The sequence below is a fragment of the Oryctolagus cuniculus genome, chromosome X (assembly GCF_964237555.1).
Source record: "Oryctolagus cuniculus chromosome X, mOryCun1.1, whole genome shotgun sequence".
In the NCBI taxonomy this organism is placed as follows: domain Eukaryota; kingdom Metazoa; phylum Chordata; class Mammalia; order Lagomorpha; family Leporidae; genus Oryctolagus; species Oryctolagus cuniculus.
Genome location: NC_091453.1, coordinates 53,697,999 through 53,770,087, shown reverse-complemented (window position 1 = coordinate 53,770,087; position 72,089 = coordinate 53,697,999). Strand labels below are relative to the sequence as shown.

General features: G+C 41.4%; 1 long non-coding RNA gene across 2 annotated transcripts; it reads left to right on the top strand.

Annotated features, from left to right (window-relative positions):
* The first annotated feature begins 37,949 nt into the window (after positions 1-37,949).
* Positions 37,950-59,297, top strand: LOC127484872 (uncharacterized). Of its 2 annotated transcripts, none has more exons than XR_007912057.2 (7): positions 37,950-43,775; positions 47,551-47,689; positions 49,022-49,229; positions 49,505-49,721; positions 50,711-50,875; positions 51,827-53,061; positions 58,957-59,297. It is a non-coding gene; the product is annotated as an uncharacterized lncRNA (long non-coding RNA). The 2 variants fall into 2 exon arrangements; XR_011385379.1 differs by having other exon boundaries at positions 40,996-43,775; positions 49,022-49,233.
* The last annotated feature ends 12,792 nt before the right edge of the window (positions 59,298-72,089 follow it).

The following is a 72,089-nucleotide window of genomic DNA, read 5'->3' as shown; positions in this document are numbered from 1 at the left end:
TCACATTTCCTTCTGATTCTAGTTTTCTACTAATGTACACCCTGGGCGGTAGCAAAGTGATATGTCAATTAATTGGGCTACTTCCACTCATGTGGGAGATCTGGATGGAGTTTCCAGCTCTCAGCTTTGGGCTACCTCAGTCTCAGCCATTTCAGCAACTTGGGTCCTGAGCCAGTGAATGAGAGATCTGCCTGTCCATGTCTCTCTCACCTTCTCTTTGGGAAGTGAACCAGTGAATAGGAAATCTCTCAAATAAAAATAAAACTAAATTTCTTTTTTTTTTAAACTAAATTTCTAAAATACACAGAGGAACCTTTAAAGCATATTACTTAATAAAAGAAGCCAATCTTAAAAGCCTACACACTGTATGATTCCAACTGTCTGACTGTATGGAAAGACAAAACTACAGAGATAATATTAGTAATTATCAGAGGCTAGTAATAGGCAAGAGAGGGACGAATGACGGACCCACTGGTGTTGTGACACAGAAGCTTAAGCTGCCAATTGTGACATAGGCATCCCATATGAGAATCAGTTGGAGTCCCAGGTGCTTCACTTCGAATCCAACTCCCTGCTAATGCACCTGGGAAAGCAGTGGAAGCTGGCCCAAGTGCCTGGGCCCCTTCCACACACATGGGAGACTGGAATGGTGCTCCAGGCTCCTGGCTTCAGCAGCCATTTGGGGAGTGAACCAGCGTATGGAAGACCTCTCTCTCTTTCTCTCTGCCTCTCCTCTCTCTGTGTAAGTCTGCCTTTCAAATAAATTAATAAATATTTAAAAGAGAAAGATGTGGGGTAGGGGGGGCGGTGAGAAACGAGCAAAGCACCAAGGATTTTTAGGGCAGTGAAACTAGCCTACATGATATCATAATGGTAGATATGTCATTGCACTTTTGTCAAGATCCACAGAATATACACCACCAAGAGTGAACCCTAATGTAAACTATGGGCTTTGGAGGATGTGGATGTAGGTCCATTGATTATAATAAACATACTAATCTGGCAAAGCATTTTGGTAGCATGGGAGGTTGTGCAGGTGACAGAGAACAGAGCATGAAAGCACTATATGTACTTTCAGCTCAATTTTTCTGTGAACCTAAAACTTCTCTAAAAGAAGAAAGTCTATTTAAAATATACAAGGGCACTTCAAAAAGTCTGTGGAAAACTGGAATAAAAAGGTCAATTTATGTTGGTGTGAAAATGTTTTAAATCCATGCATAGTTTTTTACCCTTGTATATAGAAAGGAACTGGAATAGCCAAAAGTTTTGAAAAAGAATAAAGTTGCAACACTCACACTATTCCTTTCCTCCCTTATTATACAGTATTGACAATCTGAAAGAGACATAGCAATAGAATGGAATAGGGTGTCTAGAAGTAGATCCATACATATACAGGCAATAAATGTTGGCCATCAGCACAAAGATAATTCACGGAAGGAAGCTCGGGCTTCTCAACAAACACTGCTGGAGTTATTAGAGGATGGGGAAAAATATTGACTTACAAGGGAACATGACAGATTTTTTTTTCAAGGTTATATAAAATTTTATACTTTGATTGTAATCACAGCTACACGATAGAATGCCTTTATGAAAACTCATATTAAGGAGGGTGAATTTTACATAATTTATTCTTCAACAAACCTAAATAAAAATTTTTAAAAAACACTACAGAGTGAGCAAGCCAAAATCATGATGTCAACATATGAACACAATGGAAAGGATCAGCAGTGAATATGTGCATATAATAAAGCTGAATTCAGGGTGGAGGTAGGAAGGCATGTGTATAAAAAAAGGTCACATCTTAGTTTTTCAGACTGGGCAGTCAATAGAAAATGGCTAAAATGTAGAAAAATTTTAAAATCTATTTCACCAGGATGTACTTTTCTTGAAGGGAGGAGAGAACTTCCACTTTGCTTAGGGCCCTGTCTAAATACTGACAGAGATTGTACACTCTAAAGGCTTCCATGGACTTGGCAACTCATGACAAGTGCCTTGGGTGATCACTGATGTCATACATCAGAGTGTTAATTTTTTTTAAAGAAATATTTTATTTATTTGAAAGACAGAGTTATAGAGAGAAGTCGAGCCAGAGAGAAAGAGGTCTTCCATTCCACTGGTTCACTCCCCAAATGACCACAACGACCAGAGCTGAGCTGATCGAAGCCAGGAGCCAGGAGCTTTTTCCGGATCTCCCATGTGGGTGCAGGAGCCCAAGGACTTGGGCCATCTTCTACTGCTTTCCCAGGCCATAGCAGAGAGCTGGATCATAAATGGAGCAGCCGGGACTCGAACCAGCACCCATATGGGATGCCAGCGTTGCAGGCTGGGGCTTTAACCTGCTGCGCCACAGTGCTGGCCTCATAACAATGTTAATTGCTAAATTAACATTAGGAGTCACTGTACACTTACTCCCCATGCAGGACCTCTGTCCTTAATGGATTGTACTATGAGAATTAACTGTAAAACTTGTTCTTAAATAATTTTTTATATTTTGTGTGTATGTATGCAGATTGTTGAAATCTTTACTTGGTGTACAGTTGGTGTTCTGTGTATAAAGTTAATTGAAAATGAATCTTAATGGTGAATGGGCCTCGGAATGGGAGGGGGGGTGGGAGTACAGGGTGGGAAGAATCACTATATTCCTAAAGTTGTACTCATGAAATTTGTACTCATTAAATAAAAGGTTTCTTTGGGAAAAAAAAAATCTGTTCTACCATATTATTTAGGTATATGGAGGTGAATAAGAAAAGAATCAATTGAAAGTTCAAGTGGTTTGGTTGCCTTTGAGAATGAAAAGTTGCAGATTGGAATTCAGATCACTTTTTTAAAAAACTATATAACTCTACTATATGCATGTATGACTTTGAGTTTTAAATTTGAAATTTTCCAAGTACACCTACTTCTTGAATATCAAAACAAAGAGATCTCATGTAGTTCTTTTGTAACAACATCTACTGCCCTCTTGCATGCTATTCCATCCCTGGAATTTAGTAACCACTACTCTATTCTCAGTTTCTATAACTTTGTCATTGTACTATTATATAAATGGCATCATATAGTATGTAACCTTTTGACATTGTCTGTGTTTATTCAGCAAAATTCTCTGGGGATTTATCCAGGTTGCTGGGTTATCAGCTTTGTTCTTTTTTATTTCTAAGTAGCATCTCGTTATAAATGTGGCACTTTTTACTTAGCCATTTATCCATTAAAGGACATCTGGGCATTTCTATATTGGCCCTATTATGAATAAACATGCCATGAATATTCATATACAAATTTTTATGTAGACTTCAGTTTTTGTATCTCTGTGATGAGCACCCAAGAGTGAAAATGCTTGGTTGTATGGCAGTTGCATGTAAGAAAATGCCAAAACTATTTTCTAGAGTGGCTATACTATTTTATACTTCCATCAACAATGTTTGAGTAATCCAAAGTCTCAGCACCCTAGCCAATACTTGATGTTATTTTATTATATAATTGTATATATTTTATTTTATTATTCTGATAGCTGTACAGTGATACTTCCTTCTAATTTGCATTTCCAAAATGGCTAATGATGTTGATCTTTTTATTTTTGTATTTGCCATCTGCATGCCTTCTTCCATGAATTAGCTCTTTAAGTTTTTTGCCAAATCCCCATTTCTGTCCCATTATTGAGTTTCTAGAGTTTTTTATGCATTCAAAATAGTACTAATTAGCAAGATACACAGTTTACAAATAAATTCTACTCTACAGTTTCTTCATTCTCTTAACAGAGTCTTTGGCAGAGATAGAGTTTTTAATTTTGATGAAGTTTAATTCATCAGTTCTTTTACGGACTGCACTTTTAAAGTTAAATATAAGAATTCCTATTTGTACCATCTGAATGACCACTATGTTCTGGTTCTGTAAGCCCCAATCATCCCACAGCACTCACTTCACTGCTAAAAAGGTACAACTTCAAAATGGCACCAGAAAACAGTATCTGGATACCCAAGAAGGGCTGCGTTTATCCTGCTGCAAAATAAAAAGGGAGATATCAATGAAAGCTAAGTTTCTTTTTAGTCTGGTGCATTCAGGTATAATAACTAATTACCATTGCTCTTTGTTCTTTTAAGCTAATGTCAAACATAGAAACAAATTTAAGTGTTATGAATTATTTTTAAAAATTTATGTAGGGGCTGGCACTGTGGTGTAGTGGGTAAAGCTGCCGCCTGCAGTGCCAGTATCCCATATGGGTACTGGTTTAAATTCCAGCTGCTCTACTTCCAATCCAGTTCTCTGCTATGGCCTGGGAAAGCAGTAGAAGATGGCCCAAGTCCTTGGGCCTCTGCACCCACGTGGGAGACCTGGAAGAAGCTCCTGGCTTCAGATATCTCTGGCTGTTGCGGCCAACTGGGGAGTGAAGTAGCAAATGGAAGACCTCTCCCTCTCTCTCTGCCTCTCCTCTCTCTGTGTAACTCTTTCAAATAAATAAATAAATCTTTTTAAAAAATTATGTTGACAGTTATTTTATCTAAAAACTTTTAAAAAATTTTTTAAGATGTATTATTTTTATTTATTTGAGAGACAGAGTTACAAAGAGAGGTAGAAACACAGAGAGAGGTCTTCCATCCACTGGTTCCCTCCCCAGATGGCCGTGACAACCCGAGCTGCACTGATCCGAAGCCAGGAGCCAAGAGCTTCTTCCAGGTCTTCCACGTGGGTGCAGGGGCCCAAGGACTTGGGCCATCTTTTGCTGCTTTCCCAGGCCATAACACAGAGCTGGATTGGAAGAGGAGCAGCCAGGACTAGAAACGGTGCCCATATAGGATGCCGGCATTTCAGGCCAGGGCTTTAACCCGCTGTGCCACAATGCCGGCCCCTAAATTTATTTTCATTTGTTTAAAAGGGGGAGAGAGAGAGAGAGAGAGAGAGAGAGAGAGAGAGAGACCTCCTAGCTGGTTCACTCCCCAAATGCCCTCAACAGCTGGAGCTGGGGCTGGGGCTGGGCCAAGCCAAGCACAGGAGTCACAAACACCACCCAGGTCTCCAATGTGGGTGGCAGGGACCCATGTACTTGAGCCATCACCTGCTGCCTCCTAGGGCATTAGCAGGAAGCTGGGAGTTGAACATAAGCACTCCAATATAGGATGTGGGATCCCAAGCACTGGCTTAACCATTGCACTAGGCCAACCCCTAGTTTGCTTTTAAATATTATTCACAGTTATGTTCCAGAATATTTTAATGGAAGAACCGGAACTATACCTCTTAATTTTACAAAGGGAGTCAATGGGAAAACAGGAGTATTTCCAAATAAATTATGAGGAATGCTGCTACTGTACAAATTATTATACTCTTAAATTGTTATAGTCTATTTAATGTGATATAACTCACATTGCACAAATAGCTATCTTTAATGACAAATTCTAGTTTGTTATGTTTCTCTATAACACATTCTCTTAACAATCTGCACCCTTGAATACTATGAATAATCAAACACAGTTCTTGCAAATGAACCAATCACTTTAAAAAGCTAGCAAAAATAAAATGGGATCAAATACCACTCTCATTAAGAAATATTCAAAATTAACATAGAAGTAGTCAATGAAATTTCAAACAGCAAAACAGTAAAATGTTTGGCTTTATATAGATTTCATCAAGTATTCTGCCTTCTAAGGGCTTAAAGTTCAAAATCAAAAATGTTCCAGGCCGCAACCTATAGGGTTATCCTACTAACAAAGTCCAGGCCCTGTACCTAAGTAATTGCTAAATTGCTTTGCATGTTTCAGCTTAATATAATCCCACTAATGTGATACCAGAAATGACTGATACATCTATGAAAAATTTCATTTCCTTCAGATGCCTCCAAGGCAACTAAAGTTCATGGGTTTTGTCTAGTTATAAGTGCAGGTTCAACTCCTCTGGAAATTGAGTTTTTTTTTTTTTAGTTTTTTCCCCTCAACTTTAAGCATCTTGCTTATGAAACATTCATTGTTTGCCTGAGATTGTTTCCACCACCAGCTGCCTACCTCCTTTTCCAATGGCATATAATTTATTTCTCTGACTACTCTGCTTTCTAGATTCTCTTCTCAATTAAGAAGCAAATTCTATTGGCCCCTATTATAGTAATCCAGATAACAAACAGCCACTTAAATTTTCTTCTTTTTCAGCAACTTTTGTTTTCAAATTTTATCATCAATATTTACAAAAAATAGTCCATGCTAGAAGCTTATATGTCACAAAAGTTTAATAAATGCTTGGGGAAAATAATCACTAAGTTTAAAATAATGGTTACCTCTGGGGGTGACAGGGGAGATGCAATCAAATATAAGTATAGAGGGGCCGGCACGGTGGCGTAGAGGGTAAAGCCGGCACATGCAGTGCCGGCATCCTATACGGACACTGGTTTGATTCCCGGCTTCTCCACTTCCAATCCAGCTCTCTGCTATGGCCTGGGAAAGCAGCAGAGGATGGCCCAAGTTCTTGGGCCCCTGCACCCAGGCGGGAGACCTGAAGGAAGCTCCTGGCTTCAGATAGACACAGCTCTGGCCATTGTGGCCAACAGAGGGAAGACCTCTCTCTCTCTCTCTCTGCCTCTCCTCTGTGTAACTCTGACTTTCAAATAATAAATAAATCTTTAAAAAAAAAGATAAGTATAGAGCATTCAACTCTAATGATAATGTTTTGTTTTTTATACTGGGTGGTGAGAACAAAGGTTTATTGTATTATATATTATGTTTGTATATGTCTTAAGTATTTCATAATATACATAGAAAGCCTCCCCACCCCCACAAAAACAATCTTAGATTCCTCCATCATCCTCACATCACCAACTTACTTCTTTCATAAATCCATCATAATATCTTCTAGGTCAAAAGAGTCAAAATGTTCCATATTAATACACCACAATTTATTTAAACATTTTCCTATTGATAAATACAGCAACCTGGATACACAGGTTGTTTCCAGTTACTTGTCACAAGAGCAAAACTATACAAGCAAGCTTATTGACATGTCTTTAAATACTGGTACTTTCACTTTTGTAAGATGTTTTCTTAAAAATCAGTTTCAGTATATGGTCAAATGATATCTGTAATTTTTATTTATCTAAATACTACCTGATTAGTTTTCCAAAAGGTTTCAACAATTCATAGTGAAATATGGGCACTTAACTTAAATTTCTTTTAAACTGATAAGCATTTAACAACAGCTTAGATTTCGTTCTTTACTGTCTTCCCCACAAAGTAAATATGTTATGCTTAACATTACTTTTACCAAGAGATTTGAACATGTGGAAATTTAGATCTTTTCTCCTTATTCATGGCATAACCAACCTAGCAATCCACAAAATGTGGCAAGTCCCCCAAAGATTTCTTTACACACACATGCACATATAAATCTGAGATGCTTCAAGAACAAGTGTCCTCATTTGCAGTATATATGGAGGGCACAGGAAAAAAAATTAATCTAGACCATATTGAGTACATTACCAGCAGGCTGGTTGATCAGAACTACAAAGGTTGGATGCAAAAGGCACAAAGAAGGAAATATGGAACAGTAGGCCCAAGAGGTTAGGCTGTTCCTGAGAGTGCTCTGGGGAGATGGACTATTTCATTATGGAGCAGCACAATGTCGATTAAAACCCATTTAGGCAAGGAAAACACAGAGAACGACCCAGAATCGCTTCTAGGAGCTGGCTTCTGCAACACGCTTGCCTTATCAGCGAAGCTAAGTTTGTAAGGAATATAAGGAATATTTTATCCAATATTTCCAAGAGATTAGAGAGAGAAAAAAATGCAATACAGGTCTGTTCCTCCCTCTCCCCTTCCCCTTAAGCCACTGGATTCCCAAAGCATGTAGCCTCACCCGGCCGCCTATTTAGCCGATGTCAGGCTCAGCACTCACCATAACACAAAAACTAGCAAATTTCTGGATTTTCATTAGTAGATTCATCCTTTGGCTGCCTTGCCACCTCTGATAAGCAGGTACCCTCTGTAAATGCCACCATCTCAAGCCTCACACCAGCTCTCGGGCACAGGCCAAAGAAAGCCTGGGGTGGCCACCACAGGCAAATAAGCCCCGCACCCAGCCCCTGTGCACTACCAAAATGGCTCGGCTGGCAACGTGAACCCAGCTGCCCTGTGGCCCCGCCCTCAATTTTACTGACGTTTCCTTTCGCAGCCCTTGTTATCTCCTCTGAAATGCCCTTGTTCCTCCTTTTCTGTCCCTAGATTTCTTTTTTCTTTTTCCATTCCAAATTTCTTTTACCTTTGCTCGGGCCCCTTTCTTCTTTCCAGATCTCTCACGCAATTCAACTTTGCCTTACAATAAGACAAAGTTGCCATTTACTTTTGTTATCTAAGTTACCACAACATAAGGTACCCTAAGAACTGAGTTTCCCTGTTTAGTAGATGATGAAAGTTAAGACCCAGATAGGTTAACTAATTTCCCAAAAATTCTGACAACTTTTGGAAGTGAACCTATTTTTTTTCTCTTGAATAAGCCCAGTATTCCTATAGATCATGGTCTGTTTCAGGCAGCTAATTGAAAATGTGGGAAAACTGAGGTCACAGATGGGAAGGATTTTGGCCTAAAGTCGGTGAATCAGCGAATGGCAAAACTAGATTGAAAACAAGCCGCTTCCTTTGTGCAACAGAAGGGGTTGGAGCCTGAAAAGTCCTTTATCCCTCTTCTTTTAGACTCAGCTCAACTCCTGACTACTCTAAGAGGTCTCTAAATTTACCAAACCATTTCTCTTTTTTTGGCACCTCTCTATGAAAGAAAATACAAGGGAATTTCAAAAAGTTAGTGGAAATTATAATTAAAAAATAAACTTATTTTGATGCAAAAATAGAATTTCTGCATAATTTGTGAAAATGTATATAATGAAAAAAGTGAATGAATTCCAATTCTTTGTATAAAAATAAGCTTATATTTTGATTCTGTTTTTCTACACACTTTTTTTTAAAAAAGATTTATTTATTTTACTTGAAAGTCAGAGTTACACAGACAGAGAGAGAGAGAGAGAGAGAGGTCTTCCATCCACTGGTTCACTCCCCAGATGGCCACAACGGCTGGTGCTGCACCAATCCGAAGCCAGAAGCCAAGAGACTCCTCTGGGTCTCCCACGTGGGTGCAGGGGCCCAAGGACTCAGGCCATCCTCTACTGCTTTCCCAGGCCATAGCAGAGAGCTGGATTGGAAGTGGAGCAGCCAGGTCTTGAACTGGCGCCCATATGGGATGCCGGCACTAAAGGCGGTCTACACACTTTTATTTATTTATTTACTTATTTTATTTTATTTGAAAGGCAAAAGAGAGACAGACATAGAGATCTCCATCTGTCATTTACTCCTCAAATGCCCACAACAGCTAGGGCAGGGCTAACCCAAAGCTAGCGGTGTGTCTTTATATATATATGTATATATATAATGGAATATATATAGAATTATATATAAATATATAATATGTATGTATTTGTATATAAAATCCCTTTGGTTTAAGGCTTTATACTCATAATAAGATGTGTATAGTATTTTTTCTTTTTTTAACGAGTTAACAGCAACATTTTAATGTGAGAAAAGTTCAGAAACAAATTTATAATATTCTCAAAAAAAGAGTTCAGATTCAATGACTAAATTTGTATTTTCCTAAAACCTTCCCAAACATGAATTAGTGTCAAGAGTAAGAAACTGATCAGATAGTAAACATACCTGGAGATTTCTTTCAAAATCCCCAAAACAATCTACCACTATCACTCCCAAAATCTCTAATTCTATATAGTTTACAATCGATAAATTGCATTCAGAAGTCCAAAGCATTACCAAGTTGTGAAGCTAACAGATCCCACATAACACCCAGAACTCCCTGTCCTGTGCTAGAAGTTCTGGACTACCTGTGCTTTCTTCATTTCTGCCTGCCTTAGTCATCTCTAGTTTTCCAGGAAAAGAAGTTTAAAATATCACACGACCAACCTTAATTAACTTCAAAAAATTCCTGCTGGGAGGGTGCTCTGACTGACACAGGTGATGAACCACCCAGCAGAGCAGGCCCTGGGATTCTGCATCCCACTGACTCTCTCACTGGCTGTTGTGCTCACTGGGCTAGCTTAAGAAAACCCCTCCTCAAATGCTGATGTTTATTGCATGTTTTCAAGTACCAGCAATCTCAAATATCTTGTTTCAAATTCCTTTATAGCAAATATTGAAATAGTGTTCTCACAATTTTACATTTGAAAATACCGTGTAGGAACAAGATTACAGGAAAGAGAGGGTTTAAGGCAAGACATTCATTTGGAAAACTTAATTTTTCCCAATCACCCAGACCGACATGATTATCTGTCCACCTCTTCAGCACCTCGGGGTACACAACATGCATTCAGTCAGTGGCATGGGGGGCTGTGCGTGGCAGTGCCCCAGTGAAACAGGAAAAGACTTTAGATAAGGTGTGGCCGCAGGGACATGGCGTGGAAGGGGCTGTTTCACTCTGCTGCCCCATCTGGCTCACCCGTAAATTCCCTCTCTGCAACAGTCCCATTCCCCCCAGTCACTTTCTCCTCCGAAAGGTGCTTTCTCCGAAAGGACAGGCGTCTGTCCCCAAATGGTTGACGGAGGGCTCCCGGTCACTGCTTCAGCAATGAATGTCTAGAGGTTGTTCCTTGATTCTGACTACAAATATTGTTTGTGGTGGAAAAACTGTTCTGGCCCAAATTATTTTCACTTTCGTCAATTTTTTTTTGGATCAAGAGAGAGCGGAATGTTCTCATGTGTATTCTTTCCTCTTTGAGTTTTTTCCCACTGGTTCTGCTTGAATGTAGGTAAGTTCGAAACCAGATGGCTGCCAGCAACGCAAAGAGTTGGCACACTACAAAGTTGACAGAGCCCAAAATTCAGCCTCAGGGTGCCGAGGCGTGGGCGCCTCCCTGATGCGGAGGGATCTTCACAACAGCCCGCGTAAGCATGTTCTGCTCACGTCGAGCGATGCTCTGCTCGCGTCGCTGTAAAAGCACACAGGAGAGACATTCGTGTCCTAAGCCTGCAGCATATGTAGGGTGACCTAAACACATCTCTGCACTCCTTACTGCCACCTCCTGAAAGCCACCGTCTTTAAGAGGCTACGCGCTGAGAATTTCACTTATTTCCTCATCTAGAGAGCGGGATTCATCACAGTTCAGACCTGGTCGATGGGCAGCTGCACGGCGTTGCTGAGCGGCTGCAGCAGGGTGGAGCCCGTGGTGCTGGTGGCCGCCATGGCCGGGCCTCGCCTTGTGCCCGCCGCGGAGCTGGGCAACGCCGAGGTTGGGGCTGCAGCTGCGCGCCCACCCCTGGGCTGCCCGGGGTTGGAGCGCCCAACATTTTTTCAGAATAGATTTTTTTCCTGGTACAGAACACCCAGCATGTGTTCATGTCTCTGGTTGGTTGGCAAGGCTGTGGCCTTCCTTGGATTGGCTCCTGTATTGCATTCTTCAGGAAATTTTGATAACGGCAAAATGGGCTTCAGTCTGAGGGCTACATGCCAGTGGTAGTTACTTTTTGCTCTAGACCTGGAGTCCCTGGAAAGGCAACTCCTAGAGTAGATGAATGACCTCATGAGTCATTATCTCGTTATTATTAAAAGCCTATAAGAATGGCAATTCAGAACCCTGTAAGGCTGCTGCACCACTCCCTCAATTCAGTGAATTGATTTTAGCAAGTGGTTGATTTGCAATTGTAAGAGCAGGGTAAGGAAACTGTAAGCTGAGGGAGGGAGCCTGGGAGACTAGGACCTGATGTTATCTAGGGCCTGCATCCAAGGCTCAGTTTCATTAGCAAAACCTGGGCGCTTTTTTAAAAATTATCTAAAACATTTTTTTGCATCATGCTTTTATTTCAATTTCTTAATGAACCCTTTTTAAAATATATATTTTATTTATTTGGAAGACAGAGTTACAGAGAGAGAGGGAGAGACAGAGACAGATCTTCCACCCACTGATTTACTCTGCAAATGGTGACAATGGCCAGGGTGAGGCCAGACGGGAAACCAGGAGGCTGGGACTCCATGTGGGTGGCAGGGACACAAGCACTTGGGCCATTTTGCTGCCTTTGCAGCAGGGAGCTAGATTAGAATCAAAGCAGCCAGGATTTGAACCAGGCTCAGAGGGGATGCTGACATGTGGTGGTGGCTTAACCTGCTGTGCCACAACGCTAGACCCCAAAACTTACTTTTAGTTCCTTGAGAATTCAGAATTCATTTTCCCATAGGAAAAATATGTTATGCATGAATATTAGGATTCTGCAGAATAACAGAACCAATCTATCTATCATCTATCTAGAGACAGAAACATTATAAGGAATTGCTAATGTGATTAGGAGGCTGAGAATTCTATCATCTCCCATGTGTAAGCTGGAGATTCAGGGAAGCCAATAGTGCAGTTCAGGCTTAGTCAGAGTATCAGGGCATCTGATGGTGTAATTCTCAGTCCGAATGCAGGAGAAGATTAATGTTCCTCCTCAAACATCCAGGTACAGAGAGCAAATTCATCCTTCTCCCACCATTTTAGTCTGTTCAGGCCCACAATGTAATGCATGATGCTTACTCACAGTGGGGAGGGCAATTTGCTTTACTTTGTCTACTGATTCAAATGCTAATCATATTAAAAAAAAAAAAAAAACACCTCACAGACACATCCAAAAAGAATGTTTAGCCAAATAACTGGGCATCCTTTGAGCCAGTCAAGTTGACATGTAAATTTAACTATCACAAGTATACCCTTTGTCAACTTGACACCCATACATATATCCTTAAACCATACTTCATCACCAAGTAAGGACAATACCAAGGTCATAATTATGCCTAATTTGATATAATCATTCTGCATACAACTAAAAACTCACTAATCTCTTCTTCAGAACAGGAGATAGGGGGAGGTATTGTGGTGCAGTGGGTTAAACCCTTTCTCAAAACATCCACATCCCATATCAGAATGCCTGGGTTGCAGTCCCACTTCTTCCAATCTAGCTTCCTGCTAATGATCCTGCGAGGCAGCAGGTGATGGCCCAAGTACTTAGGTCACTGTACCCATGTGGAAGACTCAGATGGAGTTCCTGGCTCCTGGCTTCTGGCTTTGGCCTGACCCAGCCCTAGTTGCTGTGAGAATTTGGGGAGTGGACTAGTAAATGGAAAATTCTGTCTCTTTCTCTCTCACTCTGCCTTTCAAGTAAATAATCTCTTAAAAAAAAAAAAAAAAAACCAGGAAATAAATTCCTCCAATGATTTTAACTCTTTTCCTTGACATGCCATAATTATATACTATAAAGTCAACATATCTTATGTTAGGTGATAAGAAAGTAAGAGAGGAAAGAAAATAAAAATGTATATACATTGCTCAGTGACAGGATGTATCCTGAGAAATGTATCATTAGGTGATTTTATCATTGTGTAAACACTGTAGAGTATACTTAGGCAAACCTAGATGGTATAGCTCAATCACTTGATGTGATCTCTTGCTGCAATTAAAAGGCTCAGTAGACATGAGATGTATAAAGCTGCTGCCATCATAACATAGCATACTGCTTTATAGCAAACTTATTTTTATAAGTAGGGATACTCTCTATAACAGTGATTAAAAGTATAGTAAATGTATAAACCAGTAACAGGCATTTATTATCTTTTTTTTTTTTTTTACTTATTTGACAGGTAGAGTTATAGACAGTGAGAGAGAGAGCGAGAAAGGTCTTCCTTCCGTTGGTTTACTCCCCAAATGGTCGCTACGGCTGGCGCTGCACAGATCCGAAGCCAGGAGCCAGGCGCTTTCTCCCATGCGGGTGCAGAGGCCCAAGCACTTGGGCCATCCTCCACTGCCTTCCCGGGCCACAGCAGAGAGCTGGACTGGAAGAGGAGCAACCGGGACTAGAACCCGGGGTGCCGGCGCTGCAGGCGGAGGATTAGCCAAGTGAGCCACAGCGCCGGGCCCTGGCATTTATTATCTTTCTCAAATATTATGCATTGTATGTATTGCACTTTTATATGGCTAGCAGTGCAATAGATTTGTTTACACCAGCATCACCACAAACATGTGACTAACACATTGCACTAGGACATTACAAGGGTCACAGTGTCATTAGGTAACAGGAATTTTTCAGTTTCAAAAGATTTATTTATTTATTTGAAATGCAGAGTGACAGAGAGAGAGGGAGAGACAGAGAGAAACTGGTTCACTCCCCTAATGGTCTCAACAGCTTGGGCTGGGCCCAGCCAAAGCCAGGAGCCTGAAATTCCATGCAGGACTCCTATATGGGTGGCAGGGGCTCAAGTACTTGGGCCTTCAGACACTGCTTTTCCAGGCACATAAGCAGGGAACTGGATTGGAAGTGGAGCATCTAGGACTTGAACCAGCACTCTGATATGGGATGCTAGCATCACAAGCAGAAGCTTAATCTGCTGTGTTACAATGCTGGCCCCTGGAGAAGGCAATTCTATAAGTCCATGGATGGTAGTTTTGGTAGAGGCATTGCATGCAAAGAAAACAAATTCATATCCAAAGTGAGTAGTCTGTCCAAATAAGAACAAAACATTTCTCATTTCATGATGGAAGCATTCCAATACAATAAACCTGCAACCAGGTAGGTGGATGATCACCCCAGGGAATGATGCCATATCAGGATCTCGGTTTTGGTGTCTGTTCCTGAATATTCAGCAGCTGATGTGGTCAGGTCAAGCTTGTTAAGTGGAAGTTCAGGTTCCTGAGCCCAAGTAATTGCTGATTTGTCTCTGCTGTCCATTACAGTAACTACATCTATCTTGCCTTGGGCAGCTGAGTGTCACTACTTGCCACGGCCACTTCAGGATCCAATTACTCTCAGTATAGCTAGGTTTCCCAATCTAGTTACCACAATTCCCACTGTGAATTCTGGCTTATAGAACTGAGTGATCGCTGAGTTTTTAAGATGCCAGAGCTCCCCCTACAAAATTTGATATGCACAATTTTGACATATACGTTAAAATGAAAAAATAAATTTAAAAAATAAGTGAAAGGTATGTCTTCTGAATGCTCACAGTGCAGGTGAGTAGGTTTTAAATGGCAAATCCACTTTATGATTCCAATCTCCATAAGACTTTGATTCTTTTACATTAAATCAAGGGAGGTGCAGGATTTCCATTTCACTCACTGTAACAGCTAGCTTTGCATTACTACAGTGAAGTACCTAAGACAAGCTACTTATGAAGGAATGAAGTTTATATTTGCTCACAGTTTAGGAGGATCCAAGGTTGAGCGGTCTCTATTGGTTCAGCCATCTGGTGAGGCCAGAGATGGCAACAGTGGAGAATCTGCAGAGGAACAATCATATGGGGAGCCAAGAAGCAGGAGAAAAACAACTGGGTCCAACTTTGACTTTTTTTAAACAAAAATTTTATTTGAAAGAGTTATAGAGAGAAAATGAGAGAGAGATATCTTTCTAGCTTTTATAACCAACTATCTTGAGAGAACTACCTTTTAAGGGCATGCCCCCAATGACCTAAGGATCTCCCACTAGGTCCACCTCCCAGACATCAAAAATTGGACCAAGATTACATCCCGGGGGCCAGCATGGTGGCACAGCATGTTAACCCAAGTATCGCAATGCCAATATCCCATATGGGCTCCGGTTCATGTTGCAGGCGCTTCACTTCCAATTCAGCTCCCTGCGAATGTGCCTGGGAAAGCAGCAGAAGATGGCCCAAGTGCTTGGGCCCCTGTGCCCATGTGGGAGACCCAGATGGAATTCCTGGCTCCTGATTTCACCTGGCCAAGGTCCAGCTGTTGTGGTCATTTGGGGAGTGAACCAGCAGATGAAAGACCTCTCTCTCTCTCTCTCCCTCTCTTTGTAACTCTGCCTTTTAAATAAATAAATAAATAAATCTTTGAGAAAAAAAGATTCCCCCATATTAGTAGTATCAACCTTTGACTTTGGGAACCTGTCTGTATGAGTTTGAGATCTATATCCTATTCAAACTATATCTGCTCCTGGATCCCAAAAACTCATGCATGTCTTTCTCACATATAACAGTAATCATCCAATTCTCAGTATTTCCAAAGTCTTACCGCAGTCTGATGTGAATGCAAGTCGAAAGTCCAGAGTCTCACTGGAGGCTCAAGGCCAACTCATTTAGCTGTGAGCTGCTTATTTCAAGCCAAGAATAAGTTACAAACTTCCAAGATACAATAGTGGAACATTCCAAAAGCAAAGAACAGCGAAATGAGAATGAGGAATCAGGCCACAGTTAGACAAAAACCACCTGGGCAGACATTAAATGCTGAAGCTCCATGTATAGCATTGCAGGCACAATATGCCAGGGGATGGACTCCCAAGGGTTTTGGCAGCCCTGCCCCTGCGGCCTTGCTGATTGTAGGCCATGCTGCAGATCTCACATGTGGCTCCAATATGCATTTACCTGACAGGGACTCTGTGGCAGCTCCAACACATTCCTGTGTGGCCCTGCCCTATTTGGGGCCCTCTGCAGTGTCTGTGCCCTGCTGCAATAGGTCTCTGCCTGGTCCCCTACATTGTCTAAGACTTTCTTTGAAATCTGGGTGGAGGCCTCCATTTCTCCATGGCTATGTTGGACTCTGCCTATATAGCTATTCTCTGGGGTTGCACACTCATGTCTAGTTTTCTAAGGCTTACATTGCATGCTGCTTGAAGCGTTCATTGGCAGGCATTTCACATCACTGGTACCTCAACCTCTCTGGGATCTCCATTATGCATTCAATAGGCATCACCCTATTAAAGGCTCCAGACAAAGACTCTGACTCCATAACTCTGCCTGGCCTTCCAGGCTTTCCTTTGAAATCTTGGTGAAAGCCATCATGACTCCATAACTTTCACATTCGACGTAACCACAAAACCAGTATCACATGGATAATGCCAAGGTCTGCTGCCAGCAAGAGCTGTGCCTGGTCCTGCTTGAACCAGGGTTATAGGAGGAGCCTCAGAGCAACTTGTCAGCAATCCAGAAACCAGAACTGGCCCTGGGGTTTCATGAAACAATTCTGCCCTTCCAGGTCTCTGGGCCTGCTACTCAAGGGCAGCCCTGAAAACTTCTCAAATGCCTTTGAGGTCTTTTTCTCATTATCTCGCCTTTTAGCACATGGCTTCCTTTTACTTGTACAGATCTTTTTATCAAGTTGTTTGTTCATCTTGTTTGCCTGTCCTGAAGAAGCTTTTTCTTTCCTTCCTTTTCTGGCCAGGCTGCAAATTTTCAAATCTTTCTGTTACGCTCCTTATTGCCAATTTAAAACTTACTAAAAGCATTCAATAATACCCATGCTGTGGCCTGAATGCTTTGCTGAAATCCCCGCCACTATTTTTAGGGTCAGTTTTCCAGAAAGTCCATGTCCTATTCAATCCATAGCACTCACTGTGGGCCCATATTTTTGTTTATGTTTCCACCAACAATCCAAACAGAACCCTTTCTAACTCCCCAAACTGCAGCATTAAATGTAACACCTGTGCTTATGCATCTTCCACCATTATCTCACACCCTTTATTCTTTAAAAAAAAAAAAAAAAAAGAAAAGAAAAAAAGATTTATTCAGGGGCTGGCGTCATGGCTCAGTAGCTTAGTCTTCCACCTGCGGCGCCGGCATCCCATATGGGTGCCGGTGCTAGTCCCGGCTGCTCCTCTTCCAATCCAGCTCTCTGCTGTGGCCTGGGATGGCAGTGGAGGATGGCCCAAGTCTTTGGGACCCTGCACCCACATGAGAGACCAAGAAGAAGCACCTGGCTCTTGGCTTTGGATCAGCACAGCTCCGGCCATTGTGGCCATTTGGGGTGTGAACCAATGGAAGGAAGACCTTTCTGTCTCTCACTGTCTGTAACTGTCAAATAAATAAATAAAAATCTTTTAAAAAAAGAGAGATTTATTCATTTATTTGAAAGTCAGAGTTACAGAAAGAAAGAAAAAGGAGAGAGAGAGAGAGTGAGAGAGAGATTCCAGCCGCTGGTTCATCTAGAACCTGAGGAAAAGACACCATAAACTTATATATGTTAAGCTCCATATGGGGAGCCAGCATTGTAGTGTATTGGGTTAGGCTGCTGCCTTTGATGCCGGCATCCCATATGGACATGGGTTCAAGTCCCTGCTGCTCCACTTCCAATTCAGCTCCCTGCTGATGTGCCTGTGAAAGCAGCTGAAGATGGCCCAAGTCTTTGGGCCCCTGTACCCACATGGGAAACTTGGGAGAAGCTCTTGGCTCCTGGCTTCAGCCCAGCCATTTGGGAGTGAAGCAGTGGATGGAAGATCTCTCTCTCTGTCTCTGTATCTCCCTCTCTCTCTCCAACTCTGCCTTTCAAATGAATACTATATATCTATATATATATATATATTTGACAGGCAGAGTGGACAATGAGAGAGAGAGACAGAGAGAAAGGTCTTCCTTTGCCATTGGTTCACCTTCCAATGGCTGCCGTGGCTGGCGCGCTGCGGCCGGCGCACCGCACAGATCCGATGGCAGGAGCCAGGTACTTCTCCTGGTCTCCCATGGGGTGCAGGGCCCAAGCACTTGGGCCATCCTCCACTGCACTCCCTGGCCACAGCAGAGAGCTGGCCTGGAAGAGGGGCAACCGGGACAGAATCCGGCGCCCCGACCAGGACTAGAACCCCGTGTGCCAGAGCCGCAAGGCGGAGGATTAGCCTAGTGAGCTGCGGCGCCGGCCGAAAATAAATATTTTTTTTAAAAAAGCTCCACATGGAATTTTATAGGAGTACTATAAAACTCCCAAGTGGCTTTATGTCTGTAGAGACACTCTCAGCCCCCACAACTCATAAAAGAAGGGGCTGGGAGGTGCTCTTTCTCTTCTGCTAGAGACCATAACTGGAGGAGGTACTGAGATGCTCTGTCTCCCCTCACCCACCCTGCTCTCCTCTGGCCTGCTGCCCACTTAGGACAGGTATCTCTCTCTGTGGGGCAATCCATGCTCACATGCGTATGTTCACTTTCTCACCTTCTGAATAAAATTTGCCTTATATATGTCAAAACTAAGAATTCTTGCAATAAAGATAAATAAACCTCCCCCACAACAGTTCCTGCCACCCGTGTGGGAAACCTGGATTGTGTTCCTTGGTCCTAGCTTTAGCCCCAGGCCAGCCCTGAGTGTTTCAGTCATTTGGGGGATGGGCCTGTGGATGGGCGAGCTCTTTCTCTGTCTGTCCTTCTCTCTCTCTTTCTCTGTGTGTCTGCTTCTCAAATAAAGCATGATAAAAATCAAATCATAGGGCTGGTGCTGTGGCGTGGCAGGTAAAGTTGCCGTCTGCAATGCTGGCATCCCATATGGGTGCCGGTTGGAGTTGCTGCTGCTCCACTTCTGATCCAGTTCCCTGCTAATGTGCCTGAGAAATCAGTGGAAGATAAATCAAGTGCTTGGGCCCTTGCCACCCATGTGGGATGTGGGATGGATTGCTAGGCTCCTGGCTTGGCTTGGCCCAGCCGCAGCCATTGTGGCCGTTTGGGGAATGAACCAGTGGATGAAAGATATCTTTCTTTCTTTAATTGCCTTTCAAGTAAATAAATGAAATATTAAAAAAGAAAATAAATGAAAAGAAAAAAAAAACAAAAGAAAGAAAAAGAACAAAAAGGACAGTTCTTAATCAACAAATCACACTCTGTTTCCTCCTATCTTTTTCCTGACCTCTAACACACACACACACCTGTACACACACACAATGTGTGCACACACATGAGTAAACATACTAGGTGTACACTAGCTAGGTGAAATAGATTGTTACTGAAGACCAAGAATAATATTTAGAAGCTGTGGAATGCAGCCTAGAAACATATTCTAAGATGTATAGATGGAATTCCCACTTGCAAATAAAGATTCTGGATTTGGCCTAGCCCCTACCCTCAAATAGTTCTAGTTAGCAAATAAAATCTTTTCTAAGGGCCAGGAAAGTATGTTAAATGAGTGAATTCACCAGACAGAGACAGTATGGAATTGTACAAGCTATCCAACAGCAGAATGCATGCTCTGTGTGATGACATTATTTTTTTATTTTTTTAAAGATTTATTTATTTATTTGAAAGTCAGAGTTACACAGACAGAGGAGAGGCAGAGAGAGAGAGAGAGAGAGAGAGAGAGAGAGAGGGCTTCCATCCCCCGGTTCACTCCCCAGTTGGCCGCAACAGCCGGAGCTATGCTGATCCAAATCCAGGAGCCAGGAGCCTCTCCCGGATCTCCCACGTGGGTTCAGGGGCCCAAGGACTTGGGCCATCTTCCACTGCTTTCCCAATCCGTAGCAGAGAGCTGGATTGGAAGAGGAGCAGCCAGGATTAGAACCAGCACCCATAGGGCACTGCAGGCGGCGGCCCTACCGGCTAAGCCACAGCACCGGCCCCACAGTTTTATTTATTTTATTTTTTAAATGAGGCAATTGAGAGCTTGGACACTGAACTTCAAAAGATCTGACCACTTGCAAAAAGTTCACCCTAAAAATAAACTTTTTTGCTCTTTTAAATTTTAGTTAATTTATATATTTGAGAGAGAGAGAGAGAGAGAGAGAGAGAGAGAGAGAGAGATCCCATGTACTGGTTCACTCCCCCAGGTGACTGTAATATTAGAGACTTGAGGAATTAGCTCCCTTTGAAACTGATTAGTACTGCCTGGATCTCCTGCCAGTTTCATGCAGATGACAGGGATTGGATAAGAAAGGTGAAATGAAGATACGACACTTGAGAAGTGATGGAGTCATCATTTCTGGGAGATCTTTGATGCTCATCTCCGTTACTCTGCAGGTGTGTGGCCCACAGCCACCTCAGCTGCAACCTGCTTTCCCGCCAGCTTCCTCCTGGTGCCTGTTCCAGAAGGTCCTTCCTGGACAGCTTGCCGGGCGGGAGCATCAAGGTTGTGGTGTGTAGGGGAAGTCTGGTAGCTGAGGCAGGGAGGGGCACCTTCCAAGGTCTCCTTGGGAGTTTGCATATGTTTGGGAGAGGATAAAGAGCAGCAGAACCCTGGGGCCACTTATCCTCAGGGCAAGGGTGTGCTGCCCAGCATCTGAATACTGCAACAGCTACAGGGAATGACAGAAGTATGGCTGCTGGGAGGAGGCTGTGAGGGTGAGACACAAAAAAGTGTCACTGAGGAGGCAGGCATTGTGGTACAGTGGGCGAAGCTTCCACGTGCGATGCCGGCATCCCATATGGGCGCCAGGTCGAGATCCAGCTGCCCCACTTCCAATCCAGCTCCCTGCAAATGGCCCGGGAAAGCCGTGAAAGATGGCCCAAGTGCTTGGGCCCCAGCCACCCATTTTGGAGACCTGAAAAATGTTCCTGCCTCCTGGCTTCGGCCTGGCCCAACCCAGCCATTTTGGCCATTTGGGGAGTGAACCAGTGGATGGGAAATCTCTTTGTCTCTCTCTCTCTCTCTCTCTCTCTCTCTCTGTCACTCTGCCTTCCAAATAAATTAAATTATATATATATATGTGTGTGTGTGTATAATCTTTAGTTCTAGACAACATTGCTCATCCCTCTATTTTACCATCTGTTTCCTGACAGTGTTATATATTTCTGTTAGCCATCACAGAGCACACCGGACACCGGAGTAAGGGAAAGAGTTTATTGGGGAAAACCCAGCAGACTGGAGGGAAGGGGCGAAGAGGGAGAAGGAGAGTAAGAGAGAAAGAGGAGAGAAGAGAGGAGAGGGGGGAGTGAGAGAGGAGAAAAGGCTAGAGAGAGTGAGCAGGAGAGAAGCGAGAAGCCAAGCGAGCAGGAGAGAGCAGAGCAGGAGAGAAGAACCAAGAGAGCAGGTGTTCAGGAACAGGTCCTTTTAAAACTTTGCCCGAGGGCGGGCAGGGAAGCAGGAGCAGCAAATCCCATTAGGATGGGGGTGGAGCTTGACAACAGAGGTTGGGCCATGTGGCCACTGGGCTTCCAGCAATAGTGGGGGGGGGGGGGGGCTAGAGCTTAGGATGTAAATCAGGGTGTAGATCATGCCATAGATAAAACTTCGCCAGTTTCCTAACAGACAGTGACACAAAATAACATTGTGCTGTTTTTACTTATAGGAGTTTGAGGAATCCGAACTGAGAGACTGTCATTGCTCGAAATTATAAAAAATAAAACTGCCTTGGAACAACATTTGTATTTTTCCTTTTTGCAAAAGAAAAAGATACAAGGAAATTATGCTGTTTTCACACTGAACTTACTCAGATGACCATATGAAAGAATTTTTGTTGAGAGGGAGGGCCGCTTCATTTGGAAGTGAGGAAGAATTTCTCTCTCTCTCTCTCTCTCTGTCTTTAAGATTTAGTTATGGGGCTGGCGCGTGGCAAAGTGGGTAAAGCCACCACCTGCAGTGCTGGTATCCTATAATGGGGCCAGTTTGAGTCCCAGCTGCTCCACTTCCGGTCCAGCTCTCTGCTATGGCTTGAGAAAGCAGTCAAAGATGGCCCAATCTTTTGGTCCCTGCACCCTCATGGGAGAACCAGAAGAAGCTCCTGGCTCCTGGCTTCAAATTGGCACAGCTCTGGCCATTGCCGCCATCTGGGGAGTGAACCAGAAGATGGAAGACCTCTCTCTCTCTGCCTCTGCCTCTGCCTCTCTGTAACTCTGCCTTTCAAATAAATAATAAACCTTAAAAAAAAACTTATTTACTTGAAAGGCAGAGTTACAGAGAGAGTGGCAGAGGCAGAGAGAGAGAGAGAGAGATCTCGCATTTGCTGGTCCACTCCCCAAATGACCGTAACAGCCTGGGCTAAGTTAGGCTGAATCCAGGAGCAAACAGCTTCTTTTGGGTCTCCCACTTGAGTGCAGGGGCCCAAACACTTGGGTCATCTTCCACTGCTTTTGCAGGTGTATTAGCATGGAGCTGGATTGAAAGTGGAGCAGCCACAAGAACAGGTGCTCATAATGGATACCAGTGTCGCAGAAAGCAGCTTAACCAGCTGTGCCAGAATGCAACTTCCCGCCCCTACCTCAGTTTCTTGAGAAGCCCTAGTTTTAATGTGTGTCAGAATCATTTGGAGGGCCTGATAAAACACAGATTGCTGGGCTGTGTCCTCTGTTTCTTTTCCAGTAGGTCTAGTAAGGGGCCTAGAATTACACATTTCTAGGAATTTTCCACATGATGCTGACGCTGATGATCTACTGAACTGACAAATTTTTGAGCACTACTGATCCCTAAAAGCCTATCAGATTAATAGTTCTCAAACAAAAACATAGCTTTATGTGAAGGAGCTGAATACCTCAATTTGAATAGGATTAACCTAACTGAGAGATTATGAGAAATCACGTGAGGCCCTGGGTGGTATGTATGGCTATTCCCTCCCTTAACCCCTAGTCCTCATTGCCTTCAATACTCATAATTGGCACTAGGTCAAGTTCTGGTGGATTATCTTATCAGTGATTAATCAGTTTCCAAGAAGTCAGCTGCAACTACCTTTTACCCTTTCTCATCCAATTTCATCCTTTTTGAAGGAGTAAATTCTGGTGTGCTAAAGAATCACCTGGAGCTACAGTTATTTGTTTATTATTTATTATTTGTTTCCTATATTTTTCTAAAATATAACAACTTGAGGCCAGTGTTATGGTATAGTAGGTTAAGGTACTGCCTGCAACACCAGCATCCCATATCGGAGCACTGGTTTGAGTCCTTGCTGCCCCTCTTCCAATCCAGCTCCCTGCTAATGTCCCTGGGAAAGTAGCAGAAGATGGACCAAGTGCTTGGGCCCCTGCCACCCACATGGGAGACCCAGATGGAGTTCCAGATTCCTAGCTTCCACCTGGCCCAGCTCCAGCCCTTGTGGTCATTTGGGGGAGTGAACCAGCAGGTAGAAGTTCTTTCTGTCACTCTGCCTTTCAAATAAATAAATACACAAATAAATCTTTTTTAAAAAATACACAACTCATTTCTCACAATTCTGTGGGTTGTTTGGGTTTTCCTGAGAAATTATGAATTTTGTAGCACTGCCAGGAGTCACTTGTGCAGCTGCTGTCAATTGGAAATTTGACTGGGGCTGGAAACTAGAACACTGATTTAGTCACTGGTTTAGTACCTTAGTTTGAGCAGTTAAAGTGCCTGGAGGGGGCTGGGCCTCTCTCTCTAGGAAGGTAGTCAGAATTTTACAGGGCTTCAAAATTTTCTATGACTCCATTTCCCCAACATTCTATTTAAAATTGTGATGAAATATAGAGTGTAAAACCTGCCCTTTTAGCTGTTTCAGGTGCACATCCAGCAATACTTAAAACATTAAAATGTTATACAATTATTAATACATGAAAATTTTGTGAAACTGTCATCACTATATATTTCCAGAACACTTTCATATCCTCCAAAGAAATCCCTTCCACATAGGAGCCACTCCCCGTTCCTCCCTCCCTTCAGCCCTTGGCAGACACTAGCCTTGTTAACTTTATGGACTTGCTCAATGTGGCTATTTCATATAGGAAGAGCCATACAAGATGCAGCTTTTGTGTATGGCTTCTTTAACATAATGTGTCATTAGCATTATTAAGATATAATTCGCATCTCATATAGTTCAACCATGTATACAATTCAATGGTTTTTAATTTGTTCACAGAGTTATACAACCATCACCACAGTCAATTTTTGTTACCCAGAGAAGAAACTCCATGAGTAGTCATTCCTCATGTCTTCCTACCCTCCCCTCTAGCACCTAGACTCAGGCAATCACTAATCTGCTGCCTCATATTTTCCTATTCTGGGCATATTTTTATATTCATCCTATATAACCGTAATTATATACCCTTTGATCCAAGTCTTTCCATCTGTTCCTTGCTCCAACTAACCAAGCCTCTGGTAACCACCATCCTACTCTCTACTTTTATAAAACCAATTTCAAAAATTTCCATACATGAGTGAGATTGTGTGGTATTTGTCTTCCTGTGTCTGGTTTATTTCACTCAACATAATGTCCTCCAAGTTCATCCATGGCATCACAAATGATAGAATTTCATCTGTTTGAATGGATGAATATTATTTCACTGTGCATAAATACCACATTTTCTTTGTCCATTCATCTGTTGATGTACTTTTAGGCCGATTCAATATTGTAGCTAGTGAGACTGGTGCTGTGGTACAGCTCCACTTCTGGTTCAGCTCCCTAATAATGTATCTGGGAAAGCAACAGAAGATGGCCCTAGTGCTTGGGCCCCGTCACCGCTGTGGGATATCCGGATGCAGTTCCTAGCTCCTGGCTCTCTCTGTAAGTCCGCCTTTCAAACAAATAAATATTTTTAAAATAAAAGAGATAAAACATAAAGTATGTCTAAGAGACCTCTCTCTCTTACAGAGTATTAGAAATATCAGTTGCTAGGGCTGGCATTGTGGCGTAGTAGGTAGTCACCACCTGAGACACCAGCATCCTATATGGGCACTTGTTTGAGTCCCAGCTGCTCCACTTCCAATCCAGCACCCTGCTAATGTGCCTGGGAAAGCAGCAGAAGATGGTCCAAGTGCTTGGACCTCTACCACCCATGTGGCAGATCCAGATGAAGTTCCAGGCTCTTGGCTTCATCCAGGCCCAGCCCCAGCTGTTGTGGCCATTTGGGAAGTGAACCAGCGTTGGAAGATTCTCTCTCTGTAATTCTGCCTTTCAAATAAATAAAATAATCCTTTAAAAATGACAGAGAGCTAGCATTTTTGTAATGGTAGAGATGGAGAAAGCAGAAAGAGATACACGACTTATTTAAAGAAATATTGGCAAGGGCCGGCGCCGCGGCTCAATAGGCTAATCTTCCGCCTGCGGCGCCAGCACACTGGGTTCTAGTCCCGGTCGGGGCACCGGATTCTGTCCCGGTTGCCCCTCTTCCAGGCCAGCCCTCTGCTGTGGCCAGGGAGTGCAGTGGAGGATGGCCCAAGTGTTTGGGCCCTGCACCCCATGGGAGACCAGGAGAAGCACCTGGCTCCTGCCTTCGGATCAGCGCAGTGTGCTGGCCGCGGCAGCCATTGGAGAGTGAACCAACAGCAAAAGGAAGACCTTTCTCTCTCTCTCTCTCACTGTCCACTCTGCCTGTCAAAACAAACAAACAAAAAAACAAAACAAAACAAAACAAACAAAAAAAAGAAATATTGGCAAGAAATTCCCAAATGTGGAAAGATTAAAAAAAAAAAATCCAAGACCAGGAAATCAGATGTCTCCAATTAAATTCAACCCAAAGAAGAGATCACTAAGATACATTATAATAAAAATTCAGGACAAAAAGGAATTATCTAAACTGCAATAGACAAGAAAGCACATCACATAAAGGGGAGATCTGGTATTCACATGGCTATTAGTGGATTTCTTAGCAGAAACATTGCAGATCAAGAGATGCTGAGAGGATATTTTCTAAAGGGCAGAAGGAAAAATATCTCTAACAACAAACAATACTTTAACCAGTAAAGCTGTCCTTCAGAAATGAGTGAGAAGTACTTTCCCAGATAAACAAAAGCTAAGGGAGTTCATCACCTCAAGGCCTGCATTAGAGGAAATTCTTCTTCTTTTTTTTTTTAAAGATTTATTTATTTATTTATTTGAAAGAGCTACAGAGAGAAGTAGAGACAGAGAAAGAGGTCTCCCATCCACTCCTCAGATGGCCGAAACGGTCAGAGCTGTGCCGATCCGAAGCCAGGAGCCAGGAGCCAGGAGCCTCCTCCGGGTCTCCCATGTGGGTGCAGAGGACCAAGGACCTGGGCCATCTTCTACTGCTTTTTCAGGCACAGCAGAGAGCTGGATCAGAAGTGCAGCAACTGGAACTCGAACCAGTGCCCATATGGGATGCCCGCATTGCAGGCAGTGGCTTTACCTGTTATGCCATAGTGCCAGCCCCAAAAGTATAATTTTTAATGTGATCAAAGTACAGTTGTTTTCAGCGTAAAAATGATCAGTTTTAAGTATAAGATGTTTTGTGTAAGCCAATTGATAACAAAAGTAAAAACCTACAGTAAATACACAAAACATAAAAAGGAAAAATTCCATACACTATGGAAATTCAGTTCACAAAGGAAGATAGCAAGAGAGGAAGAAAGAATCTACCAAACAAGCAGAAAAGAAGGACCCAAATGACAATAGTAAGACTTTATCAAAAATTATCTTTACTAAATGGATAAAATTCTCCAATCAAAAGACCTGGAGCAGCTGAGTGTATAAAAATTAAATAACAAGAGATTCACTTCAATTTTACTGACATACAGACTAAAAGTGAAGGGATAGAAAAAGATATTCCAGGCAAATAAAAATCAAAAGTGTGTAGGAAATACTGGACAAAACAGTCATTAAGTCGGAAATTATTAAATTCCATTTTATTCCCAGTGTAAATAAATATTTTTTATTTGTATGTCTTGTGATTTTTATTGTGGATAGTACACATTTGTAATATATTATTTTAAAAATATTTATTTAACTTATTTGAAAGGTAGAGTGACAGAAGAGACAGACGGACACACACACACACACACACACACAGAACTTTCATCTGCTGATTCACTCTCCAAATGCCTGCAACAGGCAGAGCTGGGCCAGGCCGAAGACAGGAGCCAGGAACTCCATGTGGATCTCCCAAGAAGTGGGTGGCAGGGGCCCAAGCACTTGGGTCATCTTCTGCTGCCTTCTCAGGTGCAATAGCAGGAAGCTGGATGGGAGCAGAGCAGCCAGGACTCAAACTGGTACTCCAATATGCAATGCTGGCATCGCAAGCAGTGGTTTAATCAACTGAGCCAAAATGCCGGCCTCTAATATATAATTAAATAGGTATACGTAATATTCAAATGTTACAATGACATCATTCTTTACATACAGTCCTTCTCTGTCCCCAGTGCTTGTTGCTGGTCCTTTTTAGGTTATAGTTATTTTTCTTTGCAGATTGGCTCTGATTTGTGACACTCTTCCAAGGCCTAGCTGAGATACTTAAAATTCTTCCTTCTGCATACATGGAGCCCAAAGGTCAGCCAGATTTTTAAGTAAATCACTCCTAAGTGCATATTTGCATTCTTTTCAGGCCTTTTCTGGGCGAGTGTATAGCCCTGGTGATGCCCATGCTCTGCTTGATTCTCCAGTGTCTATGAGAGCTTTCAAACACCTTTATTCCCTCAAGTATCTTCTGCCCTCTACTCGTCCAGGGTGTTTTCGTTTGTCTGCCACTTGCCCCATCTCTTGGCCTTTGCTCCATGTGTCTGTGAATAATGTGTGTCTTTAAATGCTTTAACTGGGCACCACTTTGGAGGCTGAGAGAATTCTGAGGTGTGTGCAACCAAAGCAAGCCCTGAGCCCTGAGGCAAATCAAAATGCCCAATTACAGTGCTTTGAGAACAAGACCCACATCACTCCTTGCAGCACCAGCAGGCAACATTAGAAACACAGCCAGCTGCCACGCTGGCTGGAAAATGCAGAGTACTTAGGTGGGTAACCCAAAACAACACAATGCTCTCTTTATGAATTTTAGCAGCCTTTCTTCATGAAGCAGTTGTTCTGGTTTTAATTAGATTCCAGAGTTCCAAAGCTGTTCATTCTGACAGTTTCCTTGTACTTTAATGGTTGTTGCAGTAGATGGATGGATTTTTGGAGTACTCTCCTCTGGCATTCTCAGGGTATGGCTCCCCACTCAACAGTTCATTTTGACTACCAAATTTTTAAATCACGCAGCAAGGATGAAAGAAAACTACATTAGGCTCTACCATTAATATACTACTAAGCTTATAACCACTTAACTATTCATGCATTTGTTCATGTGGTGTTTTGATGTGTTTCAAAGAAAATTTGCATTTCTACATGTATACAATTGAGTTCAATATTTCTTTAAACAGTATTTTTAATATATGCTCACTGATCTTTGACTTTTATAATCTCTTTTTAATAATTTTTAAAATTTTCATTTGAAAAGGGGAGAGACCCAGAGAGGTATCTTCCACCCACTGATTAACTCCTCTAAATGCCTGCAACAGACTCAATCCAGGTCTCCCATGTGGCAGCACTTGAACCATCATCTGCTGCTTCCCAGGGAGTGCATTAGCAGAAAGCTGGAATCAGGAGTGGACCTGGGACTTGAATCTAGGCATTCTGACATGGGATGCAGACATCCCAAGTGCTATTTTATTTTAAAGATTTATTTATTTATTTGAAAGTCAGAGTTACACAGAGAGAGAGAGGCAGAGTGAGAGAGGGAGAGGTCTCCCATCCGATGGTTCACTCACAAAATGGCCGCCACGGCCGGAGCTGTGCGGATCAGAAGCCAGGAGCCAGGAGCTTCTTCCTGGTCTCCCACACAGGTGCAGGGGCCCAAGGACTTGGGCCATCCGTTACTGCCTTCCCAGGACACAGCAGAGAGCTGGATTGGAAGTGGAGCAGCCAGGTTTCAAACCGGCGTCCATATTAAGTGCCGGCAGCGGCTTCACCCGCTAAGCTACACCACCGGCTCCTCAAATGACATTCTAACCCCTGCCACAAAACATGTTGCTTTTTGATAAACTAGAAACCTCCCAACATGCTGATATAGCCACGAAACATGATAATTTACACTATGATGAGGTTGATAGGATTTGGGGCTATTTAAAGAAACGTAACAGGGAGTGTGGCCTACCTTTTTTTTATCTGATGATTTTCTCCGTAGCATGCCTATAAATCCGCCACCGGCTTGTGCACCATCAGCGATCAGCATGTCAACAGCTCTGGCAGCAGTCTGTCCCAAGTTTGGACGGCTCAGAGTACTCAGATATCCTTATTTATACAGCATTACCCACAACAAGATGAACAAACGCTTTCTACCATAGCAAACAGCCTTTCCCGGTTGTAAAGAGCCCTTCCCCAGGTCTTGTCTTCTCTTCTCCATAAAATGTCCTTGTCATTGTAATTGCTTTTCACTGGTAACAATTTGCAGGGTCCCCACCCAGCTGCTAATTCAACCTTCTATTCTTTATTAATGTCTTTTTTAAATAGCTCTGCCCGGAAGCTAAGGTCGAACTCCCACTAAAGAAAGCGTTTGAGCAGTTGTTTTTTTTTTTTTTTTTTTTTTTTTAAACCCCTGTGTCCGGGGACTGACTTTTCAATAGATCGAGCGAGGGAGCTGCTCTGCTACGTACGAAACTCCGAGTCAGAAGCGAGTCGTTTAACGCCAGGTTCCCCACGAACGTTCGTTGCGTGGCGGGCGAGACAGCGGCCGCTTTTCTGGCAGCACCACGTTTCCCAGGACGAAGGGCTCTCCGCACCCGCCCCGGGTTTCTACGCGCGCTGAGGGCGCGTTGCACGCCGCCAAGGTGAGCGCACGGCGCGGCCACCGGCGGGGACGGCGGGGGACGAGTAATTTTCTTTCACCCTTTCTTCTGATATGGAACGAGTGTGATTACGTCTTTTTCCCTTTAAGTTCAGATCCTAGTGCAGCTTGTCGGTCTCCTTTCCTGCAAACCAGACTCAGTACTTCTTTGGCAATTTTATGTTCATGCTGCCATCTGGTGACCAAATCATGCAATGGCTGCCTTTTTTTTTTTTTTTTTTAAGTCCCAGCGTAGCTGGGGTGGGGAACTACGTGTCAAGAAAATGACAAGCCTAGAATCGGTGTCATCTGAATCTCTGTAGAAGAGACCTTGGTTTCTTCCTGTTGTGTTGCATTTGGAAGCCCAAATTAGAAGATTGGGATGCAGCTAATCGTAGGCATAGAATGTGCCCGGAGCATTTCCATTTGGGTCTGACTAGCTAACCGAATTTAAACAAGTTACTTTCTCTTTTATTATTTCGGTTTCTACATATGTGATCCCAAAGGGTTTCTATAGTGTTGCCAAGCACTAGTGAAGGTGAACGTAGGTCATGAAGGGGAGGAAGTGAAGTGGAGGATTGAGGGCTGGTGGGGGCAGGGATATAAAGCCTGCAGGCAGTAAACCAGTAAATGGTCAGTGGCTGTTTAGGACTTGTTTGCATTTAAACAATATAGGTTTCTTGCTTCTGCCATTTCTTTAGTTTTTAAAAAGTTGTTATTTATTTATTTGAAAGGCAGAGTGACAAACAGAAATCTTCCATGAGCTGTTTCATTCCCCAAAATGGCTACCATGGCCCGGGGCTGGCCCAGACCAAAGCCAGGATTCTTCAGGATTCTGCCATTACTTTACCCTTAAAAGCCAGCACTGGACATGTTCTGTGTCCAATATGAATGTCACCCGCAGTTAGCAGATCAGTACTATTTTGGAGGCCTAATCCCCGGGCGTCCCAGGAAAAAAATACTGGAACAGCCAATGAAAGTGAGCTGCAAGGCTGGCTACCCTCCTGGAACCAGATCTGGCCAGTTTATGACTTGTTCTTTTGTCTTTTCATTCTTAAGGTGTTTTTGTAAGACAAAGGGTTTTACTTTCAATGCCTGTTGATTCTTGTTTAAGAACATTTTACCTAATCCAAAGTCTAAAAACCGTAGAACATTTGAATAATTTTAGGAATTTCTATCGGAAAGAGATTTAGAAGCAGGGTAAGCCAATCATCTGGATGGGTGCTTCATAAATTTCAGGACAAGGATCTGGGTGACATTTAGAGGCCTAGTGACCATAATTTTTTGGTATCGTGTGCTTAAGATACAACAAGCTGGAACCGATTAAATTCCATAGTGGGTCGGATTTTGGTGATATTAGTAGTCCATGTCCTTTAGGAAAGAAATTTAAGACTGGTATAGGTGGTCTGATAATACTGTTGATAGTGGTAGTCTTTTTAGGTTCTGTGTGTCATGCAGGTTGAGATCCCATTTGTTATAAGACTATTACTTTCACAGCCATTTTTTTCTTTCTACGGACTGATATCAAAGTGGTTGTAACTAGAGTCTTCTACAGGTATGCTTGTTTATTTTTATAACATACCATGATGATTACAGTGATTTGTAAACTGCATACAAATTCTACAGTTCTCCTTAGAGAAATCTGACATGCAAGGCAGTTTTGCCAACATAGATTTAGTCCACTAAAATGCAACCAGTTATCTAAGTAAATCCATGGTCCTCTCCTCTTAGATCCCATGCTGTCACCAGCTTTTAGATGAAGAGCAAAGAAATAAATATTCCTTCATTTTGATTTATTGATTTATACAGCAAAACACTCCTTTTCTCAGACTCATTTAATTAGAAATTTGTGAAAATTTAAATTAGGGTGAAATCATAGTTTAAAGAGATTCAGGATTATATTTTAAAAATAACTTAAGTACATTTCATCTCCCAAATATGCAAAACATAGAAGGTCTTGAGTTGTAGGCTTATGCTCCAGTTTGATTTGAGGGGTCTTCAGGAAGGTTCTTTTAGAAATTATCTTCCAGACTGAAATTTTAGTATTAGATTTCTTTTTCTTTGATTAGACATTGTTTTCTCAAAGGTATCACTTTGCTTTGCAATCTCCTTCATTTGGAACTACAAGTCTTAAGGCATTTCCCTGTGAAGCAAGGGCACTTAACCACACTGGGAGTATCTCTTAATGAAGAAAATTTTATATGCTTTTGTTATTTAAATGGCCACTGAAGGGCAGGTTACCTGTTGGGTAGTAGGCTTGATGTTACACTTACCAGTTTAGGCCGGGAGAGGAGAATGTATCCATTCCCACTTTCACTCTTGCTGTTGCTCTCACTCTGGCTGTCTTTCTCTCCATCCTCTGTTTCTCTGTCAAACTTTTTATAGGACAGTTTATGACATCACTTTCTAATGAAATTGCCAGGTTTCTGGGGAGGAGATGGGACAGCTTTGGATTTTACGTGAACTTTATTTTCTACCAGTTATCTCCATTACCAGTCTGTAGGTAAACCTCACTACTGTGCAAAGTTGGAGCTATCAGATTCAACGAAGTAGAAAAGTAAGGAAGTAAAAGTTAGGGACTCACTAACTGCTGACAGACTAGGGACCACACAGCCATTCTGTTAAATGTCTACCTGACTGTCTTCTTTTGTTAATCAATTGGCTGCAAAAGCAGTTAGAGTCTCTTATCACCTGGGGCTATGGGAGACAAAGTATTGGAGTAGAAAATGCAGGGACTGGGGAGTCGAGGGTGTGTGACTTCATGCACATAATTTCACCTTTGTTTCCTAATCTATGAATGATTCTTCACCTGTATTTGGTAATGGAAGAGAAAGTCCTTGGAAGATGGCTCTAACCTTAAGGTACTACCCTTTCTTAACTTCCTTGGTTCGAAAGTTTGGTGGTGGTGGGGATTACACGTTCTGGTTTAACGAGGGTTTCAGATATTTTACCAACATATGAAAGCACCCCTCAATTTCAATGACAAACTAAACTAACACCATTATGCAGTTTGTGGACAATTCTATCAGTTAACTGTGGATTTACACACCGTTTCTGTTCTATAGATGAGAACTTACTCTTGAAGTAGAAATGACCCCTTTTCCAGTTTAGAATTTTTTCTAGGATCCCCCTGTTTTCTTCAGCTCTCCTCATTTTGCTGGTTACTGGGTACAGCTTGAGTCGACCAAACCTCTAAGATGTCGGGCCTTCAATCAGCGGGGGCCACGCCTCTTGTTCACCCCGCCCCCAACCCCCCCTCAATTCTTAAAGCGCTGCATTTTGCTGCAGCAGCCATATTTCTACTTCTCCCGAGGTTGGAAGCTCGCTAGCCATAGTTCTTTCTGTACTTATGGTTCTTTCTGGAACATTTTCCAGTTCCCCCCCAATCGCTTATGGGGCATTTCTTAAGAAAAATCACCAAAATGACATAAAGGGTTTTAAGAATTCTGTACTTTTTCCTGATATCTTCTTGACACCTCCTCCTTATTTTTCAAGCATTTCGAATATTCATGGGCAATTTTTCATTTTTTCAAGGATTTTTTGCCCTTTGAAATGATTTTTGGTTGACTCCTCTGTTTTGGGGGTTCAGATTTCTTTTCTCCTACATTTCCATATTTTGCCCATCGGGGCTATGGATACCTGGTTTTATTATTTTTTCTTTGCCCAACAGGGTTCTAGCTACCTGTCTTAATTCCTTTTTTAAAGAAAATTAGCCCACCGGGGCTGCGGATACCTGCTTTTAATTTTTTTTTCCTTAGCCCATCGGGGCCTCGGATACCTGCAGTGCCCCCTTTTGCCCCCCAAATTCTGGCCCATCGGGGCAACGGATACCTGTTTTTGTGGTTTTTTTGTTTTGTTTTGTTTTTGAATTGGCTTTTGGCCCATCGGGGCCTCGGATACCTGCTTATATTTTTTTTTTTAAATTTTTTGCCCATCAGGGCCTCGGATACCTGCTCTGATTTTTTTTTTTTCTGGCCCATCGGGGCCCCGGATACCTGCTCTGATTTTTTTTTTCCATCGCCCATCGGGGCCTTTCATGGATGAAAATGTGTTGGTTCTGTGGGTTGTCGCACTATCTGGAATATCTACACTTTTTGCTGCTGATCGTTTGGTGGTGTGTGAGTGAACCTACGGCTTTGGCAGGGGAATGACTTTGCAGTTAAGCTAAGGGGGTGTTCAGGCTTTGGAGGAAAAATATCCGCCATTTTAGAGTTGCCTCATAATTTGGCTGACTAGTCAGTTGTGTTAAATCTAAATTAGGAAAGCAAGATGGATAGCGGGCGAGGCAGAGGTAGTCATGTGCATTGCACGAGCTAAAGGTAATCGAATCAGCTGACTTGGTGCTTGTTAGCAGCTTTGCATGAATTGTGGTACTGGGATGCCGGAAAACAAGATTGTCCTGCAGCAGTACGAGGCGTTAAGTTGAAAATGAGACAGGACTTAAAAGTGCTGGGCTCAAAATGGCGCTTTTGCCATTGCAGCGTTTCTCAGCATGGCTCCCTGTGCTTTGTTAAATCGTCTAAAATGGCGGATTCAGTTCGGCCGCAACGTTAAAGTGGCGGGAAGGCCACATCATGATGGGTGGGGTCTTTTTTTGTAATGCGCAGCATGATGGTGGCAGAGTTCGGTCACACAGTGAAAGATGGCGGCTGAAACCCTTGCCGCAGTGTAAAATATGGCGGGCGTCTTTGTCTTTGCCGTGTGCATTTCGTGGCGGGTTTTGCCGCAGGGACAATATGGCTGACGATATCATGTGGTTATCATGGAGATTTGTCACGTGGACGTCATGGCGCGTTTTTGCTCGGTAAATTGGCGGGCTTTGCGCAAGGTGGACCTGCGGCATTGTTAAAGATGGCGGGCGTTGCCGCATTTTGCCGGTCAAAGCAGGAGAAAACCGGGTGCTGGATTGCCGCATGACTTAACCAATCAGAAATGAGGGTGGATTAGGCACAGCCAATTAGCATGGAGGATGGAATTAGACTGTCGATGCACTGTCCAGTTACTGAGCGAGGATGTGGATGAGTTAGCATGGCTCTTTGCAGCTTTCTTTTTTCAGCCAGTCAGGACGAAGAAGTGGAGCGGCCATGTAGTGTGCCCCTCCCAGTGGGTGGTATTAAAGTTCTTTCCAAGGTCTTTTCAAGGACATTTGGCCTTTCTACCTCCCTTCCCTCTTGTTTGTCCTCTCCTCTCCAGACATGGTCTCTTGCAGTGCTGGATATCTGGCTATGTGGGCTGAACCTCACCCACATTCCTCTGTATTAATGCAATGGCCTTTGGCTAATCTACTCCCGCCCTGGCCTGTGGTCCTCCCTGCACTGTGGCCACCGGCAGTGCTCCAGGCCTGCCTGGTGTGGACATGGTGGTGAGCTGTGGCAAGGACCAGAATGGATCACAGATGATCGAAGGGAAATCCTGCCTTTCTCAGGAGGAACATCTACCCCGTGGCTAATGCTGGGGTCGGATTTTGATTTATATTATTTTTTTGGATGTCAGTCTTAATAGTCTGACTATGTGGTTTGCTGGTGTTCCAATTTAAGTCTTAAGTGACTAGTATAGAAATGTATTTTGTGACTTTTTTAATTTGTAGAATTAATTTTAGTTGCACTTAATGAGCTTTCATTTTGCATTCCATAGAATTCCTTAAATTTCTCTATAAATTCATAAACTAGTTTTGGTAGTAGATAGTCAAATTCAAATCATCTGACATTTAAAAACTTTTATTTCTGATTATGTTCTTTGAAATTGGCTTAACAAACTACTTCCCTTCGAATCTGTCAAGAATTTTGTAGCACAGAAACAGTTAATTAAAAAACTTCATGACCAAGAATAATAAAGTATTTGAAGGTCTTCACACCCACCCAGGCCTTGCTTTATTCCTATACTTGATGCTGCACTAATTGATTAATGACCTACCTACCTATCAGGCAGGAAACTTGAATTTCTGTGGTCTTGTGCCCTCTAATCAGACACATTGTATTGGAGTATTAATGCCTACATTTCAATTTTGTATGGTTTCCTGCCTCTCCAACCTTGCTCACAGCAACCCCCAAGGGTAGCCCGAGCTATGTCCATGCCCCAGCCCCGGCCCCAGCCCCAGCCCCGTCCCCAGCCCAGTCCCCAGCCCAGTCCCCAGGCCCAATCCCAGCCCCAGCCCCAGCCCCTGCCCCGACCCCAGCCCCAGCCCCAGCCCCGGCCGCGGCCCCGGCCCCAGCCCCAGCCCCAGCCCCCAGCCCCCAGCCCCAGCCCCAGCCCAGAGCTCCCCACTCCAAAACCCAGCCCTAACCTCAGTCTTAGCCACTCAGCCAAAGCTTGGCTGCTCCCTAGACCCACTCCAATTTTCATTTGTTGAGCACTCAATAAGTTGTCCGTTGCTCATCTTATTTTACTGGCATTGATGATCTTAAATGCTGACCATCTGAGTTGCCATTTTCAGTTAATGCATACAATTCCTTTTGTCCATGGTCCTATGTTAAAGACTTCCTGTACTCTGTATGTTAATGTTAAGAAATGTTAACTGAGAACTTCATATGAGGGAATTATTGCCCATAATTCGAGTTACTCATCAACGTCTCAATCCCTTGCCTTTAAGGAAGGAGAAACCTTTCCACTGTCATTGCTGCAGTAGTTGAAGTCCCGGTTTTCTGAGAAGTGCTCAGTGGTCTTTTCTCATGTACTGTGTTGACCACCTAAAGCTCTGCATTGAATGAAACTCTAATTTTCCATAATCCTACCCATTGGATTAGATGTTAGTCCAAACCGCATTTGTATTCAGGGGGAGCAAACAACCCAAGTGTTTTGTGGAACAATTAATGTGCTCAATCCCAGGTGTCATAAACTTATCCATTAAACAAAGATACTCTACTGCCCATCTTGCTCTGCATTTGGAAAGTCCTGCTGTTCTTGAGCAGTTAAAGTACAGTAATTGTTCATTGTCTTGCCCATTAATCATGAGGACCTCCAATTCTCTTTGTATTTGCCTTGAGGCAGTGCTAATCACCTGAGACTAGGGTTTTTTCCTCTTCCCAGTAACAAACATCACAATTGTCCATATTCCTGTTCTTTACAAATAAGGGCATTTGCAACATTTTTGCACCACAGCAGAAGTGCTCATTCTCAAAGCCCCTTCTCTTGAAATATGGATGAATACAACTACAGTTGTATATTGTCCTAACAAAAGAAACCCACCTATGCTCTTTGCTCCTAGGTTGTGCAACTTGCCAACCACTTTGCATTAATATGTAAAACCTTTCTTTCCCATGGCCACATCCTTTAATGTAGGATGTCCTCTACCTCTATACTATATTGCACTGAGGAGTTGACTACCCGAGATCCCTTCTCTTAAACAGTTGAAATACATTAATTGCATATCATGTGTGTCTTACACAACAAAAATGTACTTGCACCCCATTGTATCTTTTGGGTGTTGTCACTAGGGGGTGCACATTATTCAAGAACCCAGCTCTTGGACAGTTAATTTGCAGTTACAGTTGTCCAGAGTGCTATCCACTGAAGAAGGGCCAATATATCCTGTGTGCATTCTATAATAGTGGGATGATCACCCAAGGTTACTTTCCTTGAGTTGATGATGCACGTAATTGCATTTGTCTATGATCTTGTGCATTGGCCTCATCCACTCCCTTCATTCTGGGAGACCTTTCCTACTCAAGATCTGCACTAGGACAGTTGATATGCGCAATTTTAATTTATTAGAATTGAGTCTTTTTAAAAGTCAAAATCCCTGCCACTTTCTTTGCTTTACTTCAAGAGGGTGCTTGATTACCTGAGGCCCCTTGTCTTGATATTGCTGATATCTCCTGTTATTCTGGGATCCCATCCCCTCAGGCTCCATTTGCATTGCCTTAGGGGATACTTGGGACTATAAATGTGCATATTGTGATACAAAATAACCCTAGGGTCCCATCCCTTCACATCTCCTTAGCATAACAACCAGAATGCTGGCTAGCTATGGCTGCCTTTCCTATACCATTGGAATGCGCACAATTAATAGCAATCTATTCACCCTCAAATTAGAGCAGGATACCATCTTCTTGCCTAATTTGCATTACTGCAGAGGCTAAGATTTACTCTTTTGAATTGTTAATCTTATACTTTCAGTCCTGTATTCCTTACCTGTATACCAGGTAAGGACTCCACCCACTCTATTTGCATTACAGCAGGAGGTACTTAAAGCCACAGTGCACAATCTTAATTGTTCTCAACACACACTCAGTTGTCCAGAACTGTCTTTTAGATCAGGACTCCTGTACTTATCAAAGCAGAGAATGATAACCGACATAAAACCCTCCTTTTGGGTCTGTAGTTGTATATGATTGCATCTGTCAGTGATCCTTCAAGTTAGACTTGGGACTCTGACTTTTCACACCGTCTTTGCTTTATTGCATGAGACAGTGTTCACTTAAGGCCCCTTTATTAAACTGTTAATGTAGTTGCATAATGACAACTACATTAGGATTCTTCCCCTTCAAATTCCCAAAAAAAAGTACTATAGGAATGCTGACCACTGATGCTTTAATTTGTGGCCTACTAATATAAGTGATGGTATTTGTCCTTGAGTGCTTATATGCACCAGAGAAGGAAATCCCTCCTCTCCCGTCACCAATTTTACCTTGTCTTCAAGCAGGGATGCTGATTCCATAAAATTCTTATGTTTATATAGAAATGGGACACAGCTGTAAGTGTGCACAGCCAAGCACCTTGGATATTAACGTGTATAACTGCACGTGGCTCATCCCATTTAAATAAGATCCTACTATGAGGCTCCTTTTGCAGTACAGCAGAGGTGCTGATCACCAAGGCCTATATTGGCCTGTTAATGTGGGTGACTGTATTTATCCAGTTTCTTGTATACTAGACAAGGAAGCCTCCCTTGCTCACCCCTCCCCCACCTTTCCTTTCCTTTCTAGCACAAATGCCCACTCCATAAATCTTACATTGGGAGAACAAGGTGCACAATTGTAAAGAAGCACAGCCATGCACCTTGGATGTTAACGTGCATAACTTCACGTGGCTCATCCATTTGAATAAGATCCTACTCCTTTTACAATACAGAAGGATGCTGATCACCAAGGCCCCACATGTTGGCCTATTACACGGGTGATTATATTTGTTCAATTTTCTGCTTTCTAAAGATTTACTTATTTATTTGAAAGGCAGAATTACAGAGAGAATCTTCCATCTGCTGGCTCACTCCCTAAAAGGCTGCAACAACCTGGCCTAGGCCAGGCTGAAAGCAGGAGCCAGGAGCTTCCTCTGGGTCTCCCACATTAGTGCCGAGGCCCAGGGACCTGGGACATCTGCTGCTTTGCCAGGCATACCAGCAGGAGTTGGAGGGGAAGTGGAGCAGCCGGGTCTTGAACTGGCACCTATATGGAATGCTGGCACTACAGGCTGTGGCTCTAACCTGCTGTGCCACAGTGCTGGCCCCCAGTTTCCTGCTTTCTCTAGACAAGAAAGCCTCCCCTGCTCCATCGCTAACCCCATCTTCCTCTCCCTTGCAGCAGAGGTGTCCATTCCATATGACCATTACAGTCAAGGTGCACAATTGTAGTGACCACAACCATGTACCGTGGACATTAATGTACATAAGTGCACAAGGCTCATCCCATTTTGTGGTACAGCAAGAATGCTGATCACTAAGGAACCTATTATTGGCCTGTTAAGTGGTTGATTATATTCGTCCAGTTTCCTGTGTGCCAGAAAAGGCATTTCCCACTGCTCCTCCTGGCCCTCATCTTCCTTTCACTTCCAGTTCTGATGCCTAATCCATAAGACATTACATGGGAACAGTCAAGGTGCACAATTGTAAGTGACCAAAGCCATGGATCTTGGATATCAACGTGCATAACTAACTACATGCGGCTTGTCCCATTTTGATTAAGCTCCTACTCTCAGAACCCTTTTGAAGTATAGCAGAGGTGCTGAGAAGTAAGGCCTGTAACCTTGGCCTGTTATGTGGGTGATTATATTTGTCTGAGTTCCCATGTATTAGACGAGGAAACCTACTTCCTTCCACCCTCTGCTGCTCCTAGCGTTTTCCTTCCAGAAGAAATGTCCACTCCATAAGACCATTACATGTGGGCAGTCTAGTTTCACAATTATAAATGCCACGACCATGCACCTTGGACATTAATGTTCATAACTGCATGTGGCTCATCCTATTTAAATAAGATCCTACTCTCAGGCCCCATATGCAGTACAGCAGGGGTGCTGATTACCAAGGCCCATATTCTTGGTCTGTTAAATGGGTGATTATAATCTGTGTGCTAGACAAGAAAGTCTTTCTTGCTCCAACCCCAACCTAATCTTCCTTTCCATATCAGCAAAGATACCTACTCCATAAAACCATTGAATTTGGACAGTGAAGGTGCACAATTTTAAGTGACCACAATGCACCTTGGACATTGATGTGTGTAACTGCGTGTGGCTTGTCCTATTTAGATGAGATCCTACTCAGACCCCTTTTGCAGTACAGCCGGGGTGCTGATCATCAAGGCCCATGTTCTTGGCCTGTTATGTGGGTGACTATATATGAGTTCCCATGTACTTGTTCATATTCCTGTACAGTAGGTAATGCTAAGCCCACCTACTACTTTAATATCTTAATGTTTGTACAAAATAAATGGTTTTTACTTGACCACAACTGGATGCCTTTGACATTAATGTATGTAATCATGACATGGTTCATCCTATTTGACCAAGATCCTATCCTCTTGCTCTCCATTTACAATGTACCAGGGATGCTGACCTCTAAGCTCCCTTTTCTTGGTTTGTTAATGCACATAATATATTTGTCTGGGTTCTTGTGCATTAAACAAGGATAGCCCACCTCTGAGTTCCTATGCCTTTTAATAGGTGGTTTCCACTGACTCAGACCTTTGAATTTGGACAATTAATATGCATAATTGCAGTTGTCCACATCCCCATTACTTCCAAGACCAATGTACCTCCTTTACATTACTGCAGGGGATACTGCCCCCCCCCCCAGATCCCATCTAGTGGATCATGAATGTACATAATTGAAATTTTCTTTTGTCTTTGTCAGTAGCATATAAAGTCTTATCCCCTCACTTTTCCTTAGTAGTACAGCAAGATGTACTGCTCAACCAAGGCCCTCTTCGTTTGGCGGGAGTGTTAAGTGCAATTCCATTTTCTCCTGTACCCTTCACTAGATAAGGGTCCCATCAACTTCCTTAGCATTTTCAGCAGGTAGTGCTCACTACAAAGGAATTTTTATTTGGAAAGCTCACATACATGAACAGTTTGCTAAGTATGTCCTATACCAGAACTCCTGTAATCTCCCTGCTTTACAGCAGGGGGTGCTATGCACTCAGTGCCTTGTCTTTTGGATTTAATGTGCATTAATGCAATTGCTCCTCTCTTAGGGTATCACTTCCTTATACTCCTTTTTTTTTGAATCAGGGGCATATTAACTATGTATTGGCCCCTTTTCCATGAATATTAATGTACATAATTGGTCTGTGGACCTATGTGGTAGAAAAGAACCCTATGCTCCTACCACTGCCTTGTGATTGCAGCTGAGGAGAGCTAACCATAACCTCAGCTCTTGGGCAATTAATATGCAACAATAACACTTATTGAGAATACGGATTGTCAGATGGAAACCCTGTACCCTCTTCATTTGTAACAGGGGTGCTGACCAACTGTGACACCTTGAACTATTAACTTGAATATTTGCACTTGGGCTCCCCCTTTCTGTTAGACTGGAGTAATACACCCTTACATAACCTGTGCATTACTTCAGGGTGTGCTGGCCACTCCAAACTTCTCCTTGGACTGTTCATGGGCACAATGACAATCAATGGTTCTTTACCTCTTTGAAACCTCTCCTGGGACTGTTAATAGGCACAATGGCAATTATCAATGGTTTTTTTCTCTCCCTGGCATTGTTAAACAACACTTTCTTTCCCATGGTGCAATAAATTGTAGTATGCCATGCATTTGTCCATCAAAGAACAACCTATATTTCCATTCCCAGGTAGCCATGGTCTCACCATCTATGCAAGGTTTTCCCTCTCCATTGCCCCTTGTGTGCCCTTGGACCCTTCTCATGGACTATTAATGCTCACAGTCCAGCCATTTGAAAAGATTGTGCTCCTTCTGTCCCATCTGCCCCCACCTGGTCCATTTTGCCTCTTTTGGTATGTAATGTTGACTGAACAAGGCCCTCTCTCTTCGACTTAAAATGTTAATCCCAAATGCCACTGTTTTACCCACTTTGCATTGCTGTAGTGGCTCAGTTGCACTTTCCTTGGTCCCGCCCATTAGACATGGACCCCTCCCACTTACTTTGCATTGCTTCTGAGCACTGCTGACTACCCAAAGCCCTTTCTGTGTTATTAATGAATGAACACAATACTGATTGTCCCACTTTGCAGCCTGTCTTTAAGATCTCTCTACCACTTTGATGTGTTTGTGCAGCATTCATTAACAAAAGCAGGCCTGGAACTATGTGGATGAACCTTCATTTTTTTCCTGCAATTGCTAATGATTCTGATTTCAATTATTGTCACAATCTGGGTACAGGAGTCATTCCTTCCCAGCTCTATTATTGCTTTATTGTGCAAAATATTTACAGCACATCAGGCTCAGTGAGCTGAAATACCATCCTGTATTTTGGGTTTTTAACATATAGTGATCAGTTGATTGGAGGAGAGTTGTGATTTTCTTTGCATTCTTCTTCCAGAGAAGATTGCCTGGTTAAGAATCTTTCTTTTGTGTATTGCTGTGGTGCTGTGCCGACTGCTAGGATACAACCAGAAGCGTTGTTAATTGCTTGTTTTTTAAGAAAGACATCTGGATTGCAAGGTGGAATTGATAGGCTGGTCATTAATTTTTTTAAGCTGAAAAGTCCATTTATACTATGTACTTAATGATCAGTGTCTCTCATTTTACCGAGTGTGGTGGGTCTGTGGATAGACCACTGTGACTCTTGTATTATAATTATGGCATTACCAAAAGGGTTCTGGAGTGGAGTGGACCTCTTAAGATCAGTATCTTTGGGCTGTACTACCATTTTAAAATCAATCCTTGTTTGGTTTTTACCACCATTTGCTTTTAGAAAAATGATCTAAATGTTCTAATCCTTCAATTTCTTCATCTGGAGCACCAGCCTCTAATTATTTCAAGAAGATGGCTATAAAAATGATTAAATGAGAGAACATAATGCTGAGGTGCTTCTGAAAACCATAGGTCACCATTTAGTTCTGCTAATAGCTTGAAGCATCACACTGAAGTGAGGACTTAACCATAGAAATGATGGGATCAGTTTCCCCATTTTATAAGAAAAATAAGCCATTACCTCATCATTCTTCTGAACATAAATCTCAGCAGTGGGATAGCTGCCTAGTAAAAAGGAGTAATATCCCGGCCTCTAGTGTACAGTGTCTTATGCCAAAGGAGTATTTAATGTGGAATTGCTGAAGCACATAGCTAGTCATCACAACAGCAGTTCTTTGTAACCACTGAAAAAGGATACTATGACTCTGAGAAGGATGCCGAAAGATCAGCCCAGCCCAGGGTGCAGTTTGCACTACTGGCTCCTTGGACAGCTGCAAGAAGAGTCTCTGGCTCTTTAAGATTCTGTAAGTACTACTTTGTGGCTATTAAGTAATCTTTTCCCTATGCTGTTTTCTTTCTCTTAAATGCCACCCATAGAAAAGTGAGAGGGTCCTGCAAGTCTCTTGGCCTCTTCCCAACTTGTCTGCAATATATATTTGTGTGTGTGTGTGTGTGTATATATATATATATGTTTATATTTGTAAACTGGTAGAACTATAGAATTAATATTGTATACCCAGCCCTATGCTAGGTTACACTGACATGAGGGATGGAAGTGATATCATCCTATGTGATTTTATTTCTGAGATTGTTGTTGAGCCAATATAAGTACACTTCAAATAACTGTAGGAAATGATTGTCAAGTGTTGTATGAATTATGAAAGTTTGTAAAAGTGATTTGAAGTTGATAGGATAGAGTTCAAGGAGATGGGTTTATTCTCTCTCTTTGAGCCAGGATATGATTGACGCAGCCATCTGTAATCCAGTTGGTGTGTTTTAATGTCATTTTTTTAACCTCTTTACCTCTTTTGGAGGTATGAAGAGAAAGGGTCTAGTCATTGTGTTTGACTGTTTGCCAAGCTTGGCAAAGTGATGATTGTCAGTTTTATGAGCCTGAGATTTTCAAGGGTCAGGGTTTTGGGGTTATAAGTTTGATACTTTGGCTGCCTTTAATTTGGAATCTCTTTGCCTAGAGCAATGGAAAAGAATGTTTTACAAAAACAGAGAAACAAATAACAACCCTTGATCTTGCCCACTTTATGCTATAGTTTATATACCCTTTTTCCTAAGCCTTTTCAGCAGGTACCTTGGTAAGCTAAAAGAAGCTTATCCACCTTGATGTAAAACAAACACAAAGAACCAGCTGAAAAAACATTCTGTAACAAAATTTGAACCTCTTTTCCTGCATATCCATGTATTCGAGCAGGAGCAACAAGAACTATGTATGCAAACTGGGCTTTTCTCTTAACTGCCCATTTTAATTCATATACATGTTTCCTCATAGCTTGTTCTCCCCTCTAATGCCTAATGGCATTTTCTGGCTAAGGGAGCATATATATGATGGTATGCGTCATGCTCCTGAATCTTCTTGGAAACAGGTCTGTGACATTGTTTCTTAAACTTAAGTTACGCTTCAGGATGAAAACCTTTTAAAGGAGTAAAATTTTCTGAAATCCTGAAAAATGTGTTTTGTGGAACACTGACTTAAGATTGCTATTTGAAATGGAAACATGTTTTCTAATTTCAAGTTATTTTTTGTCAAAGACATGTTTTATACAATTCATAGATTTAGGGGATCCATGAGAATATATCCACAAACCCCCAGGGTTCTTATCACCCCAATTTGAGAAACACTGGTCTATGCTCAAGAATTCTTTGATTTCTGCTAATCAGATCATCATTCAATAGCCATATACAAATATAGCGATTATTGGCATGTTTTAAAGGAATCAACTTAGAGTGGTTCTGTACCGTGACTCAAATGGATGGATGGCTCGATTTTAGGTGGATTGACATCTGTTTAGATCCAAAGGTAAATCCTGGAGTTTTAATAAATTTCTTGAAATAATCTTTGCCCTTAAGAAAAATCTCTGGCAGTTGTTAAAAGAGATGCTCTATGCTCTGGAAATGTGGGCATCTTCAAAGTTGAGATAATCCTTGTGTTAATTCAAATATTTATTGTGCCACGCACTGGAATAAATAGCAAAACTAACTGTTGGCATACTACATTTTATGGTATGCTTGTTAGTATGATTGCCATTGCCTGCAAACTACACAGCATTAAAGTTTCTCAGCCTTCCAGGTCTCCCTTGACTGAAAACTACCTATTAAATAACTGCTTTTATTTTATAACATTGACTAGGCTTTCTAGGAAAATTGATGCTGAAGAACAAAGTTTAATTTGTTCTTTTGTCCAAGTGTCTTTTTTTTTTTTTAAACAAAAACTCTACCATTTGCCATCAGTCTGGCAATGCAGTCCTCTATTATGAGATGATCCAGATAATCTTGACAGTGAAATGAAAAAGTGATAAAAATTTTGTAGAAAGCTCCAATACCCCTTGAAAATACATGCATAGAGCTAAAGTTAAAAAACCTCTGCGTTGGGAGAAGATGTGGGTTTAAGTACTATTTGGCCACCTACTAGTTAAGTTGAAGCAGTCTCATCCTCTGGGCTTCCAGTCTGTCAGATGAAAAATGCTGGATAACAAGGTCATTAATTGTCCTTCTAGCTATCATGAATCTGATCTTGCAGTTATTCAAACCAGCTGGTGGCTCTGCTACTTGATTATTATACTCAGAATATGTTGACAATTTGTTGGGTTGCAAGGTGACAGATCAAGGTGTGTGTGTGTGTGTGTGTGTGTTTATAATTTATTTGAAAGGCAGAGAGTTACAGAGAGCCAGAGGCAGAGAGAGATCTTCCATCTGCTATATCACTCCCCAAAAGACTGCTACAGCTGGAGCTGGGCAGATCCGAAGCCAGGAGCCAGGAGCTTCTTCTGGTTTTCCCACATGGTACAGAGACCCAAGGACTTGGGCCATCTTCTGCTTTCCCAGGCCATAGCAGAGACCTGGATCGGAAGTGGAGCAGCCAGGTCTCTAACTGGTGCCCATATGGAATGCCAGCACTGCAGGCGGTGGCTTTATCCACTGTACGACCTCGCTGGCCCCGACAGATTAAGTTTCAAATTTTTTGTCAATGAATATTGAACCATAGTGAAATGTATGGTCTGTTTGCTGTTCCAGAATGTATCTACTTTCTGGCCTTAGGTTCCTTTTAACTGAAAGGGAATGTTCCTTAAATATGTCATTACCATGTTAACAAAACTAGACAGCTTTAATGCTAAAGCAGCCGTTCTCTGTAAATGTGTTCAGAAGATCTAGGGAGACTGGAATAGTTATTTTCTTTTAGATAACAGAAATAGATAGTGGACTTGAGCTTGGCTTGGATTATGGGTTCAAAATTTCTTTATATCAATGTGCTTGCACATAGAGTGTTCATTTGCCACCATTAGTGGGGCTTCATGAAGAACTAAATATATATATATACACACATATGCATGATCTGTCATTTTTAACTGGAAGACTATTTGGAGGTGAAGTATCTAATCTTCAGTAAAGATAGGAAGGTTGTTGCCAAGAGATTTTGAAGCTTGTTCTGCTCCTATTGAGGGCATCATAGAACACTGTTTGGCTTTACTAAGCATCTTATCTAGAGAATATAGAGATGAGTTAGTGATTTTCCATATACTCATCTTAAGATTTGTTTGGCATTGACATAAAGGTCCTTATAATATGATAATTCCTGACCAGTTACCTGGAAGCCTATGTTTAATGAAGGTTTACCATACCGTACCATACTGTATCATACAAAGTGCTTCCACGGTTGCAAACATGGCTTATATCTGCTTAAGTGAGCTCCTATGCTATGGTAAAATCATGTAGCCAATTATTGAAAATGGTCAGGACAGTTGCACCTATAGATGTTGGTAGCAACTGCTTGCTCTGCTGCCTTATGTGTTTAAGGATTCTCAGCAACAAGAAGTCCTATAACCACAAATTTAGTCAGCCCTTAAGGTTTGACCATATTTTCATGGAGTGCTTTTTGTTCATGTGCTTAATTCTCCTGTGATGTTGTCAGTGTTTAGGGAGACCAAACAGGCTGGAACATACCTATGTCTAATGCTTCAGGTTTTACTTCCTGGTGGTTTTTTTGTTTTTGGTTTTGGTTTTTTTTGGTTGGGGTTTGGTATCCTACTGGTGCTTTGGTAGACTGCTGAGGTCCATCTTTCTTCTCAGGGTCATTCCCAACTATGTGAGACCTGAGGACTGAGAGCAGCTGCAAGAGACCTCAAGTTCAGCAGATCTTTACTTTTGAGACTCCAGACCAGTTCCAACTATTCTAAGTGGATGGCTTGCAAGTTGCCTGGAGAAAAAGGTAGTTGCCAAGCTTACCCTTGTGGGACTTTTGTCTTTGGCTTTAACTTTCTACATCTCTACTTTTAAAAGCAGAATATGGGCATCCTCAGTTCCTATACATTGTTTTTGTTCACATACACATACATTTTAACTTGAGTTTGGCCTATTTTATGTATCCCTCAGTGATGGGCTCCTGAGAGGTCTTTAAGGACAGTTATACTTGATCCCCATTTTATGAATGAAGAATGGGAAAGCAAAGCAATAAATAGCTTTCTTTCTCATCAGATGGCTAACTGGGGAGATAGATCTCAACCAAGCCTTTGGATTGGTAGACCTTTAAATTATTCTCATCAACTGATATAATTACATAGGATTTTGTTTATGAATAGGACCAATTTAGTCTGTACCAGTTCTACTTTGGCAGGCTGACTGCACTGTCACTGCCATTACCTTGTTTTAAGAAGTTGAGAGTTTTTTAATTTGTAAAACAATGAAATTGCTGAAAAGGTCGAATAGGAGAAGCCTGAGGCCTGTATAAGCTCTTTATCGGCTCCTTAGTCTTTTGTATCTGGTGTTCCTCTTGCATAGTTAGCTATTGTCATGACTAGGGTCCGTGATCACTTTTGGTTTCTCTGAATATCCTAGAACTCAGAACTCAGAACGCTGGTGGTGCCATTTTATACAAGTCATTCAAGAAATGGACCATATGGATTGAGTAGAAAACAGTTCTATGTATTTACCTTTGCAGTATTACAAGATGGCACCACATAAAGTAAAAATTACAAGAGGGCAATGCTGAAAAACTAGGTGACAGACAGATACTTGTTTAGTTTTTAAAATGGTGCTTTATGGAACAAAGAAGCTTGAGGCGATGTGGAGAATTCTTAGTGAGTGCAGAGGATCAAACCATATAGGAATTTTTCTGAATGGCTTTATGGATCTCTGGGTTGAAAAGGCTTTAACTTCTGTTAGTTTCAACCCCTTGATTTCTTGACTGCCACTATCTTTTCTGATGAGAACACAAGGGCATTAATAATCTATATTCTAAGTGATTGCTCATTAATAGAGATGAGAGGATAAATCACAATGTGGGAATTTTGGTAATTATTCAGCTCTAAATTGCTTTTGAAGATGAGAGAACTTACATGGAATGTAACTGGAATGAATATTTGAATTCTCAGGTTGCTAGGCTGATAGCTAGAATACAGAGCTCAAATGTCTACTCCTTAGTCCATACAAACAAAAAGTAGGGGGCAAACATGATGCAATTCAACTATTGATGACCCATTGGGATAAACTTTGCCAGGATACTCCATTTCAATAATTTACCTTTCCTTTGTCTCTTCTCCAGATCTTCCTGGAAGAATAGGCTTGTTGCTTTACAGTGTTAGTGACCCATTCCCTTTGACGATCCCTAGGTGGAGATGGGGCATGAGGATCCTCCAGGGGAAAAGCTCACTAGCACTGGGCAACAACCCTAGGTCATGAGGTTCAACCAAGATACTTCCTTGGGCCCAGATAAGAAGATGAAATCTGAAAGACAACCACCTTGTGTCAAGGTGGGTAAGTTGTTTCTAAAAGCATAATAAGTAGTCTTGATTTTGATCTTGTTTTCTAGTATACATTGTACTTAGCTTTCCACTGAGATTGTACTCATCATTATCCTGAATCTACTTTGGTAAAAACAGCTTCCTGACTAACCTGGGAAGCAACTGGGTATGACATTGGTGAAAGTGATGATACGAAGAAGGCAGTAGGCTTCATGAGTTAGGGTATATAGGGTGGGACTATAAGATGTGGTACATGCCTACAAACCAATTATTCTTTCTTTTAGGAGAACATGGACAACAACTGCCACATTACAACACCTTGGGATGTCCATGGGATATAACACACAACAAGCTATTTGAGAAGATAAATAAGAGTTGTAGCTTTTTGCTCTGTGCCTGCTGATTGATGGATGCCACGTAGCTACGAATTAAAACATGGGAAATGACACAGTTTTCTATCATTGGGCAAGAACTAAAGGATGAGTTCCCTGTGTCCTCTAGGTCAGTGATGGGTGAGGCTGATTATAAGGATGAGGGTTGGGAGATGAAGGTGACCATTCAGTGCAGTAAATCCTGACTATATTGGCATTGTGCAGCATTCTTCATAAAGAGTGGCTGCCCCATAAATTCCATGAGATGTTTTCACGAGTTAGAACCCTTGCAATGTCATAATTGATTAGAAAGATGCATAGATTTAGAAATAGAGTTACCAGCAGAGCTTGTTAGAAAGCCTAGGACTTAGAAAGCTATGGTGAGGGTTATCTCAGAATATTTATTATAGGTAATTTTCTCCTCAGGCTAGTACCCTATGTGGATGTTCTTACTGTGGAAATGACTGCCTCCCAGAGGTACTCACATTTATCTCAGAGAGCAGCATTATCTAGTTTGGAAATGGTGCTCTATGACTGTGTTTTGGTGGTCCTGAATCAGGAGGCTTAAGTAAAGCTAACTTGAGACAGTCATTTCTTAGACGTTCTTCTTTTTCCTTCATTTTCTCTGAGGTCAGATCTTAAATATTTAGATTTTTTACTTAATCATTTAATGAAAGCAGGAGTGAGGAACATCCAGCCTGTGGGCCATATAAGGCCTGCAAAACCAATTGGTCTGGCTCTGCCAAGGCAACTACAGGTGGGACACAAAATTCAATAAATGTACAGTAGGGTAATTTCAAAGGTTGATAATTTTTTATGGTCTGCAAATGATATTATGAATATTGAAATGGCCCTTGGCAGAGAAAAGTTCCTCCACTCTGAACTTAAATGTATAAGATAGTGTCTCTAGTGACTCATCAAGTGACACACAGCAAGATATTTTTCCATATATGTGTAGTTTCCTATTCTGTTGAATGAGGAGCCAGAAGCTTTAATTTCACAGTTTTATAAGCTCCGTGGAAACACCTTCTATAGCTCATTACTTTGACTTTTCTGTAACTCTAGCACAGTACTCAATACTTCATTTCATTTAAATGATTTCTCTCTTGTTTTTTGTAGCTCTTGAATGTTCCTTTCATGGCTGCCAAATCACCCTTCCCAAAATCAGTGCAAAGAGCTGGGTCTTCCGCAGAATCAAGAAATTTGAACATGCCAAAAGATGCCTTCCTACCTAAAGATCAACATGCTTGCTGACAATGTAGCACTTCAGAGTAGCAGAATGAAGTAAGTTGTTGGTTTTGCCGTCCTGTGGGGATTGCTCCAGAACTAATAAGCTGTTTGTTGGGAATTACTATTGGATGGGATGTGGTAGTCCCGCTTGAGGTGGGGATGAATGTGAAATGGGGAGATTACCACTCTCCCATGTTACCAACTGGATTCATTGAACAGCTCAGACACTCCAGTCTACTTACCAGTTGTGTCAGAGAAGAATCTAACAGATTAAGATGTACTGTAGAAAGAATCCTAGACTCTGAGGCAGTCATTGTAATTGTGAAGGATCTGAAAACAAAGTTGGTTTTCTAAAGGGATGGGGGAAAGATGAAGCTGTACAACATGGGGATTGACTAAGTGCTATCTAAGCACCCTTTACTGAAATTGTCACTCATCTGTGACACCTCGTCTGGATCTTATGGAAATTCTAGTAAATACTTGTAGCAGAATGTCAAGAGGCACACATTCTGTGTTTAAATCCCTTCTGTTACTCATTAGGTGTGTGACCTCTGGCAAGGACGATCTCTGATTAGACTTGAGTTCTTGTTGAGGAGTAAATCAATCATGTATGTAAAATACTTAACAGTGCTTGGCCCATGGCTAGCAAAAGGCATCCCAAAAAGTTGCAGAAGTTCATCTGGCACAATACAAGTGACCACAAGCATTATCTGGTATCAGGCCTACTTGGCATGCCTTGGTTCTATTTAAAAAATCTCTAGGTAAAAATTTGCAAATCAAAGAGCATCTGTGTTGGTGATGATGATTCTTAGTAATAACTGTTATTGGTAGTAGTATAAATAATATTGGTAGTAATAATAACCTATTGTAGTTATTAATGACACTTTTTGCTTTTCTTTTGTTGTCTTCTTTTTGTGCTTATTGTGCCCCTCACTGTGTATGTCTCTTCTACTTCTTACCCTCTTCCCCTGAATATGTGCCCTTTGCTTATCTTTCGCTCCTAAGTGTGTATTTCTCTTTGTCTTTTTTCTTCCTTGTGCGGCTTTGCTCTTCTCTAAAGTGATTGTTATCCATTTCCATGTTTCTCTTGCTAATTTCTTCTATGTGTGCTTTTGCTTCATTTTCTCTTTTTGTCCCTAAGTGTGATCTCTGCCTTGTATTTGTTGTCTCTCTCTAGTTTGTCCACTTTGTTGCTGTTAACTCTTTGCTCTCCTACATCTGGCTCTTCTTTCACTATGTCTTCCTTTTGTTTCTACTCTCTGGGTCATACGCTATGTGCTTTTTTGCCACTTTCTTCTTCTACCTATCTTTCTTTGTCTCTTTGTGACCCTTCCACTTCGTGTTGGCTTGATGTTTCATGTTTCTCTGATTCTGAGCTCCTTTCTGATGTTTCTCCTCCTTTTCTTGCATTTCTCTTTTCTACCTTCTCTTTTTGCCCCTCTTGGGCTATTTTCTCTCTTTCCTCCTTTGTGTGCCTAAGTGTCTCTTTGCTATTTGTAATTGTCTACCTCAGCATCAATCTCTGCTTATTTGTGTTTCTTCTCTGCTTTTCCCCTCTCTATTAACCTTTGACTCTTTCAGCCTCTATGTTTGCCTCTCTTTGATTTTTATGTAATTTCTCCTTGGATCTGTCTTTGTGTATGTGGGCATGTGTGCATATATGTGCATGTCATGTGTGATTGAGGGGGTTCCTAACCCCTTCCCAATAGGTGCAGAATGTCAGCTATCAAAATGAACAGTGTAGAAGCTGTTTCTTATGCCAAGTTACCTAATGAGATGATCAAGACCAAAACAGCACCCTAAGATCAGAACTGAAGTAAAACCCAAGACCACAAATGGACAGAAGGTGGAAGGTGCATGATGGATAAAAGACGCAAAGTGAAAGACAGATGGTTTAGACCTTGAACCTTGAGGACTAAGGTTGAAAATACAAGACCCCAAAAAAGATGAGACCCTCAGGCCTGAAACCAAACAGAAACTTTGAAAACTAATATGTACAGAAAGTGGTCTGAGTTGGACAGAAGGCCAAAGACCCAGGGTGGAGGCTGGAGGCCCAAGAGCTGGAATGGACACATGGGAAGCTTAAAAACTGAGATGTATAATACAAAGCCTAAGACCAAGTTATAGTTTGAAGACCTAAGGCCCATGGATGGAAGGCTGCAGACACAAACAACACCCAGGACTCAAGCCACCCCAGATGGACAGAAGACCCAAGCGAAACAGTGATCTCCTGACTAAAGGTTGGAAGCTGAAGTTCCCTTAACCAGAGCCCAGGAGGGGAGAAACCCGGGGAAGTCCCAAGATGAGAACCCTAAACCCCAACTCTTTTCTATTGTTGTACCTTCTACTCTTAGACATTTTGAATTTTCTCCTCCCAATTATCATATTGCCATTAAGCCTGCTTCTTTTGTGATGTCCTTCAGAAAGGAATGTGTCTTTAGAGTGGTAATATGCATGGGCTAGTCTTGAGCCAGTTTTTGTTGTAGTTTTTAGCCATTCATTTTTTTCATTTCTCTTCATGTCTATTCCATTTGAGAGAGACAACAAAATTCAATCAATATCTAGTCTGGCTTTTGGTATTACACTCAGGAGCAAGCATCTGTATAGGTTATATTGCATTTCTGTCTTCTTTTTTAATCTCAGAAGCCTTGGGCTGATGAGAAGACAAAAGCTGTTGTGGTAAAAAGAAGTGCCAGGCTATCTAGAGAAAATGTGAAGAGATGCTCTGGCCATTGAGAAGAATTAGACAAGAAATAAACAGATCATACCAGCCTTCTGAAAAGCACTAGCCAACAGCACCTTCCTTTGAGCTTATCCAGATTTCTGAGATCTGGAACTTCTAGTAATGGTTACAGATGGGTGATTGCCTGCCCAGAGTGAGGCTTACACTCCCAGCTCATTGTAAAGGCCAGATAATTTGGTGGACCACACAAACCCTATTTCTGAGTTTAACATCCACTTGTAGGTTTAAAGATGACAGAACATGAGATGATATAATGGTTTAATCCTTTGCTTGATCACTAATTCTCCCCCTTTTGTGAAGGAAGTTGATGTAAATGATTGATAATGTGTTTTTAAACACTGTAAAACACAAGACAAAAACAAGCAAGGCAACCTCATTAATAGCATATTGGCAGTCACAGACAATTAACATTTAAAAATACAGTGCCTCTTGTGAAGCATTATGTAAATGCTCATCACACATTTTCTCTGAGGTCAGATCTTAAATATTTAGGTTTTTGGGGCCATAAGCTCTCAGCATGTTTTTTTTTTTACACAACCTTTTTAAAAGGTAAGAACCATTCCTACCTTGTGAGCCAAGTGGATTTGATCTGCAGTTCAAAGTTTACCAACTTCTGTTGTAAATGCCATAGAATATTTCTGAATATTATTTCCTTTTCTGTTTGTGTCCTTGTGCTAGTCTCTAAGGATGTGTGGTCATATCCTGGTGACTTGTAGAAAAGTGTGTGAATATGTTTTATAAACTTCTTTGAAGCACTGCCAAAAACTTAAGAGTTTCAGTATTGATGAGTGAATATTGGCTGCCTATTCTGTGAATCCTGTGCTAAGCATTGGAGATACAAAGATTTAAAGCAGCATGAATAAAAAAGTGCTTTTTCAAAAGAATGTAGTACTACATAGTACTATGCAGACATAAGACATTAAGTTTTGGATAAATGAAGAATTTGTATAGTTGTGTTTCTGTTGCTCTTTTGATTTTGAGTAAAAGTTCAGTATTCTAGGCAACAGAAAGCACATGGACATGGCTTTTAAACTATAAACTATACTACAAACAAACGGGATTAACCTACCGTGATCCTCTACATTGTGGCAAATATGCTGGAGGAGTCTTCTCACAGACTAAAAGTTTCAGAAAGGAAGTGCCTATTAAAGTGCTTTGCAAACTAAAGCACTATACAAAATATCAGTGAGCTACATGTTTATGAATGAATGAACATTAACTACTTCTTACATACCCAGTATTGTTTTGGGCACTAAAACGCCCAAAATAAGTTTTCCCAAGTGATTCTCTCATGTAGTAAAAATTTAGACACAAGGAATAAGATATCAATTGATCTAATCAATAAAGACTTTCCCGGTGAGATTGAGTTAAATTATTGCTGATATGTTTTCCATACTAATGGAACGTAATGAATGTGAATGAGATTTCTAAACTACAAAATGCTATGTAATTTGAAGACTTCAGATGTTTCTGTATGAATAAAACGTTCCACAAGATAGGCATTGTTTCTACAAAACTCTCATTTGTGTTTGAACCACAAGGAGAAAGATAGTTACACAAACTAAGGGCTTAAATACTTACTAAAGGAATGATTCCATGTCAAATTGCTTATTGTGTGAACTCACTGTTACAGGCAGTGAGGAAATACAGTTTTGTATTCAATTGTGCCTGCAGCTGAGAATAAGGCAGTACATACGTTAGCATTTTGTGAGGTCTAAAGCACCATAAAAATGTTACTATGGAGTTTATTTCTCACCTGGTGCTGAATACTAGGTTTATAAAAATTAAATCACAGTTATTATACTATGCAAATAAAGCAGAAAAGTTGACTGAGGATTGAACATGCTAAATATAATATGTAAAGTGTTCAATGTCTTATGAATGCAGAGTGGATAGTAATAATTTAATATACACCAGTCTCCTTTGCAAGGCATTGAGGATGCAAAGATAAACCATCTTTTTATCTAAAAAAAGATTTTATTTATTTGAAAGGCAAGGAAATAGAGATCTTCCACCCACTGGTTTATTCCCCAAATGGCCACACTGCTGGGTCTAGGCCAGGGACAGGCTGAAGCCAGGAGCCAGGAGCCAGGAACTCCATCTGATTCTCCCACGTGGGTGGCAGGGGCCCAAGTACTTGGGCTATCTTCTGCTGCCTTCCCAGGCACATTAGCAGGAAGCCAGATTGGAAACTGAGCAGCCGGAACTTAAAATGGAGCTCATGTAGAATGCTAGCGTTGCAGGTGGAGGCTTAACCAGCTGTGCCACAACGCCAGCCCCAAAGATAAAACCATCTTTATTGTGTCCTGGGTAGCAGAGGAATGTGTATGAAAATAATGTCATTTATAAAAGGCTATGTGTACATTAGCAAAATTTGCTAAATGAATACTCTTTACTATTATCCCTAGACATAGTAACTGGGGTTACAAGAATTCATTGCCAATATTATTGAAGCTGCAATGGAGATCTCTATGTAATTCACAAAGCCTACAGTTCTATAAAGATAGGAATTAACTGTTGGCTTAATGAATACAGATTACTTTCTGTGAAGCTCAGAATTGCATATCCTATTATGTAAAAATGAACTTACCATTGTGTGATCTCACAGGAGGAAATAAAATAATAGTTGTGAGATCTGGAGCAGAAGTTACTTAACTACTAAAAAACTTATTTGATGATGATGATGAAAACATGGGGAAAAAGGATTTGTGTAAGGCTGTGGTAATGCTGAATTAAGTGAAATGATGAAATCCTGTTCATCAGAATACTTGGCTCCTTATAGAAATGATGGAAATTCTTTTGTTAAAAATCAAAGTGTTGTCTTTCCATCCAGTTTTTGAATGCTCCATGCTGACAATGAAGGTGAAGTAGATTCACCATGGCGTGGCGTAGAGATGATGAAGGAGAAAAATGAAAGGCTCAAGTTTGCTTTTTGATTCACCTGATAAACATTGTTCATGTGGAATACCCCATTCCAGGTCCTGAGCATAAGAGATGAGGTGATATGGACCTAGTCTAAAGCACTTAGACCACTGATCATAGCTGAAGATCGAAAACCATCTTTAATTTGATTTTTGGCTAAATAAATATATGAGTGCCTGCTCTCTGCAAGGTGTGATGGTTGATGAATTATGTAAATCTGGTTCAGAAGACCCATTTACTTGCCTTGGAGATCTAAAGGAAATGAAAAAAGGCAAGATTCATTCAACATAAAACAGAGACATTTTTCTTGGTTCCAGGAAACTCCAGAGTTGCTTGCTCATTTGTGTCTCCTTTCAAACCAGAACACTCCTAAAAGGATGCAGGAATCCTTCAATGTCCTTCAATTCTGCTTTTATTATAGTTCATTAGTTTAAGATGAGAATCAAGATGAAAGGACTAGTTTTAAAAGGTATTGGCAGACTGACCTGGCTTAGAGTCAGGAAGACACTTGAGAAACAACAACAAAAAAGGTGTTTCATATTTGCTATTTTTAGTAAAGATGTGTTAAATCTGAAGAACGTACTAAGTGCTGAGGAAATGAAGAAAAGCAAAAAGCCTAGGCCAAAATGTACTTTATACCCACCAGCTTATGGTGGAACCACAAGAAAAAACGTAATAAGAGCAAATTTCATAAAAGACTGCAGACCTTTCTTAACTGAAAAACTTCACACTGCAGCTGTGACTGTAAGACACAGAGAAGGAGTGATTAAATAAATAGATCTCCTTCTCTTTGGCGTGCTTTGTAGAGTGGAAATAAAAGAGGACTTTTTTATTTTTGCATTCATACAAATATTGATGAAAATGATGCTAAGCGCCAAATTAAATAGATTTGTTCCAAAGGCACTTAGCCTGATTTGGAGATGCAATAAGAAAACAAATGGAGTGATACTCTGTTAAACAGAAGTATCTATTATGTCAAGCCATTGTGGTAAATCTTAGATAAAAAAAAAAAAAAACAGAAAAGATCTTGACTGAAAGACACTTGCTTATCAATTACCTCATTGATTAAAATATAGGAGGTAGTTTAATGTTCATTCATTTTTTTCACTTGGTCATTCTACAAATATATCTGGGTGCCTACTAGATAAAGAATCCTTTGGTAGGCTCTCAGTTGCCTCAGAGACATTACAAACTTGCATTCCTGCCTAGAGCATTTCTAAAACTTTGCTTTTGACCTGTTTCCTGATTACAGGCATGATTTTGTCCCTAAACAACATTGTGTGGTTTGATTCCTACTCCATATCTCTTCCTCCGCTCTGGCCACTGCAATCAGCAGGTAGCTGGGTTTTGTAGAGAACTTGCTCCTTGAGTTGCAGGAACTCTTCTTGTAATGGACGGCTCATCCCTCATGAAAAATGACTAAGACCACTGTTTGCCAGAAGGAGGGATGCCAACCAACTAATTCCCAAATCTCAGTCTCACTGGGGAACCACCCATACCTGAGCCACAGTTGGTATTGAAAAGCATTTACAGTTGTGGTCTATTTGCAATTCTTTGACCCTTTATGTGCTGACACATGGATCTATTTCAGAAACAATCCTCAGCACATAATAAAATGGAGATGGAGACATGATTTCTTTTACAACAGCTTCATAATATATACCATAGAAATGTTCTTATCATCAAAAGAATGTCAGTGGATGAAAATAGCTTAAAACTTAAGAAAGCTTGCTTAAATCTTAAGTTCCATAAAATACAAATTGGAAATGACAGAACAAAAAAAAGTAAAGTACTCTAAGTCTATGCCAGACTAGGATTTGACCTTTTCTATTTTTAAATCACTCACAGAGGGTGGGACAGGAGGGAGAGTGAAGGAAAGGTCAAATCTGTTCTAAGGGCAGTTGCCCTTTGTTCTGGATTCTGTATTGAGAGCATTACTAGCTCCAGTTATAACTTGGGATTGCTTTTTAAAAGTTTAATGCAGTTCCAATAACTGATTATTGTTGACATCAGGTCCTAATTTGCTGTATGCCTTTTGAGAAAAATTTTTGTCTGAATGGCTATCAACTAAGCCCTGGTTCAGAAAGGAATGGAATTTATTAATTGAACCAATGTGACCCACTTTCATAAGAGTTCTTTAAAGCTGAAGCTAACATTTGCTGCAGAGGAAAAAGACTATTGTTCATTGTAGTTTGTAAATTCTTTCAAAGTATCTGAACTAGTTCACGTGGCAAGCCCACAATAACATCCGTAAATGGAGAAGGGAATAATGGCAAAGTATAATTGGTGAGTGGAACAATGTAAAAGGGGATTTGGGGTAATACTTGTTAGTTTCAACTTTGTACATTTTTATTAATATTAGACTTTTTAATGTATCAGCTAGACACAGCACCCTTTCTTCAAGCAGGGTTGGGGGGTACATTTTTGGAAAGTGGTAAGGAGAAAGTAACTGAAAGCCTTCCTTTCACAGTTTCTGGCATCACTATCACTGCCAATTAGACAAGAATAAGAGAACATGCTATCATCTACTTTAGTCGCATATGTGAAGTTGTAAAGGAAACTCCTTCATCTCTTCGTTTCTGCCTCAAAGAATTCTATGCCAAAATGCTAAGATAAATGGAAGGAAGTTGGACTTGTGAACTCATGTAAAAAACTGACTGTTGATTCTTTAGTGTTTTGAAGATCCAAAAATGTTGCTCAGCATGGGTGACCAACAAAAAGCAATCTGAAGCTATCCCCCACATCGTGAAAGAAAAATTGGGGAGTTTGTTGTGTACTGTAAAATAAAATGTACTGCTTTGAGAACTTGCATTTTTAGTGTGATGGTTTCTCAATTTACTATCTTTTATTAATCTCACTGGTTATTTTTTTTTTTAGCCTTAGTCATAAAAGTGTTATCAGGTCTCATTTCTTACAGATTCTGGTGCTTTGGCCAAAGATACTGAGGAACACAAACCTAATAATATGTTAAGAAGCAAAAAAACTATTGAGAAATAAGAGTGGGACAATAGGAATAGGGTATAAACAATAAAGTTGTAGGAGTTCAGATGCATTCAGGAAGGAAGTGATAGTAATTGAAGAAATGAAGAGGCCTGGTCCCTAAGTAGGTGAAGGGATATGTGAACCTGTACAGTGTGTTATAGGCAAGAGTTTCTAATGCTTTGTTGGCAACTATACTGGCAATTACTGTTTTTGGAAGGAAGTTTTAATTTGTTATGGATCAAGTAATTATTCAGTACATGTACTTTTAAAACAGATGCCTGAATTACTCTTGCCTTAATGTATTAATCAGATCTTGAGATTATAAATGATAGTTCAGGGGGAGAATGTCAACCATATCCTGGGATGTTGTTTCTCAACTGGGAGAGTATTAAGTGGCCTTTGCCATTTGCTTGCATTTCTGTATGATTATAACTCTGGGATGGGTGGGAGGAGGGTGAGAGAAACTGGGTAGAGACGTCTTCCTGAAGGCATTCAGAGTGTCATCAGGTTCTCAAATTTTCCTTGGAGCTAACATCAAGTTCCTGCTCATATTTGCTGCGCTTGCTGTTTTGGCATTCCTGGCTCTCTTCATCCTCTTGTAACCTAATGGAGAGAAAATGAAAATCACTATGCCCCCTGTTTAATGACAAAAGGACAGACATAGCAGTTCTTTTTTTTTATAGGGGCAGCAGAAATAGAAAATCTCAAAGCATTTGGTAGTATTTCTCAGCTTTTGTATTTTCTATGCAGTGAGCATGTGGTTATCACTGTGAACTTCTAATTATGTTTTTGTGCCAAGCGAAGTCACATCAACAAAAACTTGTGCCTCTTGGCAGGACACTACTGTACCCTTGGTTATGAAAAGTTGTTCTTCCCCTTGTGTTTCTTTGGAAAAGGTAATGCTCCTGGGACTAATAGACTTAGTTAAGCTTCTATCATTTAAATTTAAAAGTTGTATTATTGGACCGGCACCACAGCTCAATAGGCTAATCCTCCGCCTGTGGCGCCGGCACACTGGGTTCTAGTCCCGGTCGGGGCGCCGGGTTCTGTCCCAGTTGCCCCTCTTCCAGGCCAGCTCTCTGCTGTGGCCCAGGAGTGCAGTGGAGGATGGCCCAAGTGCTTGGGCCCTGCACCCCATGGGAGACCAGGAGAAGCACCTGGCTCCTGCCTTCAGATCAGCGCGGTGCGCCGGCCGCAGCACGCCGGCCGCAGCGGCCATTGGAGGGTGAACCAACAGCAAAAGGAAGACCTTTCTCTCTGTCTCTCTCTCACTGTCCACTCTGCCTGTCAACAACAACAACAAAAAGTTGTATTATTTAAGTGGGGTATAAAATTGAACCACTTACTCTGTTCATTGGAAATGAGTAGGCAGGAAAAGTACCAGTTATAGGTATAACTTAAAAAGGTACAGGTCAGGAAAACCAACTGAATGACCTTGTAACTGTTCCCAGGGATTATACCAAATGGGGCACCAAGACACTTACATGGTGGTTGGAGAGTTTATACAAACAAGTGTTACACCTTTAACCTCACTCAGCTACATTGTTTCCTTTACTTAGTAAAGGTGAACTTTTGGGGAGTTCTTATGCCAGCATTTCTTGGATTTGGCACAATCTTTCTCCCAATAACAGCATTCCTGGTAGAGATAGGAGACAGTGAATTTGGTTTTTGAGATGGCTAGCTAGGGACAAAGAGCCTACATGTAAATAGGTCTTGCAATGACAAGACGGGGGACTGGAAACTAGCCAGATAAAGAGAACTGGAGATAAGGACTTGGGACCAGAGACTAAGGCAGGAAGGGAAGTAGGATGGGGAGAACCCCTGGACGACTTGCTTCAAAGGCCTCTGTGTAAAAACTTCCCCATAGCCCTGAAGGACATGTAATCCCAGACCCTCCTGCTTTCAACAACATCCTGCTCAGGAGTCTCCTCTAGCTAACTTGCAAGAGTAAACATTGCTTACTCTTCCTTGTCCATATTCTCATTCGTCATGCACACAAGATAGAAACCTAAATAGCCAGGACTACAGAAGCCTACATCATTCCCAGTGATGTGAGATAGCTAGGTCACACTTTCCCTGCTCTGTGTACTCTTACCCACCTGCGAATCAGAGGACCCTTTCCCCAGGAAGTACTTCCCTTTATCCCAGACCTGGGGGTGATACCACGTAAACATTTCCCTTTCTAAGCTTAAGAAGCCTGCTCTGTCTCCAGAACCAGAGCGAGCAGGGTATGAAAATCTCTCATCCTTTCTTGACCCACTCTCCCCAAACAATGCCCACGTTGTGTGTGCTTTCCTCACTTTGTAACTAAGCTATGACTTTGCACGTTGTGTTTGTGCCTGTACTTAGAATGCAAGAGCCTGGAATGGAAGTTTAGGCCCAACGTAGCCCAAAATACCAGCAGTATTCTTTGCTTTGCCCTCTAAAGTTTCTCTGCGGTGTGTGCCCTGCATCTAAATTGTACCTGATATCTTGATTGCTACACCAAAAGCTCTCATTACTTGAAGGCTTAAGGAAAGGTCAAAGGGAAGAAATACAAAGTAGAGTGTGAAAGAAACTAGGATTTGAGCAGCTTTGCCAAAAGCTAATGAATTAAGCAGATCCTGCCACTTTTTTGGGAAGTCAGTGGTGAAGTTAAAAGTAATAAACTTTGCAGGTAGTATGAAAAAGCTTGTTTTTGTTTTTGTTTTTGTTTTTTTCCTGAAATAATATGTGAAGGAAGAATATTAAAGGGCTATATGGGTTGTAAGGGATGAGTTATGTGTGGACGCCTCTTTAATAAACAAAACAAAAACAAAAAAGAACCCCAAGGGCCACTGCTGTGGCATAGTGGGCTAAGCCTCTGCCTGTGGTGCCAGCATTCCGTATGGGCGCCACTGCTCACTAGGCTAATCCTCTACCTAGCGGCGCCGGCACACCAGGTTCTAGTCCCAGTTGGGGCACCGGATTCTGTCCTGGTTGCCCCTCTTCCAGGCCAGCTCTCTGCTGTGGCCCGGGAGTGCAGTGGAGGATGGCCCGAGTACTTGGGCCCTTCACCCCATGGGAGACCAGGATAAGTACCTGGCTCCTGCCATCGGATCAGTGCGGTGCGCCGGCCGCAGCACGCTGGCCGCGGCGGCCATTGGAAGGTGAACCAACAGCAAAAGGAAGACCTTTCTCTCTGTCTCTTTCTCTCACTGTCCACTCTGCCTGTCCAAAAAAAAAAAAAAAAAAAAAAAAGTCCCAGAATATGACAGCAGGATTTAGAATAACAAGGCACAGAAGAGCTCTGGAATCGGGCTACAGGTCCCATATCCTAGACATCCAGGAACAGATGTTAAACAATAGGGAGGAGAGTGAGCAGATATCCTGGATAAGCTGAGTAGCCAGATGCAAATGCCATTTAGTTTCTTCTATAACTAATGCTTATATTCTTTTTAAATTTAAGTTATACAAGTTTCATATGTTTTATATATACAGATTTAGGAACAAAGTGGGGCTTCCCCTCCCTCCTGCCTGCATTCCAGCCTTCCTCCCGCATATATTCCCTTTCTTAATTTTTACAATGATCTATTATCAGTTTACACAGTGATCTTATAGTTAACCCCACTCTAAGCAGAGGAGTTCAGCAAATAGTATGAAGATAAATAAAACAAAGCAAAACTAAAGATTGTTCCTCAATGGAAGAGACAAGGGTTATAAACAATTATCTATTCTCCAAATGTCTATTTCAACTGAATACGTTACATTTCAGGTATTCCATTAGTTCCATCAGGTCAGGAAGAAAATATATTTGTTTTTTTTGGAACTGGCTTATTTCACTAAGTATAATAGTTTACAGTTGTGACCATCTGGTTCTAAAAGGCAGGATTTCATGTTTTTTTTTTTTTTTCACCTGAATTGTACTCCATAGTGTATATATACCATAATTTCTTTATCTAGTCACTAGTTGATGTACATCTGGGTTGATTCCATATTTTAACTTTTGTGAATTGTGCTGCAATGAACATGGGGTTACAGATATCTCTTGTGTACTGATCTCTTTTGGTTTGGGTAAATTCCCAGGAGAGGAATGGCTGGATCATATGGCAGATCTATATTCAGATTTCTGAGGTATCTCCATACTGTCTTCCACAGTGGTTGCACAAGTTTATATTACCACCAGCAGTACCTTTTCCAGCACATCCTCGCCAGCAGTTATTGTTTTCTTATTTTTGTATGCTAGTCATTTTAACTGCAGTGAGGTGAAATCTCATTGTGGTTTTGATTTGCATTTCTCTGATGGCTAGTGAACCTGAACAATTTCACAAGTGTCTGTTGGCCATTTGAATTTCCTCTCCTGAAAAATGCCTGTTTAAGTCCTTTGCCCATTTCTTTACTGGGTTGTTTCTTTTGCTGTTGTTCAATTTCTTGAGCTCTTTGTGTATACTCTGGATGTTAACCCTTTATCAGTTGCACAGTTTGCAAATATTTTCTCCTTCTGGTTGCCTCTTAACTTTGCTGAGTGTTTCTTTTGCAGTGCAGAAGCTTCTCAGCTTGATGTAATCCCATGTGTCAATTTTAGCTTTGATTGCCTGTGCTTCCATAGTCTTTTCCAAGAAGTTTTTGCCCATGCCAATGTCTTGTAGATTTCTCCCCATGTTCTCTAATAATTTGATGGTATTGGATTGTCTCATTTTGCGTGGATTTTTGTGTAGAGTGTAAGGTGGTGGTCTAATTTCATACTTCTGCATGTGGAGAGATGGTTTTTCCAGCACCATTTGTTTAAAAAAAGACTATCTCTGTTTCACAGATTGATTTCAGCTCCTCTGTCAAAGATAGATTGGTTACAGATGCATGGATTGATTTCTGGAGTTTCTATTCTGTTCCATTGGTCTATAAGTCTGTTTTTGTCACAGTACCAGGCTGGTTTTTTTTTTTTTTTTTTTTGTTTTTTTTTTTTTGTGACTGCCCTGTAGTATGTCTTGAAAATCAGGTATTGTGGCCGGCGCCGTGGCTCACTAGGCTAATCCTCCGCCTGGCGGCGCCGGCACACCGGGTTCTAGTCCCGGTCGGGGCGCTGGATTCTGTCCCGGTTGCCCCTCTTCCAGGCCAGCCCTCTGCTGTGGCCCGGGAGTGCAGTGGAGGATGGCCCAGGTGCTTGGGCCCTGCACCCCATGGGAGACCAGGAAAAGCACCTGGCTCCTGGCTCCTGCCATCGGATCAGCGCGGTGCGCCGGCCGCAGCGCGCCGGCCGCAGCGGCCATTGGAGGGTGAACCAACGGCAAAGGAAGACCTTTCTCTCTGTCTCTCTCTCTCTCACTGTCCACTCTGCCTGTCAAAAAAAAAATAAATAAATAAAATAAAAAATAAAAAAAATAAAAAAAAAGAGAGTATTTAAAAAAAAAAAAAAAAAAAAAAAAAAGAAAATCAGGTATTGTGATGCCTCCAGCTTTGTTTTTGTTGTATAGGATTGCTTTAGATATTCCGGGTCTCTTGTGTTTCCATATGAATTTTGGCATAGTTTTCTCTAGATCTGCAGAGAATGTCATTGGTATTTTGATTAGAATCACATTGAATCTATAAATTGCTTTTCGCAGTATGGACATTTTTATGATGTTCTTCCAATCCATGAACATGGAAGACTGTTCCATTTTTTTTTGACAGGCAGAGTTAGACAGTGAGAGAGAGAGAGAGAGAGAGAGAGAAAGGTCTTCCTTCCGTTGGTTCACCCCCCAAATGGCCGCTACTGTAGATGCGCTGCACCGATCTGAAGCCAGGAGCCAGGTGCTTCCTCCTGGTCTCCCATGAGGGTGCAGGGCCCAAGGACTTGGGCCATCCTCCACTGCCTTCCCGGGCCACATCAGAGATCTGGAATGGAAGAGGAGCAACCGGGACAGAATCCGGCGCCCCAACCAGGACTAGTACCTGGGATGCTGGTGCCACAGGTGGAGGATTAGCCAAGTGAGCCGTGGCACCGGCCATTTTTCCATTTTTTTAATATCTTATTCTCTTTCTTTCTTTAGTGTTTTTAAATTTTCATTGAAGAGATCTTAGACATCATTTATTAAATTTATTCCAAGGTATTTGATTTGTTTTGGAGCTATTGTGAGTGCTACTGATCTTACAGCTTCTTTCTCAGCTGTGGAACTGTCTGTGTATGCAAAGGCTATTGATTTTTCTGTGTTGATTTTATATCCTGCCAGTTTACCAAACTCTTTTATGAGTTCCAATAGTTTCTCAGTGGAGTTTTTTGCATCTCCTTTATATAGGATCATGTCATCTGCAAATAAGGATAGTCTGACTTCTCTTATAATTTGCACTTTTTTGATTTTTTTCTTGTGTAATGGCTCTAGCTAAAACTTCAAGGACTATATTAAATAGCAATGGTGAAAGTGGGCACCCTTGTCTGGTTCCAGATCTTAGGGGAAATGCTGCCAGCTTTTCTACATTCAGTAGAATGCTTGCCATGGGTTTGCCATATATTGCCTTGATTGTACTGAGGAATGTTCCTTCTATAACCAATTTGCTTAAGGTGTTCATCATGAAAGGATGTTGTATTTTATCAAATGCTTTCTCTGCATCTATTGAGATAATCATATTTTTTTTGTTCTTCAGTTTGTTAAGGTAGTGTATTACATTGATCGATTTACAAATATTGAGAAGTCCCTGCATTACAGGGATAAATCTCATTGGATCAGGGTGGATGATCTTTCTGATGTGTTGTTGGATTCAATTAGCTAATATCTTGTTGAGGATTTTTGCATCTATGTTCATCAGGGATATTGGTCTCTAGTTCTCTTTCTCTTTTGCATCTTTTCCAGGTTTAGGTATTAAGATGATGCAGGCAATGTAGAAGGAGTTTGGGAGTATTTCCTCCTTTTCAATTGTTTTGAATAGTTTGAGAAAAATTGGAATTAGTTCTTCATTAAATGTCTGGTAGAATTCAGCAGTGAGTCCATCCAGTCCTGGGCTTTTCTTTGTTGGGAGGGTCTTAATTACTAATTCAATTTCCTTTTTGGTATTGGTATGTTTAGGTTTTCTGTATCTTCCTGACTTAATTTTGGTAGATTGTATCTTTCTAAGAATCTATCCATTTTTTCTAGGCTTCTAGTTTGTTGTCCTACAGCTCTTTGTAATAATTTCCGATGGTTCTTTTTATTTCTGTGGTATTTGTTGTTACACTTCCTTTTTCATCTCTGATTTTATTGATTTGGGTCTTTTTCTTCCTTTTTTGGTTAGTTATGCCAATGGTGTGTCAATTCTGCTTATTTTTTCAAAATATCAGCTCTTCACTGATCTTTTCTATTTTTTGTTTCATTATTTATTTCTTCTCTAATTTTAATTATTTATTTCCTCCTAGCAGGTTTGGTTTTGGTTTTTTATTGATATTTCAGGTCTTTGAGATGCATTGATAGCTCATTTATTTGGTACCTTTCTAGTTTCTTCATGTAGGCACCAATTGCTATGAACTTGCCTCTTAACATTACTTTTGTTGTATCCCATAGGTTTTGATATGATGTATTTTCATCTTCATTTGTTTCTAAATTTTTTTATTTATTTTTTGATTTCTTTTATGACCCATTGTTCATTCAGGAGCATGCTGTTCAGTCTTCATGTGCTTACATATGATCTAGAGATTCTTGAGTTGTTGATTTCTAGCTTTATTCCATTGATTTTCATTTTTTGAGTTTGCTGAGAATTGCTTAATGGCCTGAGAAATGGTCTATCCTAGAGAAAGTTCCATGCACTGATGAGAAGAATGTGTATTCTGCCACTGTGGGGTGAAAGGTTCTATAGATATATGTTAGCTCCATTTTGTCTATAGTGTTGATTAACTCTGTTGTTTCTTTGCTGATTTTCTATCTGGTTGATCTGTTCATTGCTCAAAGTGGGGTACTGAAGTCCCCAAATACTACTGTATTGGAGTCTATGTCTACCTTTAGGTCTATTAACATTTTTTAAAAAATAGCTACGTGCCCTGTAATTTGGTGTACATAGATTTTTTTCTGTTACCATATGAATATATTAAATATAAAACCCAATGACAGCCCTCTCCCACCCCCAAACAGCATGGAGACCTTGGGACCACACCTCTCCTCATCATCCTCAAAGTCTATATATACATTTATTATAGTCACATCTTCCATTGGATTGATCCCTTAATCATTAAATAATGTCCTTATTTGTCTCTTTTAACAGTTTCTGTGTTAAAGTTTATTTTGTCTGATATTAGGATGGCTACACCAGCTCTTTTATGGTTTCTGTTAGCATAGAATATCATTTTCCATTCTTTCACTCTCAGTTGAGAAATTAAACTGGATTCATCTCCATAATCCTTTACAAATCATCTCAGGTAGCTACTATTAATAATTTAGAGTTGGCATGAAAGATAAAATCTATTTACCATCATAACACTAAGGGATGCATTTTTGAGCAGTGATCCTGTTTTGAAAGCAGATTGAGAAGAATCTGGAGAACAGAAAGCCTTCAGTCTTAAAAGAAGTGTTGTCACAGTGAATGGAATAGGGATAAAAAGAGATTGGGACAATATAGACAAACAGACAAACCTTACCTTCTTTATAACCTTCCCCTAGGCCTGCTATATGGTTTATAACACAGATAGTAAAGATAATCTCAGGGAAAAGAGAGCCTTCAGTTTCAACTAAGTGGCAAGTGCACAAAGAATATCTTACCTGTAATAGGTTCCCTTGGTGGAAATTCTAAGGAGAAGAGAAGATAATCATCAACAACAACAACAACAGCAACAACAACAACAAAAAGAAATCATGCAGCACCAGTTTAGAAAGAAGAGATAGCAAGCTCTTGTAGACAAGTCAGGGTGAGGTCTAAGAACTTTCTGTGTTATCCTTTTAGTATCTTTGGAAGATATGAATTGTCAGTAACCCATTACTCCAGTAAAACATCTACATAAAATCAGTGAAGGGCTCTCATGATGAAAATTGGCTTAAAATAAACAAGTTATACTCTGTTTTTCTTGTTTAGTTCCTTTGTATTTGGTTTTCACAGTTCTGCAGAGAGGACACTAAACAGGCTGAGAATAATTTGAATACCACTCTGTTCTGTGGTAGAGTTAGCTAGAAAACATATGGGTTGAAAGCAAATCATTACATACCCCAAATCTGTGAAAATGGAAATGAGGAAGTGGTAAACATTGTTAGGGTCAAGGACTCCACTGGAAAACTTGCATAAAGTGGAATGGAAATGTAATACTTTCTACCCACAGACCATTTTACCATTGGCTATGTTATCTAATACTAAAGATAGTAATTACAGAAATAAATAATCTTGGGAACTAAACCTCACCATAAGGATGTATAATAATTTTGCTAGGCTTAACATCCATTGTTTTGGTATGCTGACAGTCCCTAATGAAGATACCATCCAGGAGCCTAAAACAGGGGTTGGTCATCACAACCAAACTATTCATTTATGTCAATGCCTGCATTAACTAAGTTCCACTGGCTTCATATATAATAAAACCTCTTCAACCAATGGCAGTGTCAACATTACTAAAGTCAGCTATTTCTTCTGTAATTCCACTTACTTTTGGTTTGAATTTTATTTCTAGCATTATCATCTTTAGTTTCTTAAGTTTATATCTTTTTTGACCAAATTCTTTCATTATACATTTTTGTAAAATGTGACTCAGGTTTATCAGTTTATCACTGGGAGACAATAAGGCAACACAAACCCATGGCTAGCTCTCTGCCCAGCACACTGAATATAGCAACAAATCATCAAAATAGTGTGAAAGAAGTGTTGTGATTTGTCATTGATCATGATGTACATCTGTTATTTACATAACAATTTATGGACTAAAGACTTAGCAGTGAAATTTGAACTTTATTTATCATTTCATTATATGTGAAAATTATATGAAATTCAAATTTCAGTTTCCATAAATAAAATGTATTTGGAAACAGCCATCCTTATTTGTTTATACATTTTCTGTGGCTGCTTTCAGGCAACAATGGGAGTGCTGAGTAGCTGTGACAAACACTATACGGATTGCAAAGCCTTGATCAATGATTCTTAACCAGGGACAATTTTACCTGCTTTGGTATATCGGCAATCTCTGGACAATTTTTGGGTTGTTACAAAAGGGAGTGATATGCTGCTGGCACCTGTGGGGAGCAGGGCCCAGTGGGGAACAGGGCCCGTCTCCCGTAACATAGCAGGGCCCGTCGTCTGGGAGACAAATAAGTACTAAGACTGGACAAATAAATACTGAGGACAAATATTGAGATTACCGAGACTAGACTAAACTACTGGAACTGCTAAGACTAACTCGATGTGCCTGATCTCCCATCATATGGTGCTGAGAGAGAGTAAACAACTTCCACACAGCTGCCTCACCAATTCGACTAACAAGCTGCAGGAGCTGATCCTGCCCCTGATTGGAGGAGAGCAGCGTGCTCAGTGCGTGGGGAGAGAATGCCAGCAGAGTTGGGATTGGTGGAAGAGGACTATAAAGGAGGAGAGAGACAACATGCAGGAGGAACATCTGAGGAACCCCTGAGAGAGCCGGCTGGTGGTGTGCCGCTCCTCCACGGAAGCAGGGGAAGCGGCGGAGGTGCCGCCCCTCCGTGGAGGCAGGGGGGAGCAGCAGCTAATCCGGGGAGGACCGGGGGAAGAAACAACAGCAAATCCATTGCCACTCCTCCGCGAGCCTGCGGGGTGAGCGACAGGCACCTATGTTGGAAATGCCAGGGATACATCCCACAATATACAGGAAAGCCCCCCCACCCCGTGACAATCACTCATTCCAAAATGTGAATACTGTTGAGGCTGAGAAACCTTGGTATAACCTATTTATTTTGACCTTTTACAGAAAAAGTTTTCCAACCCCTGGACAAAAAGCAAATCATTCACTTTATAGCTATGCCAGCAGAAGCACTGTACTAAGTTGCTGACTCATGGATATGCTACCTAAGAGAATTTAACTGTGTTATATTGAGGACAGCTCAGCTGAGCGCTACTACAAGGTACAAGTAGGTACTACAAGGTATCTACTGAGGACTGTAGGCCTCATATAGTCTTATTTGTTTTATCAATTTGAGTAGTATCTCCTTGAGAGAGTCAAGAGTTGTCAGGAAGGAACATCTTTGGGTAACATGGACTGGCTCTACTTATGTCAAGCCTTCCAATAGAATTAGAATTGAATTACCTTGAGGATTGAAGATGGATGATGAAAATGTAAAGGGATAATGAGGAAAATATGGTTGTGCAGGACCAGTAGTTAGTAAAAGCAGAGAGCCCAGTGAAGGTATAAAGAGTGGTTGCTGCTGAAAATATTTCTGTGATGGAGAATAAAATGACTGGAGAAGTGAAGGTGGTGGTAGTGGCGGTAGTATTGGCTCAGGAGGTTGCTGTTCACATTCCTCATCTCCAAGATCCTTTAAAAAAGAGAGAGTGAGAAAATTGTTGAGGGTGGAAGATGGGAGAGGAGCGAATTTGAGATAAAACATTGTAAGAAAAAGGGAAGAATTGGTCAAGAAAACAAATGAACAGAAGCAAATGATGAAAATTAACTATTTGATATTAATATTACATTATGTAGGAAAATACACTTTTGACTGTTTCAATTGCTGGGCAATAAAATCTTTGTTCAATTCTCATAGTCACTATATCTGTTTTGGGTGGTTCCAAGATGGCAGAGTAGAGAGAGAGTTTACTGCTCTGGCTCAGGAGAAGATAGTTTAAAAAAAAGTGGAGATAGTGTAGTTTCAGGGAAGAGTTAGGAAAAAAATGGCAGAGGAAACTCTACCAAATTTAGAGGAACACAGTGGACCTACGTAGAGGGCATGGATTACCATGGCTTAGGATTCCAACAGCTGAGAGCCTACACACCAGTGCTGGAAAGTGAGGTGATATGATACCACAGTAGCCTGAGACAGTGGCGAAAAACTGGCAGGAAGAGCCTAGAGGGAACTAGGCTAGAAGCCCCATAGGGGAAAGTGTACCAGCCAAAGTAGAGGAGAGAAAAAAAGGAGAACACAGACATGTTTCTCTCTCTCCAATCACCTTACAAAGGTGTACAAGCTGATAGAATGGGCGCCATTTTGTACATACATAACAGCTGTGCCAGCTAGTGTCTGTGATGGCTAATCATCAGAGTAGGGACTCCTGACCCTGGTGGGGAGAAATAACAGGGGGCTAGGAGCTTGTGATTGTGTGAAACTTCTGAACTGGGACTGTGGGGAAAAAAAACTGAGGAGTGTGGGAGAACTCAAGGTGTAGCTGAGACTTTGAGCAGTCCCAATGGGAGACACCACAAGCTCGGGTGGTCCTGGTTTACCTGTGAGAGACATTGCTGGGGAATCTGAACTTAAACTGAGGACTGCACAGATTCTTTGTGTGGTTTTTGGGACAGAGCAGATGAATATTATACACACTGGGGCTAGTGCTCAGGCACTGGTCTCCATTGAGGAGAAGAGCTCAGCTGAGCAGAATTACTTCTCTTCTGATTAAAAAAAGAGAGAGATTTATCATGCCAAACCTGGGTGTGTCACCTTAGGCACACCCTTAACCCTGGAGAACTGAGCAGAGCTCTCTGTCCACACAAACTAGAAGCCTGCAGAGATTCACTGAAATAAGACAGTCCATTTATATATATCCATTTTTTTTCAGGGACCAGGG